Below are 72,089 nucleotides of genomic sequence, written 5' to 3'. Positions count from 1 at the left end.
GCATATAAGAACCAACTCTTCTTCTTCTTCTTCTTCTTCTTCTTCTTCTTCTTCTTCTTCTTCTTCTTCTTCTATTTCTTCTTCTACAGTTCCTGATCTTTCTGAATGTGCTGCTGTAAGGAAATGCTCACACTAGGGATATCAGGCAGGACCAGGGGATCTCCCAATTTTACAGCTCATCTCCAGGTGAGAGAGATCAGTTCTCCTGGAGAAAATGGCTTCTTTGGAGGGTGGACTCCATAGCATTAGACTCCACTGAGATCCCTCCCTGCCCCAAATCCTGCCCTCTCCAAGATCCCCTCCCAAAGTCTCCAGGTATTTCCCAACCCAGAGCTGGCAACCCTAGCCCACACTAACTGATTTTGTGTCCCCAAACATAACCCAGGATCTTCTGCAACATGCAAGGTGTCTTTGGCACATAAGTCAACATGGGAAAACTGGTTGAGGTACAATAAGGATACTGGAAGCTTGCTTCATAGAGTGGTAGAAAAGATAACAGATAAAAGAAGAATTCAGATTAAGATAGTATGGAAGAAAGAGGTATGGAAAACCACGAGAAGGAAGTCTGCATATGGCTTCTGAACCCGGTCAGAAACACAACCAATTGGACAAAATGTCTTTGTTCTCTTGTAGCCTTCCCATGACCTTATATATCAAAACAAAAACCAACTTTCATGCCAACTATTTAAAATAGAACAGAGAATAATAATATATTTTCAACAACCTTCAATGTCGACTTGTGGGTTGGCTTTGCATTTGAGCAAAGGAGGGGGAAAAAACCTTCTCAGACTTGGTGGAAGAGGGGACCAAATTCCACGTCCTTTTCAAGTTGGCCTGTTTGCGGCTGGGGAGGATTGTAAACTATTGTAGCAAAATGTTTTCTTTTTCTGGTGGAGAATTAAGCTTGCTGAGGGGGAAATTCATGCCTAAATCCAATTGTATGCAGTTGTTTTTGTGTGAGGCAACAGTAAAAGACCTATTTTGTTTGCTAGGATTTGTCTTTCTAAAACAATGGAGTTATTACAGTGACTGCCCTTAAAAGTGTTTTGTAATAGAATTATCATTTCTCCACCCTACCAGATTCTAACCCTTAACCTTCATGGTGTGTTTTTCCTCCAATTATTACAAGATCTTTTTACAGTTTCCTGAAGAAAATTTAAGTCCTGAAATCTAAAATTTTCTATAGTCATTGAAAAAAAAAACAATAAAACAACAGATTTTATATGTACATTTAAATTAAAACTGGAAAGTATTGTCAAGAGGCATTTAAATATGTTATCCCTAGTTTTATCCACATTTTCAAGAAGACCAGTTGATCTTTAATGGCTCTCTCCCCATGTGATAGAATCATAGAATCACAGAGTTGGAAGAGGTCAGTAAGGCCATCTAGTCCAATTGCTGCTCAATGCAGGATTAGCCTAAAACAGGGGTAGTCAACCTGTGGTCCTCCAGATGTCCATGGACTACAATTCCCATGAGCCCCTGCCAGCATTTGCTGGCAGGGGCTCATGGGAATTGTAGTCCATGGACATCTGGAGGACCACAGGTTGACTACCCCTGGCCTAAAGCATCCAGGATAAGTATCTGACCAGCCATTGCTTGAAGACTGCAAGTGATAATTCTGCATTAACAAACAGTGACTATTTCCTTGCAGCACATTCCTGAGAGAATCAATGACCCTAGCGAGCTTAGTAGGATCCTTTTCTGATAGAATCAGAGTTGGAATTGACCTCCAGGGTCAGCCAGTCCAACCACCTGCACAATTCAGGAACTCACTACTACCTGCCTGCCCATGGTGACTCCAGTTTCATTCCCAGGTGATCACTCCACTAAAAATCTCCAGAATCCAGCCGGGCCCAGGCCTGGAGGAAATTCATCAACCCACGGTGGCAATTAGTAATTTCCAGGGTATGCAAGGAAGGGCCACAAGAGGCAAACACTGGCACATCCTTTCCTGCCTATCTACTCACAATCTGCCTAAGTTCATTAAATCAATTTTTTTTGTGAAATGGCTATCTAGCCTCTGCTTTAAAACTTCCAAAGGACAACTCACCACCTCCTGAGGAAACCTGTTCCACTGAGGAACCACACTAACTGTAAGGAACTTAATGCCCCACTTTTCCCTACCCAAAGGAATTACAGAGCAACTTACAAATAACATTCCCTTCCTCTGATCACAGCAGACAAACCTGTGAAGTAGGTGGGGCAGAGAGAGCTCTAACAGAACTGTTATGTGAGAACAGCCCTAACATAATTGCGACTAGACCTAGGTCAGCCAGCTGGCTGCGTGTGAAGGAGGAGTGCGGATTCAAACTTGGTTCCCCGGATGAGAGCCTGTCATTCTGACTGTCATTCTTTAACCACTACACTATGCTGGCTCTCCAGCGTGAGGTTCAAGGAGGGGAGGGTCTCAGGCCATGCAGCCCACCTTCCGAAGCAGCTCTTTTCTCCTGGAGAAATGTAATGCATGTTGATCGGAGATCAGTTGTAATTTCGGGAGAGCTTCAGGCCTCCCTGGGAAAATGACAACCCTGGCATCGCTGTTTATCAGTTGTCTGCCTTTAGGATGCTCCTGGAGGGGAGGGTGTTCCTCTTTTTTAAAAAAGCAACCTTTCCCTCAGTGGATGTTTTATCCTTTTTCACTTCTTGCTTTATCGCCTCCGGAAGGCTCTTTCTTGTGCACAGCCCAGCCCGGTTACAGAGGATATAAATATTTTAAAGAGATACATTTGATCTTCCCTCTGCAAGGTCCCCAGCTTGTGGCTTGAAATGGACACCTGGAGGACGGGCAGACTGGCAGCAGCCTTGGCCTATCTGCCATCTGGAGAGAGTCCTGTTTCAAGGAGCAGGAGAAGAAAAGGAGGAGACATCAACCCCCCCCCCCCATCCCTCATGGAAAGCTCCAGCAGATCTGCTACACTAGGAAGGGATCCATTTCAAGTCAGGTCATCAACCCCCTACCCAGACATAGGGGGGAGGTGAGGTTGGAGGGCCGTGTTGCCATAGCCAGGTAGGGAAACTCCTGGAGATTTGGGAAGGAGCCTGGAGAGGATCTCAGTGGAGTACAATGCCATAAAGCCCACTCTGCCAAGCAGCCATTTTCTCCAGGGGAACTGGCTTCTGAAGTCTGGAGATGAGCTGGAATTCCAGGGGATCCCCAGGTCCCACCGGGAGACTGGCATCCCTAGGATCAAGCCCTCCCCATCTCCAGATCCATGTCTGAACCAGGAGCCTAGGACAGGCAAGCAGTTTTCTGCAAAGGCCTGACATCTGTAAAGTGTCCTAGCAGGACATTACAGGAGGAAGAGGTGTTAAGTACTGATTCCACAGAGCTAACTCTATTGGAGACCAAAATATGAGGTTACAAGTATAATTTCAGAGCAGTAACACTACTCGCCACAGCAACCCAACCAGAACAGAAAGTATCTCTTGATGATGTTGCTGGAAAGTGCCCTCAAGTCTCAGACAGCTTACGGCAACCCTTGTAGGGTTTTCCAGGCAGGAGACATACACCTTCCCATTGCCTGCCTCTGACTTCCTTGGAGGTCTCCGATTCAAATACTAACCAGTTTCATAGAATCATAAGACATTTCCGCACCCGTTAAATGTAGTGAAATGCTTACCTTATGTAGTCATTATATTCCGGCCCCTCCATATGGCATCACTAACAGCTTCACAGCAGTAACCGGCCGGCTATATCCTCCATTTTAAAGCACTAGTTGGGGAATCGCATAAAGTGGTTTCCCCAACCCATTTAACGCTAAGGGAGAGCAACCAGCAGGCAACCAGCAGAGGGAAGATACGGAGGCTCAAATGCACTAAAGGCGCCTGCCTCATCCTGCCCTCACCCCGCTGTCCTCTCTCTGGGATGGGAATGTCTTTTTAAAAATGGCTAACAACCTGGAGCAAAGAATAGGTGGACAAGCATGCAGGCAATGCCAGAAATAATTATTTCCCAAAGTAGTAACACAAAGCATGCCTCTCTAAAGTCCCCCTACCCAAAATTAGGAATGAGATTAATTTTTTAAAGTTATATACATAGGCGTTTCAACAAAGAACTATGATTTAAAAAAAATAGGCATCGTGGAGAAAGGGGATTGGCTGCCTGGATTGATTGACAAGCGGAAAAGAATTGTGTGTAAAGTGTGTTGCTCTTTTCTGCCATTTCCAGAAGCACTTGTGGAGGGTGAAAAGTATGAATAGGCAGCAACGAGACAGCAAAAAGGTGAGAAGGGGCTTGGAGATGCGATAATATTTAGCGCTATGCCATTCAGCTGGCATAACACTATTTTTTCTGATGAGTGGAAATGCCCATAGAGTTGGAAGGTACCTCCGGGGTCATCTGGTCCAACCCCTGCACAATGCAGAAACTCACAATTACCTGCCTACCCTTGTGACCCCAATTTCATGCCCAAATGATCCTCCCCCACACCAAAAAACCTCCAGAATCCAGCCTGGCCTGGAGGAAATTCACCTACCATCCCACATTGGCGTTCAGCAGTTCCCTGGGTTTGCAGGGAAGGGCCACAAGAGACAAACATTGACACATCCCTTCCTGCCTACCCACTCACAATCTGCCTAAGTTCATAAAATCAACATTTTTGTCAGATGACTATCTAGCCTCTGCTAAAAAAATCTTCCAAAGAATGAGAACCCACTACTTCCTTACGAAGCCTGTTCCACTCAGGAACTGTTCTAACTGTAAGGAACTTTCCAGATGTTTAGCCAAAACTTATTTTGAATTAATTTAAACCCATTGGTTCTGGTCTGTAAGAGAAAACAACTCTTCTCCATCTTCTCTATATGATAGTCCTTCAAGTATTTGAAGATGGTTATCATATCACCTCCTAGTCATCTTCTTTCCAGGCTGAACAAGCCAAGCTCCTTCAACCTTTCCTCATACAACTTGGTCTCCAAACCCCTCACCATCTTTGTAGCCCTCCTCTGGACATGCTCCAGTTTATCTACCAGGATCCAATGACATAGAGCTAGTCTGGGCAATCGAGGTTGACAGGGGAGGGTCTCTTAAAGGTACACTACACTATTTACAGAACTGTTTCATGCACTACAGGAAGTATGGCATACCCCTCTTCCATTCCTGAAAGGACACACGTACTTTTCCTACCTCTGCATGTAGAAAAAAATGAGTCCTTTGCACTTGAAAACAAATTGCAGTTACAAGGGAAGGGGTGAAGAATCTTTTACAGTTCACGCAGTCATTTGCCTAGCGAATAGTGCCGAGGTGATTTGGGGCAGAACCAGGTCAAACGAAAAATATTTAGTCAAGGATTGTCTTCTCACCAGTGATTGTAAGTAGATTATCAAACTGCGTGGGGGAATTGGAATTGGAATCGTACAGAGATGGAAGAGAAATCTGGGGTAAGGTCCATCTGGGGTCTATGCCAGGATTGCCCGAGCTTTGGGATAAAGGAACAATCCCTCTCCACCACCACCCCACACAACAGGTTCCAGAATCTTGGGATCTATCAGGTTTGTATTTTTGGTTCATGAATAAAATTATTCTTCCTTGTTTATCTCCTCCATTTATTTTAAATCATTTTCAGTTATTAATTGGATGAAAAATGGTTTCATGTGATACATGAAAAAAAAATAATTCCAGACAGATGTAATTCCAGTTTATTTACCATGTTGGGTTTGGGCTTTTAAGTTTTAAACAACACCACAGTTGGAAAGTTTCCTGCTGAACTCCATCACATCAAGATCCGAAAAAGAAAGCAGGGCTGGGACGGAGCCATAGAAGGATGGAAGTGCAACGACAAGAGATGTTGACAACAAGAACTTTCATCTAGCAACACAATGGCCCGAATGAAACATTTCTGGAAATATGGCACCAATACTTGTCGTGCAATGACTGTTGTTCCAAATGCAGTTCACGCGTGACTCTCACATCTTTCTGCTAGATGTGTTGTTTAATGTTCCACCAGTGGCTGAGGACAAAATTCATGACAAAATCCTTCAGCACAGCCTAGTGTCACTCAAAGAGGGCTATGCACAATCATAGAACATTTGGCATGCTGCACCCATAACTGCTAGAAAGCCATATCTTGGAGAGGCCATTGCTCTTAACTACTTCACCACCCTGGCTCTCAGGTTGTGCCTCTTCTCCATCATAGTTCTGAAATCCCCAGCTTCTGTAATTACATTCAACCAAGACAAGCATGTGTGTTCATTTTTATTCTTGAATGCATTAATTCAAGCACACATAAAGGAAAGGATTACATTTTTTTCTTTTCCTTGATGGAGGTCAGACTTTCTAGCAATGAATTATGTCATGCATAACAAAAAGGGTATTTCATTGCGACCCCCAACAAACTCTTTGGGCTCCCCTCCTCACATTTGTTCAGTCCGTGGCTCCCTTCAAATGTGCCATATGGCCCCCATTGAGAATGGCTGGCCTAGACAGTATAACGGACATGCAATGCAACCAACAATGCAATAAAACGGGATTTTACAAAATTAGAGAATGCACTGAAAATAGGGTAATGCATAAAATAAAACAGTACCATTTAACAATAATGATAAGGGATGACTTCAAAAATGAACAGCAATTGATGTTATTCCTTGAGTTTTTTGGAAAAGAATTAAAGGAGAGGAAAGTATTGTAAACCATACAGAAACCGTGATAATAAAAACAGGATTTTAAATTTTTTCCTAGAAACTAAAGCCTCTCCTGTATAGGATAGCATGTTCTTAAGATAACAACGATTACAGTTCCATTCAGCAATGGATCTAATCAGTATAAATTTTACAGGAACATTTATAGCTTGATTCTAAGGCTGTTGTTCAGCTGTAAGTTAACAAGAAAAAAATCCATTTGTTTGAAATGTAGAGTAGGAGGAGAGCTCTATGACTGCCATGGACCAATAAAAAGATACATAAGTGGGTTCCAGATCAAAGCAAGCCTGTACTCTCCTTAGAAGCTAAAATGGCAAACTAAGTTCGTCCACATGATGAGAAGACAGGAGATGCTGGAAGAGACAGGAAGACCAGGAAAACCTGAGGGCAGTAGGAGAAGAGGAAGATCCAGCCTTCATTTCGCAAGACCCGAGCAAGGCTGTTGATGACAGGAATTTGGGGTCACCATAAATTGGACCAGAACCAATGGGATGAAATTAATTCAAAAGAATTTTCAGTCGAACATCTGGAAAATGTTCCTCACAGTTAGAGTGGTTCCTCAGTGGGACAGGCTTCCTCGGGAGGTGGTGGGGTCTCCTTCTTTGGAAGTTTTTAAGTAGAGACTAGATAGCCGTCTGACAGAAATGCTGATTCTGTGAATTTAGGCAGATTGTAAGTGGGTGGGTAGAAGGGATTGTGTCCATGCTTGGTTCTTGTGATCCTTTCTTGCATACCCAAGGAAATGCTGATCATCACTTTGGGGTCAGAGAGCTAATTTCCTCCAGATCTCACCGACCAGGGATCCTAGGAGTGTTTTTTGGGGGAGAGGCATCATATGGCAATGGAATTGGGGTCACTGTGGGTGGACAGGTAGTTGTGAATTTCTACAGGGGGTTGGACTAGATGATCCAGACATGGGGAATGGTGGGGCATCCTGTTAAGTTTAATTACACACCCAAGTCCTGACTTCCCAGGTCTCTCATGATACTTCTCTACTCTCCCAACAAGGTTCCAGTCTCTCTCCATTCTCAAGCCTGCTTTGTCTCCAGGGTCTGTCTTCAGTCCACTGCCTTTTCTTGCAACCCTTTGGAGGCCTTCACTACAGGAGCCTTAAGTCCCTTTCTCCTCTCCAGGAGTTCCTCTCTAATTTTATGCCTCATCCAGCCCACTTGCACCTTCACTAGGACCGGTACATGTTGAATCCTAACTCTTCTGTACTGTAGAGGGCTGGGTGAATGCCTTCCTCGGTGTTTTCTGATTCTGTATTTACACTTCTGTATTTGCCAGTTCTGAACATTCAGATCTGTGGTTCTTGTGTATCATAGGCATTTCCTTCAGTAGTGCTAGCATTCTGCTTCCAGCCTTTCTGTTTCATCCCCAACTCTGCTACTCCATTATCCCTCCAAACCTCCACACACAGCATCTTTACCTCAGGGCATTTCCTTCCTGCTACAAGTCTCAGGGGTGGTTGCCTCTCTTTCTCCACCCCCCACCTCTAGTCTCCCTGTCGTAATTCTCTTCCCTTCCTTAAGCACTCATTGGCCCGGATTCTAACAAGACACAATCTAACAAGATGCTTGTCCCCAGGTGGGACCTGGGGTTACCGCTCACCTCCAGGCAACAGAGATCAGTTCCCCTGGAGAAAATGGCGGCTTTGGCAGGTAGACTGCATAGCCTTATACTCCAATGAGGCCCTGCCCCAATGCAAATCCCACCCACTTGTGGTTCCACACCCACAAAGTCTCCAGGCTCAGACCTGGCAACCCTAATCACACCAGTCGAAGTAAACGACTTCTGGCACAGTCATTTCTACATTCAACCAAGTTGCTAGAGGCCAAGCCCTGTTGGACTGCCTCGTCAACCACATATATTTTCTTTCCTAAATTTGAATCAGAGATATTATTATCCTTTACCAATATAAGCCACTTATTGGTTCTAGGGCAGCTGTCCCCAACCCCCGGTCCGGGGACCAGGACTGGTCCATGGATCAGTAGGTACCAGGCCGCGGCTGCTCCTCGTCCTCCTCCCCAACTGCTGCCTCAGGGGCTGCCCTGCCATATGCCGCCGGCTCACCTTTGGTGCTCTCCAGTGGTTGCCATGGCTGGGGATCCCTCTCGGGCAGCGGGAAGCAGGAAATCAGGGGCACTGGTGGGAAAGCAAGCAGAGCAGGGCCTCAGGCATCGGTGGTGACGTCCTTTGGCAAAAGACTACCCCCCCCCGGGCCTCAGTAAAATTGTCAAGCGTTGACTGTTCCCCAGTGATAAAAAGGTTGGGGACCACTGTTCTAGGGAACAACAGGTTCCTAAATAATTTCATTCAGCACTCCTAGTGAGAATGAGACAGAAGATTAGCAGCATTAATTACTTTCAAAATCATAGAATCATAGAGCTGGAAGGGGCCATCTAGTCCAACCCGCTGCTCAATGCAGGATCAGCCTAAAAGATCCTGGATAAGTATCTTATTAGAAGCCACTTCTCGGAACTCTTCAACACAGACCAAGTAAATCATTCTATGGACAAGAATTTTGGTTTACCACTCCAAGTTAAAAATAGCTACATGTGCAGCACTGGATGTGTTGAAAGGCCACCATTCCTCAACATTTTATAGTTAATTTCTTTTCATAACACAAAACTATCTCTCATAATAACTCAACTATATTTTGAGCAGCTGCATATACGAAATGGAAGACAAAAAGCCATCTTTGCCGCCAACATAAACTGTCAAACCAATCCACAAAACAACTTAGTAAAAATCGATGGATTTGAGTAAAGAGGCTCTCAGATTTGTCATCCTAGCTGCCAAAACTCTGTGTTTCAATTGCCATTCTCGCATGTATGCATTGAGGCTGCATTACATATCCAGATATCATCATGGGAATTAGCTGGGTTTGTTGCTAAGTTCTCTCCCTTCTCCCTTTGAATGAAAGTCGATGGCCAAGAAGCCTTCAAAGAGTCATGGTAGCAGAATGCAGGATTGGGGCAAACTTTGTGAGACGTTTGTGAGAAGGAGTCTCTACCTGACGATGCTTTAGGGCCAAAACAGATGCAGCAAAGTTAGTGATTAATCTCCATCTTGAAATGTCAAGTTATGCCTGCAAGCAGCCCTGGTTTGGTTCAAGGACATACAGGGAAGCTTCTTGATTCTTTTAAAAAGAAAACCTGTTGAGACAGGATGGAGCACAGAAATGTGTCCCAACCATATAGGTGCCAATAAGACCAGTACTCTGAACCAGCCAGCTGGAACAGAGTACTAGGAAAGGATTAAAAGCCAACAATGGGAGATTTCATTAGTTAGATGCTGAGCAGCTGGAGCTGGGATTGAGTGAAAATCATGGTGAAATCAAGCAATGTAAAGACATCTTTGGCTAAATTCCCCAATCTGGGAAACTCAATATAAAAAGGTGTTCCAGTGGTGGGTCTGATATGTTGCAACAAACTGACGTGTTGACATGTTAGCAACCTGTCCAAAAGAAATTAATTTTTTTCCCATATGGGCCACGTACTGTTTAAAACTCCAGGATTGTTAATATTTCTATTTTGTGTGTTTCTTGGTTGATAAACATTGTTCTTGTTCAGTATAAAAAACAAACTTTTTGGGGTTGTTGTTCCTGAACATTTACCTTGTTATTCCTTTGTTATCAATCCAGGCTTGAGTGGTTTTATAACCAGGCCCAGATTCTATCCCCACAGATCTTTTTAAAGTCCTGCCAAGAGGCCCTGCAGAGTGAAGTAGGCAGGAAATTGTGAAGAGGACCAAACTTTGGCATGGTAACTATCTCTAGGAAAGCCATACGCCCATTTTTCTATATTATAAAAGGCTAGCAGAAATGCTGGGAGCATCATTTCAATTAGTGAATATGAGTGGAGGCAGGAAGGGTTGATCCCAAATTGGGAGGAGTAGCAAACTCTCCAGGAGTTAGAATTGAACAAGATCTGAACATGCTGGAAAAGTGGGCAAGATGCAATTCAATAAGGAGAAGTGCGAAGTTCTACATCTAGCATGCGTACTGGATGGGAGATACACTTCTGGATAGCAGTGTGGGTGAATGAGATCTTGGGTTACTTGTGGACTTAGCCCAGGTTAGCCAAAACGTGTCAGATTTTGGAAGCTGAGAAGGGTTATTCTTGGTCAGTATTTAGATAGCAGACCATCAAAGAATATCAGGGTCATGATGCAAAGGTAGAAAATGGCAATCCCAAGTAAGGTTGCTATAAGTCAGCTGTAAATATATATATATCGCTTTCTCTCTCTGATTGTCATGTCTGTTTTTTTATAATTAAATATTTATATCCCTTTGGCCTTATCCCTTTGGCCTAGGCATGGCTTGAGGCCCTTAGGAAATTACTGAGTTCCCCACCCATCCAAAATTCAAACTAGAGTCTTCCTTATGCATCATCTATATAATATGAATGAATGAATGAATGAATGAATGAATGAATGAATGAATGAATGAATGAATGAATGAATGAATGAATGAATGAATGATGCTTAAGGAAGACTCTACTTTAAAATTTGGATGGGTAGAGAACTCAGTATTTTCCTAAGGGAAATTACTAAGAAAAAGAGTTGGTTTTTATATGCCTCTTTTCTCTACCAGGAGTGGCTTACAATTACCTTAACTTTCCTCTCCCACAACAGACACCCTGTGAGGTAGGTGGGGCTGAGAGAGCCCTGACAAGCCCAAGATCACCCAGCTGGCTACATATATATATAAAATGGGACAGATCCAGCAAAAATGCATTCTGATCACTACACTGGGATCACTGGGGGGAGAAGGCATTGGCATGGAAAACCTTTTTTTGCACCCCAGTTGAGACCACCAATGGAAAAGTGGGGATTGGTGAAGAAGAGCCATGAGGTTGCCTGAGGATCCAGAAGCCAAAAAGAGACCAGCTGATTGAATGAGAAAAGCGGAGCGATAGAGGCAGGTGGACATGTGAGCTGTGGAATCCAATGATCGACATGCCTTTGTGAAAGACCTAGCCTGTTGTAAAAATAAACCCCAAAATTTGAAAATTAGAATGATAATGGAGATTGTACACTAGTGAGGCGTGGAGGAAGGCAGATGCTACAAAATTGGAGGATTGATCTCAATGTGGATAGTAGAGGAGTGGCCTTCTAGCCCCCCCCCCCAAAGGTGTCTGGGGGACTCTGATGGAATCTTTACACTTTTGAATTTATTTTGACAGTGCGAAGAAAGGGAGAAAACCACAGTAAACACATTCTCAAAAAACCTGGAGATTCAGCAAATAGAAAGCAAACTGAGCACTGATGAGGTAAAACAACAATGCAGAATAGAGAAAAAAACCCAATGCCTGTACACAGAGAAAATGGGGCAAAATGCAGATTGAAAAAGAAAGTGTGACAGAAATGCATGGTGAAACAAACAAAAATCACCACATAAAATGCCCAAGTGAGAACAGATCAAAGATGATCAGAAGGCAGAACTGTGGACCTTTTTTTGGGGGGGGGGAGATGAGGTGGAAGAAGGATTTTTAATGAAGCAAGGAGGTCTTCATCAACATCATAAACATTTATTATGAGAAAAGATCAGCCAAGTAGTATAGCAGTGCACATTACAATCAAATATAAAAATAAAATACATGGGTTAAAATTCATAACCTTGTAGGTATACCTGATTATAGATTTTAAAAAGTTATTTAAAAGGTTTGGAATATCTGCTTTCTTACGGTCAAAGCCTCAGCACAGAGGTCATCTCCCTAGATTGGTTTAAAGGTGATCTCCCTAGATTGGTTGCCAAGAAAAAGATATGTATAGAATGTGGGAATGCTCTTATGCCTTGAAGCATGCTTGTTCTTGATTTGCGCTGTCATAATTGGGTTACTCCATTCTAGACTACTCGCAATTGCCTACAAAAGCTAATAGAAATGACTTGCTTGATAAAGAATGATATCAAAGGTTTATCAGGGATTTTTGAATCGTGATGACTTATTAAAATGTGCAAGTCAGCACTTCAACCTGCATGTGAAAACCAGCTCTAAGGGCCAATGGGATGGGAATACTGTCAGGTGAGGCTTTCGGCACTAAAATGGTGGAGTAGCACGAGAATTCAGACCTGGAGGAATGTCCTTCTTGCCACTAGTTTTGAAGGATCAAGAGCCTTCTCAGAATATGAATCTGGGAAACCAGGTCTCCTGGACCAAGGCAGGAAGATGAGTGATAATAGGAATATAATGTAAATCATGTGCACAGCAAACAGGATTATGCAATGAAGGTATTTTGCCTCAGCAACAAATAACATGTTTTGGGAGTTCTGTGTGTGGAATCAAACAAAGTATGCTCACTCCCAGTTTCATTTGGGACCATGGTCAATTCAGGGGGTGGGGGTTAACCCTTTCAGTTTGGTGTAGTGGTTAGGAGTGTGGACTTCTAATCTGGCATGCCCGGTTCAATTCTGCGCTCCCCCACATGCAGCCAGCTGGGTGACCTTGGGCTTGTCACGGCACTGATGAAGCTGTTCTGACCGAGCAGTAATATCAGGGCTCTCTCAGCCTCACCTGCCTCACAGGGTGTCTTGGTGGAAGGCAATTGTAAGCCGCTTTGAGACTCCTTCGGGTAGAGAAAAGCGGCATATAAGAACCAATTCTTCTTCTTCTTTTTTCCCTTCACAATATTTTCCCAGGCTGAAAATGTGTCAGGAAGTCTAGTGGCTGGAGATCTGCCAGAATTACAACTGATCTTCTAGTTGCACCACTAAGTTCACCTGGAGAAAATGGTTGCTTTGGAAGGAGGTACTCCCTGGCATTATATACCAGTTAGGTCCTTCCCCCCCCCCAAAAAAAACCCTACCTACCCCAGGGTACACCCCTAAATGCCAAGGAATTTCCCAAGCAAGAGCTGGCCCCATTGTGAAAACTTTGTGGCTGACAAATAACTTTCTAAAATGGGGCAACTAGCAGCTCTCTGGGGCTGGATGATGGGAAAGCTTAAGTGACTTCTCCCTGTGTACCATGATCCCAAAGTAAAGCAGGCCGAGGAATTAAGTTCCAAGTACAAAACTCCACGTCTGTTGACAGGTCCAGAGTGGGGGACATGTGTCATTGTGGTGTAGTGGTTAAGTATGGTGTAGTAGTGGTTTAAGAGTGGCAGCTTCTAATCTGGCAAGCCAGCTTTGATTTCCCACTCTTCTGCATACAGCCAGCTGGGTGGCCTTGGATCTCATCACAGATCTGATAGAGCTGTTCTCATAGAGCGCTTCTGTCACAGCTCTCTCAGCCTCACCTCCCTCACAGGGTGCCTGTTGTGGGGAGAGGAAGGGAAGTCGATTGTAAGCTGCTTTGAGACTCCTTCAGGCAGTAAAAAGCAGGGTATAAAAGCCAACTCTTCTCCTTCATTGGCCCATGATACCCATCAAGCAAACAAGTTTCCTTCTCCTTACAGTGTCCTTAGAACTGCAACCCTATGTGCAACAATTACCTGTATACTGTAGTTGCTTATTTTGAGAAGCTAACTTTTATTTCATGCAGCCAATAAAGGGCAGCATTGAGGATGTTTTTAATCACAGCATCCTTTTGCATACGCAAGCTCTTGTGTTGGAAACTCTGGCCACCCTATAATTTGCTCAGATCTCTGGCATAAAGGGTAGGCTTTGGCGCTCTCATACAGTTCTTGTAACAAGTACACCATGAACTCTGATGCTAGTCCAGCGAAGCCCTGTGCTTCGAGGTGCAAGTATGCAACCATATTAGTACAGGGTGAAGTGTCCATCTGTGTTGTGTTTTCTAATATGCGTGGGTTTTCTTTGACCTCTCGGAGCTTTAGACGGCTATTTGTATGCCTGTGGTTTACAATGCTGTACCTCTTATCAGAGACACATGTGAATTGTTAGCAGAAGGTAGGACAGGATATTTCTTCCTTTGGTATCCCACTATGAAGTTCTAGCATCCCCCCCCCTCAAGCTGCATTTCTCCTTTCTGCAAGAAACAATGAGCAATAGACACAGTATAAAGTGTAGGGTGAAGCCTTGGCTCAGTTGTAGAGCAGCTGCTTAGTAGGCAGAAAGTCTTGGGTTCAGTCCTCACTATCTCCAGTTAAAAGGATCTGGTTGTTGGTAATGTGAAAGGCCTCAGCTTGAGACCAGGGTCGAGTCTGCACTGGGATTTTTATCCTCTCCAATCCGGAATATACCCCACCCCTCCGCACTTTATTTGATTTTCATTTTGATTTTGGGTGCTTTCAGTTTTCCCTCTGCAATGTCCATGACTGAGTCCGTGGTGACACTACCTTTTTAAAAGCCCCAGTATTACAAGTGTAGATGTTGGCATTTTGCCGGATTAACTTTCTTCCCCTTCTCCATGCCTCCAACACTGATGTATTGTGGTAGTCAGGGTGGTAGTCAGCTGATTGGTCAGGGTATCAGTTCAAACACTGAAGGAAAACTGGGGTTCTCAGTTGCCATTCCCTCACAAGTTTAATTTTTGCATTCATTTTTGGGATCGTTTTTAGGTGACTGCGCTCCAAAAGCCCACTATAAACAGAAATTTGTCTTTTGGAGTCTCTTCTCCCCCTGCCCTGTTTTCTCCAGATGCTGATTCTCCATCACCACCCCTTGTGCAGGCGGAAGAAAAAGACAAATAAACAAGCAGCCTTGTGTTCCACTTGCCCCTCCCACAGTGACCGGGACTGATCAGTGGATCAATCAGTCCTGGGCTGCGGCTCCTCCTCATTCTCCTCCCCGGCTACTGCCTCGGGGGCTGCCCTGCCACTCTGCCGCTGGCTCACCTTTGGTGCTCTCCGGCTGCTGCCATGGCTGGGGCTCCCTCTCGGTGTGGCACTGGGCAGCTGCTGCTGGAAGCGCCCCCCAGCGGGCAGCGGGAAGTCAAGGGTGCCAGCGAGAATGCAAGAGGAGCAGGGGCTCAGGCAGCAGCAATGTCCCTCGGCAAAAGGCTATCCCCCCCCCACAGGCCTCAGTAAAATTTTCAAGCATTGAGCAGTCCCCAAGTCATTTTGCCCACATGGACTTGTGTACGTATTAATATATCTGTGCAACCTCGCCAATGGCTAGAGGGAATACTGATTGGTGTGTACCGAAGCAGTTGTATATTGTTCTGAAGTGGACACCCTTTGTCTGATTTGTGGAATAAACAATAATATCTCTTATGGTTTAGAACAATGAAATCCAGCTGCTGACCAGCTGTGGTCCTCATAAAAGAATATGCTGAGTGACAATTTTTAAAATAAAATGTGGGTTAGAAAGGATAGAAGGGTGTATTTTTCCTATATTAACATAGTTGGTTGGTACTTTTAAAAAGCATTCACAAGAAAGCAGGAGAAAAATAATAATTCTTCTTATCTGGATATTAATTCAGAAGATTTTTCTTTAATAGGCTGATCCTGTTCTACTCCTTAGCAATTTTCTAAGAGACACAGAGAAAGGGAGAATTCTAAACCCGGACAAAACTGGGTATATTTGTGCTGCGTACCTCTACTAGCCAGACAGCAATCCAATGGTTATAGCTTATTTTTATTAACTTCATTTCTGTAATTACATGCCAGCCTAACAAACAAACAAACAACCTCCAGGTGGCTTACAGCCAATAAAATAATGGCTTACTAGTGAAGACGATGTCAAAGAAAAAGGGTCAGGGAAAGGGAAAGAGATATAGAAAATCAGTTACCTGAGGTTGTTTGTCCTTGGAGTTTGTGGCTGGCTGTTGGTTCCCACTGTGAAACAACCATGGCCAGTGGAATGGGTAGGCCTCCCTGAGGTACAAACTTCATGCCAGGGATGGGAATAAATGTGTCTCTCTTGATTTAGGGCAACTCAGACTGTGGCTCTATGTGAACCACTGAATGGGTCTGAGAATGCTTTGTCTCACAGTCCTGACTGGGATAACCCAGGTTAGCCCAATCTCAACAGAAGCTAATCAGGATTGAACCTGATTGGCATTTGGGTGGAAGACCACTGAGAAAGTCAAGGTTGCAGTGCAGAGACAGACAATGGCAAGCCATCTCTGAATACCTCTTGCCTTGAAATCCCCCGTGGAGCCATCATAACTGCTGTGGCAAGAAAGGGAGAGTGTTTCCCAGAATTACAGTTCCGAGTGTTCTTGTGGAAAGAGGAGGAGTATGAAAATAGTTTGTCTGACATTAACTTATTTTCTGTCTCAATAAAATCAGAGTCCAGTAGCACCTTTAACACCAACAAAGATTTATTCAAGGCATGAGCTTTCAAGTGCAAGCGCTCTTCCTCAGACTATGAACTATGACTGTCTGTCTGTCTGTCTGTCTGACTGACTGACTAACTGACTGACTGGTAGTAAAATCTAATTTTAATGAAAACATCTTCCAGATGTCCAGTGAGAAAATACCCACTGATTAACAGCAAGTGAGCAAATATTAAAAGACGCTTACCTGAGAACCGTTAACAGCATGCAAATGCACATGCAAATTAGTTATCAGCCTTCAGGTGGAACCTGGAGAGCTCCATGAGTTAGACCTGGGGCCATTCTGCACCCAAGGGTTCATGCACCTTCAATGCACCTTAGAAGCAGATTTTCCTGTTCTGCACAGGAAAATCCAGCTGCAGAAGCACATGGAAAGTGCATTATCCTCAATGTGCAGAAAACGAGCTGGTCACTGGGCTATGCAGGTCTATTTCCTCGAAGAGGATGGCTGCTTTCAGGGGTAAATGGACTCATCGTCATTGCTGATCTCCATCCACTCTGCAAAAATCCCCAGGAATTTTCCAGCCCACGGTTGGCAAGCGTAACCTAACACAAATGCATACACTGTCATTGTCAGAAAAGAATGTCCTTTCCCCCACAAGCGTGTTCTGTTGCTGTGGGTGTTTATTTCTCAAACTACCCGTCTACAAGCACGGTGTTATAGACAAGGGCATCTGCAACATTTCAGCATGAACAAAAACAGCCATGTTTGAGTTATGGAAGTGCGGAGGGACATCTGAAAGTGCTAACTCCCACCCACCCCCCCGTCCATTTTTTGTTTGCTTTCTCACACTCTTGCAGGTTTTTTTTGAAAAATAGAGACTTGCACACAGCTAAATGGGTTCTTCTTCCTAAATGTTATGACAAAAAATAAATATGCTGTCAGGGCAAATGCTTCTGTTCACAGCATTGGTCTCGGCTCACATTTTTATAACCGTGTCACAATTTGCCCACTCCAAGAAGATGTTTGTTGTAGAAACAGCAGCATCTTGCGAACCAGCCCAACTCCAAAAATAAGGAACACATTTCATGCTTGATGCGTACCACAGATGACTCCTGTTCACAGTTTTGTGGTCAAATGAAGAAAAAGAAGAAAGAGAGAATGGGGGTTTTGTACTCCGCTTTTTACTACTAGAAGGAGTCTCAAAGCAGCTTACAATCGCCTTCCCTTTCTTCTCCCCGAAACAGACACCCTGTGAGGTAGGGGAGGCTGAGAGAGCCCTGATATCACTGCTCGGTCAGAACAGCTTTATCAAGTGCCATGGCGAACCCAGGGTCACTGAGCTGGCTGCGTGCGGAGGAGCGCAGAATCAAACCCAGCTCACCAGATTAGAAGGTCCCCGCTCTTAATCACTACACCAAGGACCTTAGATTGGAAGGTGTTCAGATTCAAGCCCATACTTTATCTAGCTAGATAGGGTTGCTAATTCCAAGCTGGAAAATTCCTAGAGATTTTGATGGTAGGGCCTGGGAAGGCATGGTCTGGGGACGTGAAAGACCTCAGTGGGATATAATGTTGTAGAACCCACCCTCCAAAGTAGTCATTTTCTCCAGGGAATGGATTTATTTATTTATTATATTTATAGACTGCCCTACCCTGCAGCTCAGAGTGGTTTACTTGGAACACAGGAGAATGCAGAGCAATACATCATAACTCAGAAACAATGTTGAAGAAATAACAGTGATAGCAGTGCCAACAGAGATAACATTGGTTCTAATCTGCTCAGTAACTGGTTGAACAACATTAACATGTTAACGATCCCAAGGGCTGTCAGTTCAGATGTTTATTTCATGGGGAGGGGTTCTGGGAGGCCCAGTAGATGTTGTTGGTTCGGTCGACCACAACCAAATGACTGGCAGAAGAGCTCTCTTTTGCAGGCCCTGCGGAAAATACCTCTGGGAGCTCATTCCACCAGGTGGGAGCCAGGATAGAGAAAGCTCTGGCCCTGGTTGAGGTCAGATGAGCTTTCTTGGGGCCAGGGATCACTAGCCAGTTGGAGGTGGTGGAGTGCAGGGCTCTTTGAGGAGTATGGACAATGAGGCGGTCCCTCAGGTACGCTAGGCCCAGACTGCGTATGGCCTTAAAGGTGATTACCAAAACCTTAAGTCTGATCTGGAATTCAACTAGTAGCCAGTGCAGTTGTTGGAGAATGGGCCAGACATGGGACCTCCCTGGTGTTGCGGTGAGGATTGGCCGCTGCATTCTGAATCTCCTGTAGTTTCTAGATCTAGGTTAAAGGTAGGCCTGTGTACAGCAAATTGTAGAAGTCCGGTCTAGAGAGGACTGTCACATGGATCACAGATGCTCCGAGGCAAAGTAGGGCACAAGTAGTTGGCTTGGTGTACTTGGCAGAATGCCAGCTGAGCTACTCTTGTGACCTGTGCCTCCATAGAGAGGGAGGCGACAAGGATCACACTCAGGTTCCTGGCAGGGTTAGACATTGATAGCAGTATACCATGCAGATTGGGCAAGCATGCTTCCTTGCTTGGACCCTTCCTGCCTAGCCAAAGGACTTCTGTCGTTGATGGGCTGAGCTTCAGACAACTCTGTTTGAGCCATGTCATCATTGCTTCCAGGCTTCTAGTTAAGTCTTCTTGGGGAGAATCAGGGTGGCCATCCATCAGGAGGAAAAGATAGGTGTCATCCGCATATTGATGACATCTCAGCCCCAATCTCCATACCAGCTGAGTAAGAGGGCACATGAAGATGTTAAATAAAGTTGGAGAGAGGACCACTCCTTGGGGGACTCCGCATGTGAGTTGGTGGCAGCTTGATTGTCCCTCTCCAATTGCTACCCTCTGTCCACGACCCTGGAGAAAGGAGATCAGCCATTGAGTGCAATCCTGGTGGTGGCGAGGCGATGAGCTAGGAGCTCATGGTCGACTGCTTCGGACAATGGAGTCTATGGTCTTATACTCCACTAAAGTCCCTCCCCTCCCTAATCCTTGTCCTTCCCAGTCAACCCCTCCCCTCCAAAGCCTCCAGGAATTTTCCACTGCGGATCTGGCAACCCTAAGGGTACACCCAACGTGAAGCTATTGTGGTCTTAGGAACTTTAGACAATTGCTTTAATGGCTCACTATGGTTTGTAGGCTTTTAAAAAATCATTTTTCCAATGGTCACTGACTCTTCCCTGTCTCTGGATGGAATAATGGCTACCTTCTTTGTTTATGTCATAGATGTTTCCATTATTCCTGTGGACACCGTCACTCGCCCAGGTTTGGGCCTTTTCCTCAGTGGTTCCCTAGTCTCAGTCTGTGGTTCTGTATTCTCTGGGCGATAGGGAGCACAGCCATCGAAGCAAATCCCGAATGAGAGATTATAATTCATGCTGGGTTCGGTGCAAAAGAACGCCAAAGGAGGGGTGTGCGACCATGGATGCCATGAGCTGTAGGCTTTCATGTATGCTAGTAGTTTCTTATTAGATTAAGACTTAAACACCAGATATTTGTTTCTTGGAAACTCACAAATAATTTCTGGCTTTTATGTTACATTTTTCCTGGGCAAGCTGATGACCCGTTAAAGCCATTTACCATTTCAAAGTTTTTAATTTAGCCCAATCTGTGGCATTAAATGATTGTGTATGATTGATACCCAGAAAGAATCAGCCTGCAATTTGAGCAGGGCTGTAGCCAATCACTCAAACATTTGGACAGGGCAAGAGTACCAATTAACCCCGTCAGTACTGAGGCCCTGAGCGACGTTCTCGTCCCAGAGAAGCATCTTGAAACGATCAACATGTGCAGCCCTCCATTTCTCAGCCAGCCTTCTCAAGATGCAACAATATTTTCTGAGCGCTTGACGTCTATTCCTCACTCCAACACGAGTGTCCTGTTCCTCTCTCGAGTTCCATTCCTCACTAGACTGTCCTCTTAAGAGGGTTTAGCAAAGTTGATCTGCTGATGAGTCAAAATAAGGGGAAATGAACATGAATCTTATTTGGCTTGGCTTGGGGTCATTTTTGTTTAACGTTTCTTTCTTTTAATTTTTTTACATCAGATTCTTGCTTTATTTCCACCTGTGTTGAGAGGAGATGCACTTCTGCCATTAACCTTTTTTTTTGTTTTGTTTTTTACCCAACTGGGATGAAATTCATAGGGGCTACACCACTCGCCCAGGGATTCTCACTTCCAAATTTCAGGCAGGGAAAAGAAAAGCACACTTGACTTAGAGGCAATTCAGATCCTCCCTTGGATGGGGTCACCTGAGTTTTGTCATATATTGCCTGCCTCTCTCACTGAGACTCAAGGCAGATTATTCTCTTCCACTCACACACACACCCTTTATCAGAATGCATCCCCAAAAAACTTGTTTTGCACATTATGCAAAATGATAGGCATACGGGGGTGGGGGGCGTTCCAGGGTTTCCAGCGCCTTTCTGGAAACATAACATGCAATGTTGCCATTTGTATTCCAACAAATTTATAGGCTCCGCTTAATCTTCTTTTGTTCATTGCTTATCAGCAAAAGACACTTTCATCAGCTTGCCTACTGAATATTTGCAAACTGCAGCACCAAAACGGAGTTACACTGACTTTGGAACACCAAAAGAATAATTATATTTTGTATGCCTGAGGAGGTGTCCTTGAAATGTGTGCCACATCCAGAAATTACGTGGCATACGTATGTGTACTTTTCTTGTTCCTTATTTGTAAAAGGGCTTTGAATTTTGCTGATTCTTCTGATTGTGTATAAGATTGGTTTGCTGCATATCTGTATATTTTCATATATTGTGTTTTCATTGTTTGTTACGGGATATTTATCATATATTGATATCATGTTGTGTTGTTGTTTTTTTATCGTATTCTAGGATTTTCACAGTGTTGTCCCTGGCCTAAGGAAGTTTAGGGCTGATCCTGTGTTGAGCAGGGGGTTGGACTAGATGGCCTGTATGGCCCCTTCCAACTCTATGATTCTATGATTCTATGAAGTTTGCCTGGCGTTGACCCGGGCCATAGCCTCTGCTACACGCAAGACTCCCCATTTCAGAGACACTTTTCCTAAAGCTTTCAACCCAGAGCCTAGCATCTGTGATGCTCAGTGCCAATCATCCAATTAAGATTTTGTAGCAGCCCGCATTCTTTTGAGGAACTCAGTCTGGGAAGAATAGTGTGCCCGATAATCTTAATGTGATATAAGACAAATAAGTTTTGAAATCTGTTTTGAAAGTACACTTTTGAAACGTGCTCCAAAGACTTTTAACACAAATCAGGGGTTGTTTGTGTAAGAAAATTACCTTTTAAAAGTTTACCCTCCCCTTCCCCCCGCCCTTTGCCTTTCCATTCCGGTGCTGCTCACACAAGAAGCTAATCGTTCTCATTTATTATTGGAAACTAAATACAGTAAATCTTTTTCTGCATGCTCATGTAAACATACAAGCATAAATACACTTTTGGAGTCCCCCCGCGCTATCGCCGAGACATTAACCCCAAATCCATTTAGAGAGTGTCACGACCAAATCCCAGGGGCATTTTTGCCATAGATTAAAGAGAGAAATAGAAGCAAGATGAGAGAGAAAAGTAAGCAAAACAAAGCCATTAAGTAAATCAGAGTTAGAAGCAAAAATGCCATGTGCAACCAATTTAGAAATGTCAACACGTCTGGCGGGCAAGATCCTTCCTCGTGTATTCACACGATAAATATTTTTTTATATGTAAACTATACATTATCATGTATGAGTCAATTTTGTTGAAATAACATTTAGGGCCATTATAGATCATCTGGACATTGGGAACATTCCTATCTATCTGAACGCCTTCTACAATTGGAATTTTGGCCATCGGAGACGATCTCTGGGTTGGAGAATGTGCTGTATTTGTCTGTACTAGATAACAGTAGATTAGCAGACCCAGGAACAGGTTTCTTGCTTCTCAGCTCTGAATTCTCAAGGGAGGAAACTACCAATTGAAGAAGGGAAAATGGAAAACAAATTTAACTTTGGTTTCTTGAATGCACAGAATAAAACCTATTTTGTTATCTTAAATTTTAAAAAAATAGACTCAAGTCAGGATATGGAAAGTTGCCTTTAGGATATAAACATTGCAGTCCTAAGCAGAGTTGCCGCCTTTTAAATCCATTGAATTCCACTGGTGTCTGAGGATTCCCTTGCTGCCGGGCAAGTGAGGGGGCAATTCGGGTCTGCGTCCGAAAAGGAAAATTTCAGTGTGGAAACGGAGGAAATGAACGTTTGCACGTATATAGGCTAGATATCAGGGGAAAAAATTTCACAGTCAGAGTAGTTCAGCAGTGGAATAGGCTGCCTAAGGAGGTGGTGAGCTCCCCCTCACTGGCAGTCTTCAAGCAAAGGTTGGATACACACTTTTCTTGGATGCTTTAGGATGCTTTGGGCTGATCCTGCGTTGAGCAGGGGGTTGGACTAGATGGCCTGTATGGCCCCTTCCAACTCTATGATTCTATGATTCTATATGTTTTCAGCAGGGACTTTTCCTATGAAAGGGAACAAGTCAAAGTCATTTTAGGAGAGACCAAGACAAAGGAAGACCAAAGGGATAGGTAGAGGTGGTGTCAATTTATAAAAGAACAATACGGCTTCATTCTTTCCTGCTTAAGAAGTATGACTCGCAATATTCCCCTCTTCTCATTGCTATCGTTATTGGTTGGCTTACATAGGCAAATAGACAGAGACACGAGGCATGATAAAACTAGTTCCAACAAAGAACATAAGAAGAGCTCTGCTGGATAAGACCAGTGGTCCATCCAGCCCAGCATCCTGTTTCACTCAGGACAATTCTGCACAGACGGAAAAAGCAGAGAGGGCTGTCATACAGCAGGACTAATCCCCGCTTCCACATGACATGGCTGCTGGGGTGGGCTTCTCCCAGACCCGATGAGCATTAGACTGCTGTTGCCCCCACTTTGAGGGAACACGGATATTTTCCAAGTTCCCTTAAATGTTTTGGGGGCCCACGGGGCCTAGCTCAGTGAAGGTCCATGTGGATGCAGAAGCCTGGGAGGGGAAATCTTTTTCTCTGTCCCTCCTCCCTGCATTATTCTTCCCTTTTTATACTTCTATTTCCTCCCCATGTCCTGCCATGCAATATTTGCTCCTCACTCACTAGCCCAATGCCCTCTCTCCCATCCTCAACCGTTCCAGTTGCTGACCGCTCATTGTGGTTTAGGCCGTTCCACCTCACAGCATGCGCTGTCTCCCCGTCTCCAGTGCCCCCCCCCCAGCCATGCACATCTTCCACCACTTTGTCCCGCCACTCCCCACTTGGTTCCGCAGTCTGCAACTGCTTTCATTCGCCCTTTCCCCTCCGTTGACATTTTCAAGTTAAAAAGACAACGGCAGTGATTATAAAAAGAACAAATTCTTTCAGCGTTTTTTTAAAAACACTGTTGAAGTGTTTGTACCATACAAAGAATTGCTCAGTTGTTTTTAAATCTTGCAGTTGCTTCATAAAGAGAGAGGAGACACATAGCAAGGGCCTGTGCTTGGTTACTCAGAAGCAAGTTGCACAGAGATCAGGGAGTGTCCAAGTAAATGGGCATCGGGCTGCAGCCTTGGACACTTGGTTTAAATTCAAAACTGACTTTTGCAAGCAAAGAGGATCAAGCAAAATGGCCCAGCAGTCACCGAATACTACTGGAAACCAATTCATTTATGTAGAACAGATTCGGTCCACCACTTTACCTTTAAAGAAGATAAAATAATGAGGCTGAAGGAATAGATACCACAAGAAATATTTTTCAGATGATTTTTTACCACCCCCTGGGAATGTACTGACTTCAAAAGACTCCAAAGTTTGGCTGTGATAACCATCCAAGCTTTTAGGTGTTTGTCAAGTTTAGTCCAACCCTTTTAAACATTTTAAAGTCTCTAGTACTAGGCCAGAATCGTAGTAACAACAGTCTGCCTTGCAGGATTTTGGCCTTCTAGCTGCCCGTCTCTGCCAGAACCAGGGAAAGCAAAGGCACGCAAATGCTAACTTTGTTATTACTTTTTAACTTAAACCTCTTTCCTCCCGACTCTAACCTGAACAAAACAACCCAGCTCCGATTCCATGTGAGTTTCAGTGGAAAGCCTGCATCGGTTTTAATTCTATCACAATTTATTATCTCATCCCTCATTTTCAAAATCCGACATACTTTTGCTCATCTTCTGAGTAGAAACAGATGTTGAGAGCCTTGCGAATCGACTCGAGAGAGGAAGGAGAAAGTTGGGGATCGAGGATGAGCCTAGAGCAGGGGTAGTCAAACTGCGGACCTCCAGATGTCCATGGACTACAATTCCCAGGAGCCCCTGCCAGCGAATGCTGGCAGGGGCTTCTGGGAATTGTAGTCCATGGACATCTGGAGGGCCGCAGTTTGACTACCCCTGGCCTAGAGCTTCTCGATGTGGAAGGGGCTTAAGACTGCAACTTAGGCAGAGGGCCTGCAAGCAGAGGGCCATGCCAGTGGAAGGTGGTTATGGATTCCTCCCCCTTAGCCCAAGAGCGGCCTGTGAACCTGGAAAAACTCTGCTAAGGGCTGAGGGACTCGTATGGGTAAAAAGCAACACGGAACCAGCAGCTGCCCCGACAACAGGAAAGTGAATGCATGAGCCTGCCTGATACTGAAAGCCAGAACATACAGGGAATGTAAACTGGCTCAGTCTCTCCCCCCACCCACCCTCGGAGCACTCATCTGTGTTGCATGGCTTTTCATCCATGCATATCACCTTTCTTAGGCTCAGGAGCAGCCTCTGGGGGAAAAGAAACACTCACCATCTGCTGTCACAGTGATATACAGTAGCTCACCCATAGATCAGTTGCCGCTACGTGATGGGGCTCCATATGGTCTCTACCGATGGCTCAGGAATGCACAGCAAGCGTAGTACCAGCAGGCAGGCATCGCATGTACCATGAATGGGATGGCTGGCCACCAGGGGTAGCCTGGACTATGCTGAGCTTGTCAGAGTTTGGAAGCTAAGCAGGGTTGGTGATGGTCAGTTGTGGGATGGGAGACCAACAAGGGAGAGGGTGGTCGCTATGCAGAGGGAAGCCGTGGCAAACCAGCCATGCTAATCTCTTGTGTTGAAAGCCCCAGAAGGTTGCATCCTCCAATACTATTACGGGTGCTGCTTCAATGTAAAAAAAATAAAATAAAATAACAGGTACCATAGGGAAATGTCCTCAGATGCTGTTATTGAACTACCTTTTGAGGTAAACTCCCTGCCATGGACAGTGATCTTCTGTGCACCATTTCAAGCAATATCAGTTTTGACATCTGTATGAGCCGCATTCTTCAGACAATGCAGTAGAGAAGGGACCATGGCTCAGTGGTAGAGCACCTGCATAGTGTGTGGAAGGTCCTCCTTTCAATCCCTTGGATCTCCAGTGAAAAGAGTCAGGTCACCAGTGATGGGGATGGAAGGGGGCATGGTATAGCCTGATCTTTTTAGATCTCAGAAGCTAAGCACAGTCAGTGCTTGGAATGGAAACCACAACGGAAGGTTCTGCAGAGGAAGGCAAGGGCAAACCATCTCTGCTTCTCACTTGCCTTGAAAGACCCTGGCTGGGGTCGCCATAGGCCTAAGCTAAGCAGGGTTGGTACCTGGAAAGGAGACCACCAAGGAAAACTCTGCAGACGGAGACACTGATGAACCGTCTTTCCTTTTCACTTGCCCTGAAAGCCCCATCAGCAGGCAGTGGCTTGATGGCACTTTACGCACCCATCGGGTGATGTGCAATGCCTCTGCTGTAGCAAGCCACTAGACCAGGGGTAGGCAAACTATGGCAAATGCTGGCAGGGGCTCATGGGAATTGTAGTCCATGGACATCTGGAGGGCCACAGTTTGCCTACCCCTGCATTAGACGATACTAACTTGATCGTTCAATGATCTGATAGTTTCAAAATAAGGCAGCTTCTTGTGTTCCAAAGAGCAGCAGCTGCATTTGCTGGTGGCCAATATTGGCTTGAATTTAATTTTTTTTTAAACTGATGCAATTGACAGAGTCTGGCTGGAGAATCAGCCTAACGGAGGATGTCATGTAAGCCCCAAGGTCAGGATATGCATCATGTTAACCTGACTTTTAAAAAAAGCATTTTGTGAGTCTTGCCATTTGGGAACCTTGGAGTCCAACCATTTGGAGAGGGGAGGGGGGGGACCCAATCATGCCTTATGAATAAACAAATCTACTAGCCAATGAAACAAATTGCCAAAATAAACCTGTCCATCATTTTAAAAAATGGCATGCCAGTCAATGGGACAGCCAATCATACGGGAAGATTAATAAAAGAGTTCAAGCCTGACACTGCTGCTTTACAGCCATTCAGTTTCATGCTGCCTCTGTGTGGTGGCATGAAAACAGCCTTCAGACCTCTCAGTCTTGATCTATATGAAAATAATGTTATACTTTCTTTAAGACTTGGGGATAGCCCTAAAGATGTATCAGCCTCCTAAGCTGGATGGTTCAGCCTAGCCCTACCTAATATGATCGAGGAAGCTAAGCAAGGCTGGCCTTGATTAAAATTTGGATGGGGACCCATCAAGGAAGGCAGGGGCAGGTAAAGGCAACCAACTTTTACTTGCCTCAAAACTTCCTGGCTAGCAAAGTTAACTTTACAGCATCTGGATATTCTTTTCATTATTGCATTGAAACTGGTTTATTATCGTTTCCGGAACTCAGCGAGCAGGTTTCCGTTTCACGTGACCACCGCTGCTGATTTGTGAAGTGTTCTGCTTGTATTTCTTAATTTTGGTTTTTAAGACAGGGGGGTTTTGTGTGAAAGTTTATTGTGCAATGCTCTGGGTACCTCGATAGAAAATGGCTTGATACAAGAAGGTTGAAATTTTCCAAACTTCCTTACTTCGAAGGGCAGCGTCTGCAATTACTCTGTAGCTGAAGGACTGCATTATGTATTTGGCACATCATTTCCCCTCTGCTTCCTGTCATGCAATTAACCTGCAAATTCCAGGTTCAGGGGGGCAACCACAGAGCGTGAAGACTAGAGATTCACAACGCAACAGTGTGCTTCAAGATCTATGTGGATGATCACGAGGAGAGGGTCTTTGGCAGACAGGCTAAGTGCCTTCTTGAAATACAAATGTCAATCACTGAACAGAGTTAGGTGGTTGTGTAAGTTAGTCTGCTTTGTCCAGGAGCAGCCCATTCAGAGCATGATAGCTAAAAATACAGTGTGACTTCCTCAGCACCTTTCAATATTGCTTAATATTTTTCTTGCTAGTACCTAAACCCTAAGTTCACCACTGTCAGGAGCCTCAGGAGAACAAGAAGAATTTGTAAGGTTTTTCTTTGTTTTCGCTATATTTTGTAACCATCACCTTATCAGTAATACCTGAGCAATCACTAAACATTATAAATGTCCAGCCCACGTCCAGGCTATGCTGAGGCAGCTGCATTAGTTATGAATTAGCTTCCAATCAGGTTCAAGGTTCTGGTTCTTGCCTTTAAGGCCATCCGTGTCTGCATATGGAGGAGGAGTCAGGAATCAAACCCATCTCTTGAGATTAGAGGCTGCTGCTCTAAGCCCTTCACCACACTGGATCTCAAGATCCAACGGGAAGTGGGGGAGGGCCATAACCCAGCTAGCACCCATTGTATTGCTGGGTACAACGGGCTTTGCCTCTAGTCTTTAATAAACACCACCTTGAACACACACAATCTGTTTCTGCCTGGGCACCTTCCTTGAACCTGAGAGCAGAGTCTGGCTGGTCCAGCCTCTGAAAAGTAAGACGTGTTTATTCTGTATTTATATATGATAACGCTTGTCTCAAATGAGGTAGCCCAGTAGTCCAAATAGAAGTTGAAGTAGACCAAGCAGTCTACTACAACTTAGCTCTGCTTAGCTTATCCTTCATAGTTTTAGCCAAATTAATTTATATGTAGAATTAGAGCATTCTAACTATTTCAAATACATTAGATTGCATTTTTGTGCTTGCATTCATTCATTCACACGTTTGGCTTCCCCCAGTTGCCCCTTTTGAACTTCAAAAAACTAATGTTGAGGGATACACATACTGCATAGGATGGAAATCGTAGAGAGGTGGTGGACAGGCAGAAGTGGGAGGATTGGGGGGGGGACATTATCATGGGAGGTTTTTTTTAAATGCAGTCTTATATACTTACTGGAAGTATTTACTGAAAGTGACAAAGGGCTATTCTAGGAACAGCTGGAAATTCTATGGTAGAACCATAGAGTTTATGACAATTTCTAGAGCTGTACTTTGGTAGATGAAGCTGAATTTTTAAAAAACCAATTCTCCCACCACTGCCCCAAGTGGAAGCAACCACAGGATCTGAGGCAGGGATTCTCCACTCCACCTGACATTGGGCAGGCCAACGTAAAGAGGACAGGGAATCAGGCAAACTCTTGACTGTACTGCCAGTACAGTTAGCTTCTGCTAACAAAAGCAACTCCACTGGTGCAAGAGAACTGCAATTTTACCTATCCAGAGTTTCAGGTCCCCAACTGCCCAAATGTTTTTACCTGCATATGCTAGGGATCGAACCTGGGACTTCTGCATGCAAAGCCCTGCCCCAAACATAGGTGGAGGAGGATGTGTGCACTACAACTGCTCATAGCATTTCACACTTCCAAGGATTCATGTTTGGGTTCCAAAAACAGGACTCATAGCTAAGATCCGTAAGTCGTGGCTCAAATGAAGTCCTGCTTGTAGAAAACATCCAGGGATGACCATAAGTCAATAGCCAAGCATGTGCATTGTATCCTGGAGGGTCTACTTTCAATCGCTAGCATCTTCAGCTTTAAAAAATGAACTGGCCTGTGATTCAAGAGAGAAGAAAGAAGCCAATGGAGGTTATAGGGAAAGTAGAGCAAACTGATCTGACTCCGTAAAAGGCAGCTTCACATATATACTTGTGTCAGACTGATATTTTACTGGCCTCCTAGCTTTCCCCCCCTCCCCTACTGCCAAAGGGCACAGATACACATTCTTAAGTTATAATAAGTAAATTTAATTTCCCAATGCATACTCCGCCTGTGCCATAATTGGTTGTGTGCTCAGTGACTGAGCTGTGTGACAGTCTAGCAACGGCCTCGATGAATCAAAAACACAGACGGCAGCGTGCGGTAGAGGCTGGCTTCAGAAACAGGAGAAATTTGCCTGTGACCATTTTGGCAAGCGCACAGCTGGAAAGACAAATGTTGTCATAACCTCCACCCCCTGGAATCTGGTTGTCGGTTTAGTTAACATATCCCCTGGCTATTTGAACTGGTCACTTAAGAAGTCAACAGCAAGTCAAAGCTGTCATGTATTCCCTCCCCCCCCCGAGGGATTTTGTTCCCCCACCCCCACCGACAGATGTTTCCCCTGCATCCGTGTTTATGAATCAAACCCAAATCCTTTTGGTGCATGCATACCGAAAAATCAGTAGCAGAAGAGTGCCCACTTCTTTTAACTCTGACAGCATGAAATTCCGCCAAAAAAGAAAGGAACCCAAATGTTTTCGATCAGCCGCTTTTGAACTTTTCTAGTCCTTTTGCAGACATTACAACTATGTGGGCCAAGAGCCTACCAACTAGAGCTACTGGCATCCAAAGGGGGCCTGGATATCTCCAGGAACTCCCACTGAGCTCCAGACTACAGGGATCCATCCCCCCTGGAAGAAATGGCGGTTTGGAGGGTTGTCACTATTGTGTCACTTCCCTGATCAACTCCTTCCCATCTCCAAACTCCATCTTCCCCCGGATGTACCTGCAATTTTTCCAGGAACCAGGAACCTTGCCTATGTGAGCAGTCTCTCATAGAATCATAAAATCATAGAAGGGATCTCATCATTGGAAGGGATCTCATGGGTCATCTAGTCCAACCCCCTGCACTATGCAGGACACTCACATCCCAATTACTCATCTATTGTAACCTGCCACCCCTTTGCCTTCACAGAATCAGCCTCTCCGTCAGCTTGCTATCTAGCCTTTGTTTAAAAATCTCTAAAGATGGAGAACCCACCACCTCCCGTGGAAGCCTGTTGCACTGAGAAACCACTCTAACTGTCAGGAACTTCTTCTGGATGTTTAGATGTAATTTCTTTTGAATTAATTTCATCCCATTCATTTTGGTCTGTCCCTCTGGGGCAAGTGAGAACAATTCAGCTCCATCCTCCATATGGTACCCTTTTAAATACTTGGAAATGGTTATCAGATCCCCTCTCAGTCGTCTCCCCTATAGGCTAAACAGACCAAGCTCCCCCAATCTTTCTTCATATGTCTTGGTCTCCAAACCTCTCACCATCTTTGTTGCCCTCCTCTCGACACGTTCCAGTTTGTCAACATCTCTCTTCAGCTGGGGTGCCCAAAACTGAACACAGTACTCCAAGTGAGGCCGAACCACAGCAGAGTAAAGCAGTACTATCACCTCCCGTGATCTGGACACGATACTCCGTTTTATACAGACCAAAATCCCATTTGCCTTTTTAGCCACTGAGTCACACTGCGAACTCATGTTCAATGTATGGTCTACTAAGACTCGTAGACTACTGCCAAGACAAGTCTCCCCCATCTTATATTGGTGTATTTGGTTTTTCCTACCTAAATGCAAAACTTTACACTGAACTTCATTTTATTCAGTTTAGCCCACTTCTCGAGCCTATCAAGATCATCATGTATTCTGTTGCTGTCTTCAGTTGTGTTTGCTACCCCTCCCAGTTTAGTATCATCTGCAAATTTAATAAGTATCCCCTCTAATCCCTCATCCAAATAATTTATAAATATATTGAACAACATAGGCCCCAGGACAGATCCTTGGGGTACTCCACTTGTCACTCTTTTCAAAGAAGATGCTGAACCATTAACAAGTACCCTCTGTGTACGATTTGTCAACCAGCTATTGATCCACCTGACAGAATTAGGATCCATACCGCATTTTACCAACTTATGAACAAGAATATCATGTGGAACCTTATCAAAAGCTTTACTGAAATCCAGATAAACTATGTCCACAGCATTCCCCTGTTCCAGCAAGGTAGTCACTTTCTTGAAAAGAGAGATAAGGTTGGTCTGACATGACTTGTTCTTGCGAAACCCGTGCTGAGTCTTAGAAATCACAGCTCTCAGTTCCAGCTGCTCAAGGACCAAGTGTTTGATTATTTGTTCCAAAATTTTGCCAGCTACAGATGTCAAGCTGACGGGTCATTTGGCACCTCACCTGTTCTCCAAGAAGTGTCAAAAATAATGGACAGAGGTTCAGAGATGACATCTGCAAGTTCTTTTGGTACCCTTAGATGCAGTTCATCTGGCTCAGAAGAATTTGTTTCATTTAAAGAAACTAGGTGTTTGTGAATTACTCCCAGTGATCCTAGGCCACCATTCCCGTCCCCCATGTTGTGTTACGTTTTTGCCACATTGATCACTGTTTCCCTCACAAGAGAAGACCGAGGAGAAATAGAAGTTAAGCAGTTCAGCCCTCTCTTCATCATCTGTTATAATTTCACTTTCTTGTCCTCGCAGTGGTCCTAGGGTATCCCTATTCTTTTTCTTGCTTGAAATATAACTAAAGAAGCCTTTTTTGTTATGTTTAGCAATTCTTGCTAGCCTGAGCTCATATTGAGCTTTAGCTTTTCTAACACTCCCCCTACAATTATTGGTTGTTTGTTTATACTTATCCTTGGTAATAAGGCCTTCCTTCCATTTCCTAAATGACTCTTTTTATTCCTCAAATCTTTTGACAATTGCTTATGGAGCCAACTTGGCTTCCTTAGGCTCCTTCCATCTTTTCTTCTCAAGGAAATTGTTTGTGTTTGAGCCTTCAGTATTTCACTTTTAAGAAACTCCCAGCCCTCTTGGACTCCCATCTCTTTAAATCTTTCTGACCACAGGACTCTACGCAACATACCTTTAAGTCTGTGAAAATCAACTTTCCTGAAGTCCAGTCTATATGTTCGACTACGTAAAGGTTTTCTCTTTCCCACAATTGAAAATTCCAAAAGCACATGGTCACTGCTTCCAAGTGTGCCCACTACTTCTAGCTCATCTGCCAGTTCTTCCCTGTTGATGAGAATCAAGTCTAAAATAGCAGAGCCCCTGGTTCCCCTCTCTACTTTCTGGGAAATGAAGCTGTCGGCAAGACAAGTTAAGAATTTAACAGAGTTTGCATGTGCCCAACACCCACAGTCATGATTTTGCATGAACGGCACACTTTTTCTATGCATGCACAGCTTTGGCACATGCTACCAGTTTCATGAAGTGTGTCCAAAAGCTGAACGTGCACAGAATATCCCTGGGTTGACCCATTAACATGGAATAGGGCAGCACAGATCAGGGGCACCTGAGGGTAGCCCTTTCTCCTGTTAGTGCTCTCCCAGTAGGCCTGGTTGTAATAACATCTGAAAAGGACTGGTTTTTGTTTTGGTTTTTTTTAGGAAATCTTTTAAATATGCCAAAGAATCCCTGGATGCTTCTAAGGATTCTGGACCAAGTTCTGAAGCCCGTCCTCAGGGGCGGTGACCTGCCCTGTTTTATTGTTGCATACCACAAGTACAAATGGAGTTCAGAAGTGGTAAGCAAGCTTGTTTTCCAGAGAAACGTGTCTGCGATTGCTTGATCTTCTGATTGAGCAACCCCTGAGAAAGTTCCCACTTGGTAGGGTGCCTGTGCCAATCACACTAGTTTAGACTTGCTTTTTTCTTTGCAATCAACAGAGTCACCAGTTTTTTGAAACTAAACCAAGTGAAAGATGGATCCAGTTCCACCTGCATTAAGGCCTCTTACATCCAGTACTTTTGGATGGCCAATTGTAGAGTCTTAAGAAGATCACTGTGATTTATTCTGAGTGGACCTTTCAGTTCTAGTGCCATGAGTTGTGATTTTCTCCCACAAACAAAAGCCAACTTTTGTTCGCCAACCAACTCCTTCCAAGGCCTCTTGCTCAAGTAGAGGGAGACACAGAAGGGTCACAAAGGGAGTCTTCCAATCTACTTGATCTTAGAAAGACAAAAGGTCTCTCTCTCTCTCTCTCCCCTTGGATGTCGAAACCAAACAGAAAACAACATGCACAAAAGATGAAAAGATTTCTCTTGCATTTTTTCATCGTTCGTGACTCCCAGAAGATTTACTTGGGACACAGTGATAGATTCAGCTCACAGTACTGCAAACCTACAAGAGAGAGAAGAATTTGTTTTTATACCCCCTATTCACTGCTTGAAGGAGTCTCAAAGGGGCTTACAAACCATTTTCCTCTCCCCACAACAGATGCTCTGTGGAGTAAATGAGGCTGAGAGAGCTCTGAGAGAAACTGTTTTGTGAGAACAGCTTCTAACAGGACTGTGACTAGCCCAAGGCCACCCAGACAGCTAAATGTGGAGCAAATTAGGGACCTCTGTTCTAAAACAGGAAATTTTGTTGTTCTAACAGGACTGTGAATTCACTCTTCAATAAAGGGTTTACACTATAAATCGGGAGCAGGGATGGGGGGAAGCATTCTAGTATTAAAATTAAACTTAAACTTTGCTGTAACTATTTCCTCTGCCTCAACATGCCGGTTTATAAGAACAGTTAATGTCCAAATTATTAAATGTGAACTGGACTCTTTACTCAACCTCAAAGAAAGTTTCTTTTTAACAGAAAGTTTGGATTTTCCACTTTGCTTAACCCTTTTGCAGCATTCAGAAGTGAGAAATGTTTTCCGTTATCCAGGTATTTCTTTTGTTCTAGGAAGATGAAGACTTTTGCCAGACTCAACAATTACTGCCTTTTGCCAGTTTGTACAAACCAGGACTGAAATTCTATATTTAGAGTCATTGTCTTCCCATTAGATGCACAGTCTGTGGTTTGTGAAGGGATAAGCAGTAATAAACAAGAACGATCTCGTGCGGTTTCCATCCAAGTGTTCAGAGTTTCATTTCCTGGCACCTGTGGCCCTACTGTCAACACTGTGAAGTTTTCTGCACATAGGGCCAAATTGTGTGCCATCTCCTACCTGCAATTGCAGGGTAGTAAAATACACTATTTCTCCCCTCCACACTCTGCCTCACCTTTTCTCCTCCTCACTAGCCGATCAGTCCTTTCCTTCCCCATTCAGAAGAAGAAGAAGAAGAAGAAGAAGAAGAAGAAGAAGAAGAAGAAGAAGAAGAAGAAGAAGAAGAAGAAGAAGAAGAAGAGTTGGTTCTTATATGCCGCTTTTCCCTACCCAAAGGAGGCTCAAAGCGGCTTACAGTCGCCTTCCCTTTCCTCTCCCCACAACAGACACCCTGTGGGGTGGGTGAGGTTGAGATAGCCCTGATATCACTGCTCGGTCAGAACAATTTTATCAGTGCCATGGCGAGCCCAAGGTCACCCAGCTGGATGCATGTGGGGGAGTGCAGAATCGAACCTGGCATGCCAGATTAGAAGGTTGCACTCCTAACCACTACACCAAACTGGCTCACCGCCACTGCTGGATCCTCCTTGCACCCCCACCACAAATCCTTAAAAGATTCCGGCCCTAGGACATCAGCTGGGGCTGGGCTCCGAGGTGGGGATGCAAGCTCAGCAGAGGCTGATCCTGGCCAAAGAAGGGGGGACACTGCAGAAAGAGCCCAGACGGTGATCCAGCCTGCCTCCAGCTGCCCATGCTTCTGCTCAGCAGATGGAAAGGTCAGCGGGGGGAAACGCCCGGCCCTCAGCCCCTCCCTCCAGTGAGCCTGAACTGCACTGCCCAAGCTGCTGCTGCCACCTCACCATCCAAGCTGCGTGAGCAGCTCCACCTTGGTGGTCAGGAGAGGTGAGCAAGCAGCGAGGGCGGACAACACTCTAGAGACTCTTGCATGTTTCCCCCTCCATATGGCCTTATCCCTGGCTGCTTGCTGCTTGTTCACCTCTGGGACACGCAACAGAGAATGGTAATTCCTGGATTTATCACATCGCACTTTAAAAATTGCCGCCTCAGGAGGTTGGCGATGCGATTTGGAGGGGCCCCAAGAAGCCACCAAAATTCAGAGGCTGTGTCACCACATATTCCTTGTGTGGAAGTTGTGTGTGTTCTTCATTTGGTTCTGCTATTTTTTAAAAATCCCATTGAATGTAGGTCTCCTTGATCTCTTTGATACAGGAGAGACTAAATTATTCAACTCGTAGGGTTGCCAGCCCAGAGATGCCACATGGTGGGAGATTGTGAGGGCATGCCAAAGCCACAATATCACTTCTCATGCAAACCAGAATATCATCACATCTATGCAATGTTCTAGGCCAGGGATTTCCAATGAGGGCTCTGGGGAAACCTGGGATTACACAAGATCTCTCCAGGTGTAACATGGCCTTTCCCAGAAGTTTCAATGGCTGCTGACATCACTAGGCATCACCGAAAAGTACACTTAAGTATTTATTTATTTGTAGCGAAGTGTTTCTCAGTGAGACTTGAGATGGTTTACAGAATTAGAAAACAATGCAATAAAAGATACTATACACAATGCACAAACTGTCAGAGCTCTCTCAGCTTCACCTACCTCCCAAGGTGTCTATGGTGGGAAGAAGAAGGGAAGGTGATTGTAGGCCACTTTTAGACTACTTAGGGAAGAAGAAGAAGAAGAAGAAGAAGAAGAAGAAGAAGAAGAAGAAGAAGAAGAAGAAGAAGAAGAAGAAGAAGAAGAAGAAGAAGAAGAAGAAGACGACTTAGTTCTTATATGCCACTTTTCTCTAACAGGAGTCTTACAATTGCCTTCCCTTTCTTCTTCCCACAACAGATGCCCTTTGAGGTGGGTGAGGCTGAGAGAGCCCTGATATTACTGCTTGGTCAGAACAGCTTTATCAGTGCTGTGGCGAGCTCAAGGTCGCTCAGCTGGCTGCATGTGGAGGAGCAGGGAATCAAACCCAGCTCACCAGATCTGAAGTCGGTGCTCCTAACCACTACATCAAGCTAGTAATAAAAAGCAGGGTAATGAAACCAACTCTTCTTCTGTCCTAAAGAGATATTTCATACCGATGCTGTAGTCCTGCATTCCTATGCACAAAGCCTCAGCCTCTGAAGCATCTATTACTCAGTGGATTTTGCTGCCATTCTAAATCCTGTTGTGTCCCCTTCATTTCATGCTTAAGCCTCTTTCCCGTAACTTCCCTGCCTGAGTCACTGGGCTATTCATTCCCAGCATATGGAAACAGGCAGGGAGTTGGTGCAAGAGGGGGCTTCCAGTATTTTGTTTATGCAAGCACCAATCCTGCCCTCTTCATCCACATTCCATTAACGTATGGTTTCAATTCAGCTCTTAATTCTTGAACTTCAATACTGAAGTCAAGGCATGTAGAATCCCGCAGAATGGATCCAGCAACACATTTCCTGTAGAACAGGGTTGTCCACCTTCTCAGTTCTCTGGAACTGGCCTGCTTTCAAGATGGCAGTGCAAGGAGTGGGAATGTAGCTCTCCAGAGAGAGCGCGAACCACCTAGCAATAATGATGTCATGCTTTTCTGAAATCTTGGTTCCTCAGTTTGTCTCCTAGTCTCATTCTGCTGGTTTCAGGCAAGCAAGTATTGATGGTGAACATTCATTCCTGTCATTGAGAAATGGTGTTTACTTCTAGAAAGAGATAATATGCAGGAAGGAAGGAAGAGCCCAGTTTTCTCATAATCCAAATTTAAGTTTCCTATTTCAATTTCCAATTTAATCCTCTTGACATCTTGTAAAATCACTATAAAATGAAGGTCCTGAGCCAGCTAGTACAAGAGCCGCCATTTTGTTTCTTACTGAATGGCCACACAAGAGGGCATTTCCCACAGGACATACCAAAACTGTCATCATCTTAAATCAACATTAGAGTTAGTCTTGTGGCTAATCCATAAACAAGATATAATTGTGACATGTGTCAACTACCCAGCCCCATTTTGGTAAACTCTTTGGCCACACACAAAGCCTTCAGCGAAGAGGGATAAAACTGTGAAGGAGAAAGATAAACTGTGAACATCACCACACACTCTCAGCCCATCCTTAGAGAGAACTAGAAACTGGAATCTTCAAGCGTTTTAGGGATATAAATGAAATGGATTTAATAAGCATGTCATTGTTTGAAAGTTTCTTGTGGGCAAAATAGCTATCATTTTCTGGAAGGCAACCTAACTTGACTCTAATAAAAAATGTCTCCAAATGAATGAGAAAGAACTGGAGGCTGGAAATTATGAAAACAAACAATTGACCACATTTCAATTTTGTGGTGCAGGAAGCGACGGAGAGATGCAAAACGAGAACAGAATCATACCAAGTCTTCCAGAGAATCTGCTGGCTCTTTAAAAGACAGAAAGAGGGGGAAAATAGGGTGTGCATCAGATCCATTTGTCTTATACAACCGTTACAAAATAATTGATCTTATGTGACTTTACTGACATGCTTAGTTTCTGCAATGGAGCATCTTGGGAGAAACAACTATTACTGTGAAAGAATACATACATTCTCCCCTTTCTAAAGGAAGGAAGGAAAGGAGAGAAGGAACACACTGTTAAATCCATGGGTTCAAAGGAAACCAGGACCACTGGGAGTTCAATCAGCTTTTTATTAGGATCTCAGCATGATGTTACAAGAGGCAAAACTGAACTAAGAAACCCCAGAAAACCCCCAATTCCTAGACAGTAGCAAACAATAGATTTCCTGCCAGTGCTCACTATTGGTCAGTTTCAGTTTAAACTGACTGGATCCTGCATCCGGGATCTAGTGGCACATCGGTCAATTACATTGCCTGCTTTGATCCTGCCTCAGACCTCAAGCTCAGTCCTCGGCAGAATCACAAACACACACACACATAACACATCTCAAATGCAAAGCAACTTGAGAAACGTTCTGGGATGGTCGTAAAAACTACCATTTTCCTCATGACTGTGCATCAACGAAGCTTGCATTCGAGAAAAAAATAGTTTTCTTGATTTATTCCTTGTCCCCCCCCCAAAAAAACAGAACACACTATTTTCTTTTTTAAAATGGTATTTGGATATATTTCTTGTACATTTACCATGCATTAGTTCAATTCTTATGTCTTGCTTCTGCACTGTGTACCACAATCCCACCCACGTTTGGACGAAGGACCCTTTAAGGCCAGTTCTTGATTTGAGCCTGAGACCCTGTTAGGTGCAAAACATACTTCCCACTGCCAGTTCCTTGTCCGGTGGGGTCGCAGTGAGCATTTCTATTGCCATTTCAAATAAAATAAGAGGGAAAACCAAATGTCATTTGTACTCCAAACTCTAAAGGTTCTAATACCAGACTCACCATGGATGCATGCTGGGGGAAGGGGAAGAAATCCCTGAAAAATCTAGAGGAGCAAAACCGTGTGTGACATCCAGTCGCGTGTGTTTTGAATTACTGTACATTAATCAAATGTTTTGTGAACCATTTTAAGTAAGTGGAAGAGACTAGTGGAATGAAATAATATAATCCAGTATAGTGAAAACATGCATGCCCTAAGGCAGAAAATCTTGTAGTTTTCTTTGCCACAGCATAGCAAAAAAAAAAAAAAAAGTTCTTGATTTCTGTGTGTGTGCGTTCATGCAATGGGATGAAGGACACGGAGAAAGTCAAAATGCAAGGAAAGCGATATATAATTTAGACAAGACTGCAGGTTGGCTTCTATTCTCTGCAAAGATGGTCACAATCTATTGCAGGTTCTAGAAGCCTTACAATATTAAGTTCTTCCTTTAAAAAAAAAAACACTTATATGGCCCAAATGAAATGGTCACTTGATTGGGGAGGCCTATATGGAATGAGTTCATAGAAGATTTTAAGAAGTTTTTTTTTTTAAGAAAGAAAAACAAAAAGAACCCAACAATTCAATCGATGAAGGAGATCGAAAAACAGCTGTCACTTCTCTATGGAAGGACGAGAGCCTATATTTGAATGAGTGAGATCCAGCTGACATGGGACGACCCAACTAGAAGCCTTTGGTGATGAATGGGCCCAGCAAGATCAATAGTATAAACAAACATTAATAGGATACCTTCTCTTGGAGGCAAGCCTTTTCCAAGATAACCCCTCCTCTGCTTTGGTTTGCTATTTCATCTACCCCCTCACCTCTAGAGAGGTCTGCTCAGTGGGCTAGGGAAATTTGGTTGCCAATTTTGCTACTTGTAGTGGGTCTTATGACTTCAAGGCTAAATGGGGTTATATATTGGGTGTTTTATTGGGGGGGTTATGTTTGTAAGCTACTGAAAGTCTTTGGAAAGCAGCAGGATATAAGTTCAATAAATAAATAAATAGATAGATCTGGGACACTGAAAGCGCAGTCCTAAACAGAGTTACTCTGTGAGCCAAACTACATGGGCTGGCATGGGATAATTCATAGCCATGACACCATTTTAGTCCAGTTTGAAAATTGATTAAAAATCCTGAAATGCTGGCAATATGGACATTTTCCCCCTCTCATTACAGTTGCCAACATTCAGGTGGTGGCTAGATATTGCCTAGAATTACAGCTTGTCTCCAGATGGCAGAAAACAGTTGCCCTGGAGAAAATGGCTGCCTTGGAGGGTGGTGGTGGTGGTGGTGGTGGTTGTCAGCCATTCAGTTGAGTCTGACTCTTGGAGATCCCATGGCTTAGGCTCTCACCACAATCTCCGATCCTGCACCGCCTCCCACAGCCGTGCAATGTTCTGGCTGGTGTCCATTTTGATTTTGTCTAACCACCGTATTCTTTGTGCACTTTATGGCATTATATGCTACTGAAGTCCCTCCCTTCCAAAAGCCCCATCTTCCCCAGGCTCCAAAACACCAAGATTTTTTCACAGAATCATAGAGTTGGAAGGGGCCATACAGGCCATCTAGTCCAACCCCCTGCTCAACACAGGATCAGCCCTAAGCATCCTAAAGCATCCATTGCTTGAAGACTGCCAGTGAGGGGAAGCTCACCACCTCCATTCCACTGCTGAACTACTCTGACTGTGAAAAAGTTTTTCCTGATATCTAGCCTAAGTTCCTAGCCATTGCCAAGTCTTTCAACTCAGACTTGGCAATCCTGCCTCCCATGCCTGTTCAGGGCAATCTTACCCCCATGGCTATTTAGGCATTTGATGAGATGGGGGGACAGGACAGACAATCACATGGTGCAAGTGGCCTCAAGCTGCTAAATTGTCATTTAAAATGACACTGGTGGCCAGATTGTCCCGGCCCGGCCTGTTCCTGCCTGTAGGCAAAGACTCACAATGGAAACTTAGGAAGAAACCCTCCTGGGTTCCACAAAGAACTGATTCTATACGCTTGTCAAGGACCTCCACAAGTTTTATGATATAAATACCAAGGTTTGATTACATAAACACAGATTTTATTAGACAAATCCTTACATAGGGGAGTTTGTTTCATTTATTATTAATTCCCAAATGGATGGTTTTGTTATTGGGCTGTTTTGTATGGTTTTGTTTCATTATTGAGAGGTTTGTTTTGTTTCTAATATTTCATTTTTATATTTCTATTTTGTTATTATTTTGCCATTGGTTTCGAGTGAGACCCACACACCCCTCTTGGTGCAGAGCCCTGGCTACATAAATACCTCTCCTAAATTACCTTTTCCAACTGGAGGATCAGCTAGGCGGGGGGAGATCCAAATCAATAAATGGCGTATGGTTTTCAAGGCAACAAAAGTTTTCCATAAATTTGGCAATTTTACTAGAGGTAAAACCAAATCATAATGGCTAGGAACATATGAAAGAGGATCTTCACAGTGCCTGCCCTTCATGATGGGCATTCAAAACAGAAGCAAATCCTAACCAACTGTGCCCACTAGTAACACAAGGAAAACAGGAAGTCCAAAAGGTTGATTCAAAGACGTGAAGGGCTGCTGCTTCCTAATTATGCTCTTTCGATGGCTCTTGCTGCCGCTGCTGCTCTTGCTGCCTTCTTTCTCTATCTTGGGCCTGCCAAGAAATCAGCAGTTCCCTCAGCCAAGCTCTGAGCCTTCCTGGACTGATTGACTCAGGGGGGAAAGAGTTTTGGCCACAACTCAGTTGACAGCTTAGCCTATTATGCACGGCCGCCGAAACAACGATTTCGGGTCACATGGAAAACGCAGAGGGGGAAGACGCGAAGCAAACCACTTACGCACGGGATGGGATGCAATGGCGGTAAAACCCAGAGTAACCGATTATGCACACGGCGACCCTGGCACCGCTTCTGGTTGCACCCTGGTCGCCCAGAAGCTCCGCTTTCTTCTGTGTTTCGCTAACGCGGCTTTTTCAGCAGCATGCACTGAATCTGCGGCCAGTTGCAGCCGGTGCCATGCGTTATCGGTGATTTTAGGCGACGCCATTCCACCCCGAATGCGGACCTTCCCCTCCGTGCATAATGGGCCCTTGACAAGCCCTTTCCTGATAACAACTCCTGAAGGGGGAAATTCTAGCGGGGAATTGCTCCCTGGCTGGACCCATCACCTCCCGGCAAAGAAGTCAGCACTGCCCCCTCAGTGGGGCTTTGGGCCTTCCCTCCCCTGCTGCAGACCAGATTGACTGATGGGGCAGGGCTCTTGCCGTGAGCAACTTGACTAACTGCCCATGCTATGTGCCCTTTCGAGCCATAGGCCCAACATTCTAAACCCTCCGAGTTTTTATCACGGACTCGGTCTGCCCCCTCTCCTCCCCTTTACCTCTTAGAGCTTTATTAATACCTCTCTCCTCCCCTTTACCTGTTAGCGCTTTATTAATACCACTCCAGCGGTATTACAGATGTATGTATGTATGTATGTATGCATGCATGCATGCATGCATGTATGTATGTATGTATGTATGTATGAATGTATACATTTTATCCAGCGCATGGTGACACAATGTTATGCTATGGTTTCTATTGGTCTAAATGACCATTAATAAATATTGTTGTTGTGAAACTCATAGACATTATTGGAATCAGTTTCTATGAAATCCCTTGTCCCACACAAGATATCATACCCACTATTGTGTTATTCCTAACCGCAGCATGGTAATTGGTTTCTCACTTCCAGGAGACCATTGATATTGCCACAGATCTTCTGAGTGTTGGACTCTAGAATGATATGATGACTGGAAGGAAAGGTTTTCTTCATAGCAAGAGGGAGTCATCGTGGGCTCTTTCCAGTAATCTCTGCATGATCTTTCATATGTGTGCTTTGGCACAGCAACTAGAGTGGCCATGGATTGACACTCCAAATAGAATTCAGCAACAGAACTAAAAGTTCTGACCTTTGTGACATAAAAAGAAATCTGGGAGTAATGGAAATGGATGGGTTCATCCCAGGTCCCAATGACTTCAGAGACATAGGGTATGCTGGATTTGTCCCTCCCCCCCCCCATCCTGTGCTGACTCAGCACAATTACCTCATCGTTTTATAATGGTGCAAACATATAGTTCAGTCAAGTGCGTCAGCAAAACAAGAGTTGCAAAGATTCCAATAAGTCTGACACTTCTGAAATTAAAAAGAATCTCTCCAAAAAGGGAGGGGTCTGTTGATTACAAAGAGAGAATTCTGTGGGAAACTGAGGCAGGTCTCCATTTGGTCGTGTAGTGGTTAAGAGTGGTGGCCTCTAATTTGGAGAAAGAACCCCATTTATAGGGTTGTCCCTCGTATCCTGGCGTAGGCAAAATGGCGAGCTAATATATCATGATCTACTGCAGGGGTAGTCAAACTGCGGCCCTCCAGATGTCCATGGACTACAATTCCCAGGAGCCCCCTGCCAGCGAATGCTGGCAGGGGGCTCCTGGGAATTGTAGTCCACGGACATCTGGAGGGCCGCAGTTTGACTACCCCTGATCTACTGTGTCAAACGCTTCCTGTACTTTGAATCCAGTATTTGAAAGGTTGTCACTTAGAGGAGGGCAGGATGCTGTTCCCATTGGCTGCAGAGGAAAGGACGCGCAGTAATGGGTTTAAACTACAAGTACAACAATATAGGCTAGATATCAGGGGGGGAAATGTTCACAGTCAGAGTAGTTCAGCAGTGGAATAGGCTGCCTAAGGAGGTGGTGAGCTCCCCTTCCCTGGCAGTCTTCAAGCAAAGGCTGGATACACACTTTTCCTGGATGCTTTAGGATGCTTTGGGCTGATCCTGCGTTGAGCAGGGGGCTGGACTAGATGGCCTGTATGGCTCCTTCCAACTCTATGATTTTGTGATTCTATGATTCTATGGACTGTGGGAGCTGTAGTCCAGTTCCTTTGTGACTTGTTCCTGCCAAAAGGAACACTAGGGAGACTCCAAAATGGAACAAAAACACTCCTTGCAGGCTGATCCGATTTAGGTTGACTTTGCGACAAGTCCCACTCAGTTCAATAGTATTTATTCCCAGGTGAGTAAGATGAGAACAGCAGCCATTATTTGTGTTATCCTCTTCTGTTCTACAGCACTTCCTCTTCCTTCCACTTTCCTCTATGTTTCTTCTCCCTCTGATCCCTGAGCATCTCAGGAAGGCTGTGATGGTCAGAGTGGAGAAATTTAAAGGACAAGCCAATTTTAAGCACAAGCAAGGCAATAAACCATAGAATAGAACATCCCCGCCCATTTTGTGATGGAGCAACTCAAGTGGCAAAGGTTTATTTTTGTCCTAGAAGTGTTTGCATTTCTTGAAAACGTATAGCACTTTCCCTGGTTCCTCTGAGCTGTCTCATACTTTTGTCCTCATTTGTCTTAAAGCCAACCTTATTGTTGATCCATCACAGTTATGTACTTTATATTTTTAGGACGGCATGGAAATAAGCCATGTCTCCATGCAAGCCAGTTGTCTGCTGATCGCTGCTCTCTTCTTCTTAAGTTTCCCTGGCTTTACGCTTTACCACCATCCCACAGGAACACGCTGTTCACGCACCTTCTCTCCTTCCTCGCTTGTGTTTGCCTTGTAAAGCCCAATTCTCCCTGACTGCCTCATGCCACGCACTATAAACCACATTTGTGTCCCATTTAAATGTCGAAACCACAATAGACTCAGAGGAACAAAAAGAACCACACACCCTGCCCTTTTGGACAGAACTCCCACACAAGAATAATTAGAAGCACATACAAATCCTACACTCTTTCACACACCGAACGAGTGAGACAGCCGCCGGGCCTTGTGCAGCCTGTCTCAACCTCTTCCACTTTCAATTCTGCCACCAATTTCTCTCTCTCTCTCTCTCTCTCTCTCTCTCTCTCTCTCTCTCTCTCTCTCTCTCTCTTACTCTCTCTTGAAAATTGGCTGAAACAGTAAACAGGGCAGGAGAAACTTAATATAAACAATCTGGGACACAATAGGAAGAATCGTCCTAATAAAGATTTCCTGACAAGTGTGCAGTCAGGAGGATTCAGGAAGGCTTTGTTTTAGTAAGTCAACAGTCGCCACACACTTGTCTCTATTAGGAGTTGTTGACTTTTTCTCCTCCTGTTGAATGGATGAATGTCAGCACTGTGGGCTGGTGGAGGCAAAGCAGGTGAGAAATGGATGCGGGAGCAACCAGCCCGTGTTAACTGTGTTCTATCTTCTCAGCTAGGAGGGTCAGCCTCTCCACGGGAATGCAGCTTAGTGTTTCCAGATGCCCCAAGTTGGCTTGGATAGTACAGGAATGAATTGTCTTCTCTGGTGCCCAGAACATCCGTCTTCCCTGTTGGTGGAGAAAATGCCTGACGAAATAGGGAATGCTGCACAGAGAAGAAGAATCTACCAATGGGTCTCTAAAGAACAATGCAACTGAAGACGCCTGGGGGAAATCGTAAAGAGTCTGCTCTTCTGGCACGGGCTGCTTCGGTGATTGTAAATAATGGCAATCAAGATTAATCCAGAGCAAACTGAAGTTCCTGACTTGGCAGCTCTAGAAATTCCTGGTGTTTTTCTGAACTTTACCACTACTACTCTGCTGCCCACATGTTAGTTACTCTATAGAGGGGTACTACAAATTATGACTATTTTGCCACTATTTTTATCTAGGCAGAGTGGCTGTTTCATAGAGCAGGAATGTTCCTGCTGGGATGCTGCAATGGAAGGCTACTGCTTATCAGGAACAAGTGGAGCCAAACTACAGAAGGGAAGGGGCTGTGGCTCAGCAGTAGAGCATCTGCCTTGCATGCAGAAGGTCTCAGGTTCAACTCCCAGCATCTCCATTTAAATGACTCGGCTAGTAAGTGAGGTGAAAGACCTCTGCCTGAAGTCCTGCTGCCAGTCAGTCAACAAAATTGACTTTGATATACTACTGGTCTTGATCAGCATACAGCAGTTTCAGAGGCATGGCAACTTTGCATTGCTCGGCTCAGACCATTTGGCAGCAACAATGATCAGTGTCAACTTACTGGCGACTTCCCTCTCCACTGCCACTAGTTAGTGGCAGTGCAAGATAGTAATAGGCACAAACCCGTAGCCGAACCACGAACCAAAGCATGAACCAAAGTGCACTGGGAAGTTCATTCACAAACGAAACTAGCTCGTGGCTTGGGGTCCTGCAAACCTCATTGAAAAGGACTACAGTCCCTTGAAAGGGGGGTTGTAGAAAGCCCAAGAAATAGCTGAGCAGCAGAGAGTAGACCATTCCCCACTGCTCAAGTGTTTCACTTTCTTTAAAGGGACTGCACAACAAAGCCCGATAAACAGTTGAACAGCAGAGAGGTGCTCCCCACCCCTCAGCTATTTCCGCTGTTTTGGGGGATCAGGAGGCAGGGGTTTAAAGGAATTCAAAGTATGTCTTACTATGTACTGTGTGCTCTTATACTGGTAGTACAGTAGGACTCAATAGGCAGAGCCCATTTCTCCTTGCTAGGGCTTGTGTGATTCGTATAGTTCTGGCCAACCTTCTCAAATCTTGACTGCTAAGCAGGGTTGGCCCTACTCAATAGTTGGATGAGAGTACCCTCAGGAATCCCAGGGTCACTAGGCAGAGGTAGGCAATGGTAAACCACCTCTAAATATCTCTTTACTTGAAAACCCCACAGAGTTGCCAGAAGTCAGCCATGACTTGATAGCATTTTACACACACACACGTACACACAAGGCTTGGATAGGCTTTCCTTATACTGATGAATAATTAGGGGCTTTTTGCATGCCTTCAAAATAGCACAATGGTTGCCAATTGAAAACGCTACTGATTTGCTGTTTTGCACAACGTCGTCGACAATCTGCCACACACCTGAAACCAATCTGCAAAAAGCGCTTCCTTGTAGCGCTTTCAGGGAAATCCCCAAAAGTGGATTCACCCTCCGGAAAGCGATACACTCCTGCAACCAATCTGCAACACTAGCGAAAAAGACCTGTGCGTTAACATTGTTGCAGTTTCTACAAAGTCCCTCCCCCTGGCTCTCTTCTCTGATCTTCCGGCGAAGCGATCGCCATTTTTTTTTTCTCCGAGCGAGCGGGGATAATGCACCAGCGAGCCTCTTTCAGTTTAGAGGCTTCCCTGGCTTCAGTCCCTCCCCTTCAGTCACTAAGCACACACATTTTACACATTCATTCAGCCGAAAATCGGGCCCGTGAGAGAGGGGGGAGGGGGAGATTTTTTTTTTCACTCGGAGGGAGCGTGGCAACGATCAAACGACAGCTCAAACACACCAGGCAGCTGGATGGGTCTCTCCGTTGCAACGAATTAACACAGATTCGTTGCAATGGGTCTGTTTTTTGTTTTTTTTTAAACCTTTCTTAAAGGGAAAGGGGCTGTTTGGGAGCATGCTAACGGCTGCCCATTGGCTGCTTGACGGCCAGGGGCGGGACGAGCTCGGCAATAGCGCTTCCTTTCTAGCGATTTCTGCCGAGACCGGAAGCCTGTGGGAAACGCTACAAAACGCAACTGGATTCCATTACAAAGGCAGGTATGCATAACGACGAATTCCACTATTTTAAATGGCGATTTTTCATTCAGTGACCAATTTGCTACAAAGATCCTGGTGCGTAAAGCCCCTTGGATTCACTTCCCCACTAACCTGACATCCCATATTAGCCCTGTAACTTCTGTAGCAGGTTGTCAAAGTCAGGTTAGAACCTTCGGATGGGTGCGCCGTCCAGCAAACACTTTACTATATCTAGCTTCCACTTAATATCAGTAAGACATTTTTAGGGGGAGAGCAGTAGGCCACACATTGAATTGTCAGCCAGATGAACATTGCACTAAAGTGCGAGTACACAGTAGTGAAGGATCAGTCCAAAGTACTGCTATGAAAGCAGTTAAATTTCTGCCATCAGACTCCTCCTTCAAACCTCCTCCCTTCAAAAAAGACAGAACTAGGAGGAATCTTAAGTCATCTTCGTCATTAGCCTGTGCTTTCTTTCTCTATTGTTTTCTAGGACCTTATGGCTGAGTCGTACTGCTTGATGCCTGGATAAAACAGAATTCCTGTCGAAATGACCCAGCAAGTACCTGTGTTGAGGAAGCAATAGTTAGATGTAATGGATCCAAGTATAAGGTGTAACAGGCCAGTTCGGCAGCCTCCATTACCAGCTCACCTGCCTTTATTACTGGGAGTATGATGCAAGTTTCCTTGTCGTGCTTCAATGTTAATATCTCAAGGCCGTTTCTGTATGGTCCATGCTGCCTTTGCCAGGCAGAGTTAACCGGTATGAACCCACTGTCTCTAGTGGACAGACTGGGATTATGAGTCCATAGACCTGCTTCGTTAGGCTCACAGTGAACCCAATGGCTTTCATTTCATCTTCCGCTATATTTGTGTGGTTGAATAACCATGAAAAAAAACCCCAAAGATTTGTTTGCTTTAAAGAGGCTCAATTAAGAGCTAGTTTCAAGTGGTTTGACGGGAAGATGAAAGTTAATTAACAGGGGCCGCTTTGTTTTCAACAGCTTGTGAAACGGCCCCAGCTACTTCAGGCAAATGCCTTCCCTGCTGTCCACCCCATCAAGTGCTCTTGATTGTAAGCCTACGTGTGCTTATTAGCCACCTATAAAACAAATCAGCCTAATAAAACATGGTGATGAGATCATAGCCTCAAGACATTCGAACGACTCCTCGGTCACGAGTAAAATGAGCTGATAAATGTACGAGGAAATGTGATTCCTGCCCATGTAGTCATGAAAGTTGCCAATTCTGGGCTGGCAAACTGGACATCTGGGGGTAGAGCCTGGGGAAGGTGGGGTTCGGGGAGGGGAGGGACCTCAGTGGGGCATAATATGATAGGATCCACCCTCCAGTGCAACCATTTTCCCCGAGGAAACTGATCTCTGTCACTTGGAGACCAGGACCCATTATGGTGCATGTTGGACAGTGCACTTTCAGCGTGCTCTTGCAGCTGGAATTTCCTGTGCAGAATAGGATAATCTACTTCTAAAGTGCATTGAAAGTGCATAAAGGGGCCTGTTGTGATTCTGGAAGGTTTTCAGCAACCCTAGTAGGCATAGACCTGTGATGTCATTTCAGAAAACAGAATGGAGGAGGAGTGAATTTTTTAGGGGGAGGTAGGACATTTTAAGTATATGGACCAATCTTAAGGCATTTGGAGCTATACTCTTCAACACTGAGACACTCGAGAACTGTACAAACAGGTAGGATCCCAATCAAAAGCAAATTATTTTATTGAGTAATGAATTTAAGACAATGCATCCCCCTACTGGGGTTAACAAGCAACTTAACAGGCAACTTAGATTCCTAAATCAGTGTAGGTGCCAATATTTCATGTATCCTACTCTTACTGCTGCACATTTGTTCTGTTCTCTCATTTCACTTGGGTAGTAGATGTTTGGAAGCTGTGATGGTTTGGCTGAAGCAGTGTCGCCTGAAACTCAACCTTTCCAAAATGGAGATCCTGTTGGTGGGTAGGAAAGGTTCAGATCAGGAAGCAGACTGGATGGTGTGCAGCTTCAGGTTGCACATTCCGCCAGGAACCTTTCAATGGAGGCTCAGATCACCAGAGTAGCTCAGTTGGTGTTTTTCCATCTTCGCCAGGCAAGGATACTAGCACTCTATCTCTCTCCGGAGCATCTAACCACAGTGATAAATCTGACACCTTCAGATTAGACTTCTGTAACTCATTCTGCATGGGCCTACCCTTGCCCCTGACCTGGAAACTGCAACTGGTGCAAAATGCAGCAGCTAGGGTTGTCCCGAGGACACCTTGGAGAGCCCACATCCAGCTTGTACTGAGGCAGCTGCACTGATTGCCAGTTAAATTCTGGATCCGGTTCAAGGTCTTGATGTTTAAGGCCATATGTGGTCTGGGTCCAGCTTATTTGAGAGACTGCCTGTTTGCCTATGCCCCTTAGAGAGCTCTTGACTCTCAAACATCAATAGATGGGGAGTCCCCAGCCTGAGAGAAGTCCACCTGGCCTCGACCAGCACAAGGGCCTTTTTGGCCTGGGCGGATTGAGCTCCCAGAAGAGTTGAGGACCATAACAGAACAGTTCTGCAGGGCCTGCAAGATGGAGCTCTTCTGCCAGGTATTTTGTTGAGGCCAAAGAGATGGGGCCACTTAGTGGGGAACCAACACCAGGGGTTCTGGCATCTCTAAATCTATTCTACATGTAACCATGGACCACAGTGGTCAACTCTTTTCTGCTCAGGCTGCAGCTGACTAACTGATCAGAGCATTTAAAAGGCAATCTTGAACATAACTACAATCAGCTTATCCAGCAGTAAGACTTGGTCCAGGGGTGCCCTCAGTGGTAGTTCCAGATGTCCAGCCCTCCCCACCACCCCCCATGGAAGTTGCCAACCCTAGCTAAGGGTTCATTAAACTCAAGTTCAACTAGTTTGTTGTCCTCAGTATCCCAAACTTTTCTCGAGTTCTACTAATCCATTTTCTTTGAAGTTTTAATAGAAGTATTTCCCCCCAAGAGCAGCTTCACCTTCCATATCATAACTGTTACTTCCTTCACACTTTCTTCTCCTGCTTATCTTCTTTCTTAAACTTCTCCATGGTGCACAATTTAGAGCAGGGGTGGGCAAACTGTGGCCCTCCAGATGTCCATGGACTACAATTCCCATGAGCCCCTGCCAGTATGGTGCTGGCAGGGGGCTCATGGGAATTGTAGTCCATGGACATCTGGAGGGCCACAGTTTGCCCACCCCTGATACAGAGAAAAAGAAGGGATTCTGGATCAGGCTTGTTCTATGAACGGTTTCTTCTTCTTCTCTTCCCAGTCATTATGGTAATTTGTAAATGGCTTACACAGTTAAGTTTTGCCAGAAAGCATTAACATTCTTGGGCAGGCCAAACACCAAAAAAAAGAAGAAAAAAAACTTGTAAAACTTTTCTCAGCACTTGAAGATCTAAAGGAAGAATGTGCTTTTATACTATTAGCTAGATAAGATGTTAGCAAATGAGCATTTATCATTATTTCCATGCGAAATGCTGAGCAAATGGGATTTCTTATAAATCACATTAGTGGCTAACTGGAATGGAACTAGAAGGCCTTGTTGCAGTGTACCAACAATTCACTTTGTATTAAGGCTAAGGAACATCACTCTGGATGCCTGTTCTGTGGTCAATCATTACAGAGCAGAAGCTTTCAAAGGCAATGGCTTGCGGCCAACCATCCATACACATAAAGCACAGCTTCCCCCCCCCCCCCTGTGTTTGTCTCCATTGCTGCTCCATTGCTGCTCCACTGCCCTCTCCATCCCTGAGAAGTTCATTCATGGAGTTTCAGGACACATGCGGAGGAACAGCTGCATGGGACACAGAGTAGGAAGGAAAATGGACCTCTTCCCTTAGAGCAGGGGTAGAGCCTCTTGTGGCGCAGAGTGGTAAGGCAGCCGTCTGGAATCTTTGCCCATGAGGCTGGGAGTTCAATCCCAGCAGCCGGCTCAAGGTTGACTCAGCCTTCCATCCTTCCGAGGTCGGTAAAATGAGTACCCAGCTTGTTGGGGGGTAAACGGTAATGACTGGGGAAGGCACTGGCAAACCACCCCATATTGAGTCTGCCATGAAAACGCTAGAGGGCGTCACCCCAAGGGTCAGACATGACTCGGTGCTTGCACAGGGGATACCTTTACCTTTACCTTTAGTCAACCTGTGGTCCTCCAGATGTCCATGGACTACAATTCCCATGAGCCCCTGCCAGCATTTCCTGGCAGGGGCTCATGGGAATTGTAGTCCATGAACATCTGGAGGACCACAGGTTGACTACCCCTGCCTTAGAGGAAGTGAAGAAACTTCACCCCTTGTCCCGCCTCCCTGTTTAGGGTTAGCTACTCCAGGGTAGACACTTCCTAGAGGTTTTGAGGGAGGAGATACTCCAGGATGGACAGTTCCTAGACGTTTTGAGTGGGGAGTCCTCAATTACAGTAGTATTTAAGGAGGGGGGAGACTTCAGTGAGGTAATACTATAAAGTCCTCCCTCCAAACTGTCATTTTCTCCAGGGAAATAGATCTCTTTTATCTGGAAAGCAGTCATAATTCTGGGAGATCTCCAGACCCCACCTGGAAGCTGACACCCCTACCTCACTCCAATATTTCAACTCCCATGTACCTATTCCTCACAACTGGTCCCAGTATCCAAAGAAAGAACTTTCCAGGGGTCAAACGGCCTGTAAAAATGGAGATGCCTGCAGGAAAACTCCATATTCTATGGACAGATGGATGACTTCAGGTCATGGAATGTCTTGGTTACTTAAAAAGTTACTTAAGCCAAGCAAAGAGTCATATAAGCTCAAATGCTCCATGAACAACTTGTGACCCACCAAACCAAGCAGCCAGATGTTTGGCAAACTTGTTTGTCGCCCCTAATAGCAAGGGTCCCAAAAGCAGAAGCTTAGAAGGCCCCTGGTCTGCCACTCTAAATTACTTCTAAAGAGGAGGATTTGGCTCCTCCTCAGGAGGAAAATATACTTCAGAGGGGACATCTCAACCCCTCAAATGTAGATTTTGTAAAGTAATATGTCATGTACCCACAGTCTGGGTACATGTCTTCAGCCACGGGGGCCCTCAGTGGGGCCCACTTTCCCTTCTGCATTCCCTTTTTTCAATCGAGGCCAATGACACAGTCACCAACTAGAGCCTAGAGGCCCTTTCTGCCACCAACCAGGCCTAGGAAAGACACAGGGTTACCCCGAATCTGGAAACACCCCTAAAAAAACCCTGAACTACAGCTGTACAGATCACTGACACTTGGTTGCAGAGTTGTAAAATTATAAAGGCTCTACAGTTTAAAATGTTATGTTCTACTGCTAGAAATGTTATGAGTTCATGATGCTTCTTTGTACTGTACCACAAATCTTTTATCGTAAACCACCCTGAGCCACAAGGGCAGATGATATATTATTATTATTAATAATAAAATTAGTTATACCATCAAATGGATCCTCCCTAACGCTAATCCACACCTGATGATGGGGGGATACAGAAGCAAATCGTTTCTTATGTGATGCAGATTGATATGTTTTAATTTTTAACTTGGTAATTATTTAATGTACAGTGTATGTGAATGATGTGAACTGCATCAAGCAGGTTATACTGGGAGACACGTATATAAATTATAAATAAAATAAAAAATACAATAAAATAAATAAATAAATAAATAGTTCATTGGAATACACCAGTAGACTCATTCTAGAGCTCCCATTTTTCTCTCAATTGAATGGGACAGAGGGCAAAGTCATTAATGTACAATGGATTTGTATGATGTGAACTTCATCAAGCAGGTTATACTGGGAGAGGCGGTATATAAATTATAAATAAAATTTAAAAAAATAGTTCATTGGAATACACCAGTAGACTCATCCTCAAGCTCTCGTTTTTCTCTCAATTGAATGGGACAGAGGGCAAAGTCATTGGGCTCCAGACACCCTGGCCCTGGTCCTGCAAGTGTGTGCAGAACAGAGAGACAGTCTTAATACAGACTTAATACAATACTATAGAGGGATGGCGCTCACCATATGTTTCTTTTGAAATGACTCATCTATTCTTTTATTGGTGTGTCCCAGCACTGGACTGAAAACAGTAAACATTTACACTAGACTTGATTAAAATGTTAAAATGAGAAGGATAGAAATAAGCATGTCCGTGAATGCAGAATACCAATGAGTTAAATGGAATCAATTAGGTATACAGAAGAAATGACTAACAGTAACCCAAACTGAAATGTGATGGACATATGGAGTGAATGGCAAAAACAATCTCTCCATGGTGAGCAGTTTTCCACACACCGGTGCTGTTGGCCACCCAGTGACCTTCTGTTTCTTTAAGAGCCTGTGCCTCTACTCTATAACAGGGAAGGTGAAATTGCAAGCATGGTAGGAGCCAACTACTTGGGTGGTGGTTTAGTCCCCATATGCTTTAAGGGCATTTCTTGGGTAACAGCAATTGTTATATATATATATATGTATATATATATATACACATACAGAGAGAGAGAGAGAGAGAGAGAGAGAGAGATTATACATATTAAAGGATAACAGCCAAGACTGAAATTGTTCAGCATGTTGCATACATCTTATCCATCCATACTGGAAGGAGAGAGAGGACTTGCCAAGAAAGAGGAAATGGGCACAGAGCTAGTTTATAGCAAACTACAACTTTCCCCTCGTAATGAAAAACAAGCCTGCAAAAATGTTTCTGTGTGTCCCGTTCTCCTGCCAACGAACAATACTTTTTTTGTGGGATTTACCTCAGGTCACTATGAAGAAAAACTACAGGCCAGATCTAATTTCCAATAAAGTAAGTGGAACCATTCCCCTGGACTTCAATCCACTTCAAACAGGGCCTTGTGCGTAGCAAAAAATAAAACAGGGACGTCCCTTCCAAGGACACACCCTTCTCTTTTCCTGTGGGAACTGTCCTGCCCTCCCAGTTGAGAGCAGTTTCCCTTCCTCTCTTTACATTATCTGTTGGAAGAGTGTTAGGACATAATCCAATGAACATCTGAGGTGCATGACAGATTGCCTCATCATCACGGAGCTGACATTTCAATTAAAAATATCTAGCAGATGTGAACCGAACAAGTTATAAAACCACTGCATTAATACAGTTTTGAAAAAACTGTTCCAGTCTCAAGAGGATGGGTGTAACATAAAGGCCAAGAATGGCAGCTGCAAAGTTTCGACTTGAAATCTCAATACACCCCTGAATGCCCTGACTTGGATGGCCCAATCTTGTCAGCTCTTAGAAGCTAGGCAAGATCAACACTGGTCAGTACTTGGATAGGAAACCACCAAGGAAATCCAGGGTCATTATGCAAAGGAAGGCAATGGCAAACCATCTCTGTTCATCTCTTGTCTTGAAAACCCTACAGCAGGGGTAGCCAAATTGTAGGAATTGTAGGGGTAGGAATTGTTGTCCATGGATATCTGGAGAGCCACAGTTTGGCCACCCCTTCCCTACAGGATTGTCATAAGTCTGCTGCAATGTGGAAAGTCTGCTTTCCTTCATGACCACAACCATCAATTACTTGTCAATTACTTTGCTTTTTCTTCAAGCAAAGGTTGGATACACACTTTTCTTGGATGCTTTAGGATGCTTAGGGCTAGTTCTGCGTTGAGCAGGGGGTTGGACTAGATGGCCTGTATGTCCCCTTCCAACTCTATGATTCTATGATTCTATGATTCTATGTTGTTGTTGTTAGGTGCAAAGTTGTGTCCAACCCATCGCAACCCTATGGACCCCATTAACTACTTGTGGGGACATTAAAGCCAGTATCATAGAATCATAGGGGCTTTCCGCACCGGGATCCTTGTAGCAAATTGTTTGCTGAACGCAAAATCGCCATTTAAAATAGTGCAATTCGTCATTATGCATACCTGACTTTGTAGTGGAATCCAGTTGCGTTTCTATCGTTTCCCACAAGCTTCCGGTCTCAGCAAAAATCACTAGAAAGGAAGCGCTATTGCTGAGCTCATCCCGCCCCTGGCCGTCAAGCAGCCAATGGGCAGCCGTTAGCATGCTCCCAAACAGCCCCTTTCCCTTTAAGAAAGGTTTTTTTTTTAAACACACCCATTGCAACGAATATGTGTTGATTCGTTGCAACGGAGAGACCCATCAGCTGGCAGGTGTGTTTGAGCTGTCGTTTCATCGTTGCCACGCTTCCCCCAAGTGAACTCCCCCCCTCACGGGCCCGATTTTCGGCCGAAAACAGTGTAAAAAATAAAGGGAAAATACATCAGCAAACGGGCTTCTCTGTTGTTTGTGCTTAGTGACTAAACAGCTCTGGGGAGGGACTGAAGCCGGGGAAGCCTCTAAACAGGCTTGCTGGTGGGTTGAACTTCGCTCGCTCGGAGAAAAAAAAATGGCGATCGCTTCGCCGGAAGATCAGAGGAGAGAGCCAGGGGGAGGGACTTTGTAGAAACCAGAACAATGGTAACGCACAGAACTTTCCCGCTAGTGTTGCAGATTGGTTGCAGGAGTGTAGCGCTTTCCGGAGGGTGAATCCACTTTTGGGGATTTCCCTGAAAGCGCTACAAGAAAGCGCTTTTTGCGGATCAGTTTCAGGTGTGTGGCAGATTGTCAACGACGTTGTGCATAATGGCAAATCAGTAGCATTTTCAATTGGCAACCATTGTGCGATTTTGAAGGCGTGCGAAAAGCCCCATAGAGTTGGAAGGGGCCATACAGGCCATCTAGTCCAACTCCCTGTTCAACGCAGGATCAGCCCAAAGAATCCTAAAGCATCCAAGAAAAGTGTGTATCCAACCTTTGCTTGAAGACTGCCAGTGAGGGGGAGCTCACCACCTCCTTAGGCAGCCTATTCCACTGCTGAACTACTCTGACTGTGAAATTTTTTTTCCTGATATCAAGCCTATATCGTTGTACTTGAAGTTTAAACCCATTACTGCATGTCCTCTCCTCTGCAGCCAACAGAAACAGCATCCTGCCCCTCCTCCAAGTGACAACCTTTCAAATACTTGGGTTAACATCAGCTCTGAGGAGAAGTGTTAGTTAAAGAAAAACTACAGTGTATGGAGAACTGAGACAGATATTTGGCAGAGGGAATTTGGGTGCAGTTAGTTGATACTCACAATTCAGGCCAAAAGCAGAGGAGAGAATCCTTCTAAGGAGAGAGTCTGCACTTACTTTCTTTATTCCATTGTCAATCCTGTTGAATTCAGATCACTTTGAACTCGGGTCTTCCTCTCCCCCCTCCTCCCCATTGAAACAGGAAAGTCTTCTGCACGTGGTTAGGGAGGCTCAGAAGGTGGGGGGGGCTCTTTCTTTCTTTTCTTGAAGGGGAGGGGGGAGAAGCCAAGCAGGGAGCCTCTTTCTTTTCTTGGAGGGGAGGGGGAGAGCATCGAAAAAGGCAGAGAAGGGAGAAAAAAATCCAGGACCGACAGAAGTTGAGAGAAGTTAGGGGCTTCTCCTTTAAGGCAAGCGTGTCACATGACCAGGTGTGGCCTATCAGAGGTTCTCTACCACGGAGCTTTCTTTATTCAGGATTTTCAGCACTCCAAGATATTGCACACTAAAGATAGGGTCACTCCAGATCAATCCTTCTTGCTGCAGAAGGAAAATTAAAATCACCCCAAATCCAAACGGAAATCACATTCTGTGTAGAGGGCAGGGACTGAATCGATCTGGGGCTGGAATAAAAGCTCCGTGCAGTTTACACCAAGGAAGAACCCTGCCCAATGGAAAAGGAGAAATTGGGTGTCAGGATTATCTTAGAAGTATGTGAGGGAAAGCTTGCTTCCATCTTAGAAATCAAAGAGAAACTGGTACTTCTAGGAAAAGAAAGTGGAGGTAATAGCATAAGGCACCTGCTTTCTAGAAACCAGGGGAGTTCAGAGGAACTCACAAAATAAAAACAAAGCAAATGCATTTTGAATAAACACAGTAGTTATTACTTCTCACTGTTAAGAAAGAACTAAAAGTTTAAATAAACCTCTCAAAGCCTGTAACAAAGAGCTTTTAAACTATAGAATAACTTATTAAAAGCTCGGTCTCTGCATTCAAACTACCCTTTTCCTACCCTTTATAAAATAAAATCTTTTGTTTGTTGGTTCTTAACAATGCCTCAGAGCCATTCTGACAAAGGAGTTAAGAAAAGTGGGCTCTTACAACTTCCCAAAATGTTCTAGGATTGTGTAAAGCCAAATCTGTTAGTGACAGGGTGGGACAGTCAGTGTGTTATTTATAACCATGCTATAAGAGCTGCTCAGTCTGTGAGGGGACATCATTTGATTTGGGAGGGAAAATTTACCTCAGACTGAGGAAGTGTGTGAGGGTCCACAATACCAGTCTTCTGATACAGGCGATGAATTTAGTGATGGCTTACAAATATGGATTAGTTGCTCAACAATGTCATATCTGAGTTGCTTAAGAATTCTCAGGTCTATGGCATCGAGTCCTGGAAACTTTTCAGTTTTTAATTTCTCTAATAAGTCTAAAATTTCATCTCTGGTTACTTCAGTTTGGTCCAGTTCTTCAGACTCCCTTCCTGAAAATAGGGGCTGTGGCATGGATACATGCCCCACACTTTCCATCGTGAGCACAGAGGCAAAAAAAGTCATTGAGCTTCTCTGCCATCTCTCCATCTTCCTTTAGCAATCCCTTTATTCCTTTGTTATTATCCAAAAGCCCCACTTTTTCTCTGGCTGGTTTTCTGTTCCAAACATATTTTTTAATGTTTGTTTGCCCTGATGATTTTAACAACCCACTCTTCAAAATCTCTTTTTACATGTCTAATTAGTGACTTACAATTCTTTTGCATCGTGCTCAATTCATTGGGGCAGAAGCCTTTTAACTTTTTATAGCTTCCTTAATTTATGTTGTTAACCATGCAGGCCTTCTTTAAGACTTGGCAGTGCCTTTCCTTACCTGTGGAATGCATTCTATTTCAGCTATAAGAGGTGTCAGCACAGGACTGGGACTGTTCCCCAAATCTCTCTCTCAGCCTCACCCTCTCCAGGTCAGCCACTCTAGCCTCAAGAGAACAAGCCTGCTCCCTGAGAGCCATGAGTTCCATGCAGTGAACGTACACACATGTTTCCCACCCAGTAGAAATTGTACATGTGACACTCTCTGCAAAACATTGGATACCCCTGCTGGGTTTCTACCTTCATAATTGTTAAATGGTTTAAAGGTTTCTAGATTGTTATTCAGTCCCCAGGCCTGAGCCACAGGCTGAGAGTCCTTTGATTCTTACCAAAGGCCTGTATCTCTGCCTAGGAGGAGCCTTACAGTTCAAAGGCCCCCAACAGAGAGTGGGGTCAGCAATCAGCAACCAGACAAAGACCCAAACAGATCCTGAAAAAAAATGCCACTCTCCAGAAGGATACAAAACCCCACTCACCCACAAACTCTGTCCTCTCCATTAATGTTCCACAATAATTTAGTAGTTTAGAAAAGGCAAAAAACACTCAACTTCGGCTCCAGGAGCTCTCTCCTTGGTTCTGTCTCCCAGTCCAGCTGGCTCAGCTTTGAGTCCCCAACACATGAATTTGTGAACGCCCATATTCAGACACAGAGTGGGTGCCAGGGCCTTCTCAGTGGTAGCTCCTGAATTCTCAAAATTCCTGGACACAACGGCTCACTTGTCACATGTCCAGCTTTAGATGCAAGGTAAAAATTTCTTTTACTGGTACCTATTTTTTCTTCATCCTTACTCTCACCGGTAAGTAGATAGCTGTTGTGTTGCATTTTAAGGTTTTAAATTGTACTCTTTAAAAAATACTTTAACTTTATTTTTTAATTTTATTTTATTTATTATTAAATTTTTAGTGCACCTCTCCAAAGACTCATGGTGGGTTACAAATACATATAAAATGCCATTAAACCCCATTAAACTCATCAAAACCCCCCCCATAAAACACAGCAAAGATTAGTGGCATAATCCCCCCCATCCAGCTATCATGTGCATTACAAATTACCTGAAGTCATCTGCTGAGAGCATGATTCTTTTAAACAAATTAATGAATGCATTCTGCACCCACTTACCCCCATCCTGCAAAAGATATCCATTCACTTCAGCAGAAATAATGCAACATGTGTATTTCTTTAAAATGAATGAAGGCTGCAAGCAGAAGAGCACTGAGCGGTGTGCACATCTGCCAGTCCCCGCATCTGGATAATAACTGCACAGTTGTTTTCTCTAACTTGTGACAGAAAGAGGAAGAAAAGCCAAACTAGTAAAAAAAAAAGTGATGCCAATGTTTTGACAAATGCAGGGACTGCTGCGTTTTTTTTCCGAGGAGCAATCAGTTAGAGACATATGCCTGGCTCACGGATTCAGGAGATCGAGAAGTAAATGAATCAGCAGAGCCCTAAGGTAGAGAATTCCAGGTCTGAATGTTCTTTCATGTGCATGCACACACACACACAAACACCACGCAACTAGAACACTAGTACAACGGGGGGGAAAGGGCTTAATTTGCCTGCCGTGCTGTTTTTCTGGTTTGTGGGGAGTTTTTTTAATTGCTTTGCAAATTATGATCCTTGCCCTGAGTAGCATAATCCATTCTGCCATCACCATAGCAGGATCAATGCCAACTTATTTATTTGCTTTGTGGTGGTGACCAGTGGGAGACTAATAGAGGCAATGGAGCCCTGGCTGGTGACATGATGTGCTGCCTTCACTTCCCATGTGACCAATTGTGACATCAACGCATCCCTGGAGACAATTTAGCATTTGGGCAAATCCTAGAGCATTCCATCCAAAGTACTAACATTTCTTCTTCACTTTCCCCCAGGGGAAAAAAAAACCTGCTTTGGAGGGTGAACTCTATGACATTAACCCCCAGTTAGGTGCCTTCCCAACTTAAACCTCACCACCCCCTCGTGGTACCCCAAATCTCCAGGGATTTCCCAACCCAGATTTGGCAACCCTAGCCAAGAGCTTATTCTGTCTGTCACCCAAGCTGTGGAGGGGAAGCAGAGGGAGAACATTTAATGTTTTTCTGGATTTCATGTACTGTTTTTCAGAGCTGAAAGAACAAGAGCAACTGTAGAATAACTTCATCCATATACATTCACTCTGAGTATGTGTATGTGCATGTTGCCGTAGGCACAGAATCCAAGGGATTGGTTGTGTTAATATACTTTGAAAATGGATATTCCATAAATTGGTTCAACATGAAGTATTTTCCCAACTTGCAGCGGTCCCTTGCATTACAAAACTGGGTGGTCCCCCAGGCCAACTTCTCGGTGTTAAGTCAGGCAAAGGTGTTTGTAAACATGAGGCCCAGGAAAAAAACATTTTCTACTCTTAACTGCATGTGTGATTTGTAATAAAGCAAATGTCTTTGCTCGCAGCAACAGCAGAACCAAATCTGGAAAGCTTGTAGTATCTGGTAAAAAAGAAAGTTGTTCAGTGTGAAATAACATTCTCTTCTCCATTAAGGTCCACACAGCCCAAATCCGAACAGTCTTTTCCAATGGATACAGTTTTGATGCTACAGTGAATACTGATTTTCTTTAGTTTCAATATTTATACCCCACTTCTCTCTGACCAGCACCTACACAAAGCAGTTTACAACATTGTTCTCTCTCCTCCTCCAACTTATCTTCGTAACAACAGCCCTGTGAGATGATGGGGGGAAACTGGTCTTTGGTTGTTCAAGGGAGCTTCTATGGCAGAATATTCAAATTGACTCTTCAAAATCCTAGGCCCATTCTGAACACGCTAGATAATGCAGCTTCAATGCACTTCAGAAGTAGATTTTCCTGTTCTGCACAGGAAAATCCAGCTACAAAAGGACATTGAAATTGAATTATCCAATGTGTGCGGAATGGGCCCTAGTCAAGCACTCTAAACACAATACTGTGCTTGTTTTCAAAACAAGTTGAGCATAAATCAGCTGATCAAGCTCAGTTATTCTTCTTAAAATTTCACCTTCCCTGTTGATAATCTCCTTTAGGCTTAAAACTGGTTGGTATAATAGCTGAATGTTGATTCCTTTTTCTGAAATCTTGCCAGGATTTGCAATTGTCCTGAACATTTACCATATTGCTATTTTTTTAAACCCTCTTTTATTTCTTGTATTTTTATCATGATAACTTTCTATTGGAGACATGAACAGAGAATTTGGAAGACTCAATATGTTCCAACACATTAACCATATTTTCAGAAGTCTAATTATATGACTCCTTTCTTGTGTTACCACTGGGCGATATTAAGGACTATGTGAATCATTTTGGTTTATTGCTTTATCTACAAATAATTGTGTATACCTTCATCTAGGGCTCAAGTTTTACTGTTCTTTGACTTGGATTTTTAATCCAGTCTATAATCCAGACCAAACCTGCTGCTTGATAATATAATTTTATCTTTGGAACTGCTAACCATCTTCTCTTTTTCTCATCTTGGGATAAAACTTATTCTTAATTTCTTGACATTCCAGATATATTTATCTGTCTTTGCCACTCTGTCAATATTCTTTCATCTATATTCATAGGTAGCATTTGGAATAAAAAAATAATTTGGTCAATAAATACATTTTAATTGCTGAAATTCTACCTAGCCACTAGATTTAAAATTTTTTTTTCCTGTCTGGCTAAATCTGCTTGTATGAGTTTCCAGAAATAATTATTTTTGAAGAGTTTTCAGTTTTATCCAGTCACATTTATCCCCTATACTTAATACAATTGGTCGCTACTGTACTCTTTATCATCATTCCACATCATAAAGTGCGGTACGTACATCACTCACCCCCTAAAGAACCAATCGGGTAAGAGACGCCCTGTCCCCAACCAACTCTGCCTCCCTGATTGGGGCTAAGGGAGGTCATTCACCCCCTGGAGGACCAATCACATAGGGGATGCCCCACCCTCTGACCACCTTCACCTCTGTCCACCTGCAGGAAGAGCCAGCAGTCAGGTGAGCCAGCTGAACAGAGTGACCAGCCCCAGGGAGGCCACTGTGGCCTCTAAGGATGCCCCTCACCATGAAGGCTCTCAAATGCTGATCCACCCCCCAGCCTGAAGACTCCGGAAATGCCTCCTCCTTATCTGATCGGGTCTACTGCAGCCTGCCTAAGCCTTGGTAGTGCCTGGGTCAGGGAGGGGGATCCGGGAAGGTCCCGCCAATGCTCACCCTTCCCCAAGTAGCCCTGCTGCAGCCTCACCAGGCCTTGGTGCCACGCAGCCTGGTCAGAGGGGCTAGAGCCCATTGTGATTTTAGGAGGAGGAGGGGGAGGAGGAGGGGGAGGAGGAGTTGTTTCTTATATGTCACTTTTCTCTTCTGAAAGGAGTCTCAAAGCGGCTTACATTTGCCTTCCCTTTCCTCTCCCCACAACAGACATCCTGTGAGGTGGGTGAGGCTGAGAGAGCCCTGATATTACTGCTCAGTCAGAACAGCTTTATCAATGCTGTGGCAAGGTCAAGGTCAACCATTTGGTTGCATGTGGGGAATATGGAGTCAAACCCAGATTACCAGATTAGAAGTCCACACTCTGCACTCCTAACCAGTATAGCAAGCTGTCACAACAGGCTTTTTTGCTAGTAATTATAATATATTCTTGTAGCATTAAGGATTTTGATATCATTTTTGTCTTCTTCCTGTTAATTTTATATCCTGAAAGGGATCCAAATTTGTCAATATGTTCCAGTACATACTGTAATGATTGTTGTGGATCCAAAACTGTTTAAATCTCATAATCTGCATACCTTTTCATTTTTAATTCTATATTATGCACTTGTATTCTTTTGATCCGTGTGTCTTGTCTAACCTTTGTAGCTAGTCTCTATCACTAGGGGAACGCCCTAGCGTGTTCCTTTTTCAATCAAAATTGCTTGTGAGTTTCCCATTTTTAAAAAATCTTTGCTTGTTCTATATATATCGCATCCAGTTACAGAATTCCAAGCTGCAGGCCATATTCTGAAGTGCATTCAGTAGAAAAGGCCATGTTATATTATAAAATGATTTCTCTGCATCCAAAAATTCATTGTTTTTCTTATTCACAAATTCAATTGCATCTATTATCTTTCACATACCTCTTTGGTACACAGTTCGTTTGATCAGCATGTATTAAATTTGGTATGTTTTCTGTAATTATTGTAGTGAATGTTTTGTAATCCAAATTCAGCAAAGAGATAGGTCAGTGTTGCACCTTCTTTATATATTGACATTACAAGATCCTCTTGCCATCCTGGAGGTATCATCTTTCCTTCTTTTATCTCGTTCATAACTCTTTGTAATGGGATCATTAAGACGTCGTCAAAATGTTTGTAATACACTCCTGTCAGCACATCCAGGCCTCTGGTGCTTTGTCCTTTTTCATATTTTTTTTAATTGCCTGGGAATTTTTAAAATGTTATTGTTTGATTTAAAATTCTTCTTTGTTCCGGTGTAAACCTTGTAGTTGGGATAGCTTTTAAAGATTTTTTTTTTCCATTTTCTAAAATGGACTTCTTTTTATAGAGTCCTAAGAGAGCATTGGCAAATTGTTCTTGTATTTCTTTTTCTGCATATGTATGTAATTTGGTCTCCTTTCTTTATACATTCTACTACTCTTTTTTCTTTCTCCATCCTAATACAGTCTTCTAGGTTTGTTTGCATGTGTAAAATGCCTCTATTTAAAAAAAAATCTGTATCACTTCCATTTCTAAAATATCTAATTGGTTTTTTTAATTGTCTGATTTCTATTTGTATATCTTTCTTGAATACATGTGATCCCTATGGGGGGGGGAGTAAAATCTCCATCATTTGGCATCTTCTAATTCAGCATTGTCAAATTCATTGGAATACATTTTTTCAGTAATTTCCCATTTTTAGAATTTCTAGATCTATTGTTCCTTTGGATATAAAACTCCATTCATTTCTCCAAAGAGCTTTATATCTCTACTTTGAAATTCTGGCATTCTTTGGGAGGAGGGATCGTTCATGCATTGTTGCTAGTATACCTTGACTTACAGAAGTCTCATATTCAAAATTAAATATCTTCCCACTGGATCTCTTAATTCTTCTATTACTTCTAATTGTGGGTTGAAAAGGACTAAAGCAAGATTTATTATACCTATTTTTTATTATTTAAAATACGTATATGTTTCTTTTTTATGTGGGCATAAAATATCTGTATTATATAAATATCTGTGTTACATAAATATGTTTCTCCTTTATGTGGACATAAAATATCTGCACTACATAAATATTTTTTATGTAGGCATAAAATGTCTGCATTTTGCTTCTTAAGTTGGTTGAACATTTTTGTACATTTCATAGGCAAGTGCAGTCCATGAATATTTACTGATACTGTTTTTAATTTATCCGTTTTGTATTGATGTTGATGCCACATCCATTTCTTCTCTTGAGTTCTTAGGTAAACTTATAACCCCTCTATGTTCACATCACCCCTCTCATTAGAAAAAAAAGAAGGTGGCTTAGACAATTTTTTAAAATCTGATTTTGAATGATGATTTTAATGTTTATATTTAATGTTTAATGTTATTATATTTAATGTTATTATTCGCACTGAGACTTTGGAGAAGTGTAAGTTATAAATAAAATTTGTTGTTGTTCTTGTTGTTGTTATGTTGCTGTTGATTTTTATTAGGTTGCACATTGTATTGGTTGCATTGATTTACAATGAGTCATCTACCTTGGGTCGCAGTGAGGAAAGCAGACTATTAATAGCTTTAAATAAATATACATACTGGTTTTTGTTATAGCAGTGTTTGATTTTAATTCATAAACCACCTCACTGTTGAAAGGCGATATTAAAATATTATAAATAATTTGCAGTTGGATCCATCAGTTCCTGGCTGACATATTGCATAGAACTGAAGCAGAGCCAAACCACCCAAGTGACTCTTTGGGGCAGTATAATAAAGAAGGTGTCTATGTACTTAAGAAACTCTGCTCAGTCTTGGTGAACTTGGACTAGGAGACACTGGGAACTGATAAAGACTGAACTCAGCCACAAGCAGCACTGTAAGAGCCAACCATGTAGGAGGCACTCAGTGAAAACTATCTTGAACTGGCCCTGGCTTAAAGAAACTGGCCAATAAAGTGACCAGGTTTTAACATTGGTAAAGCGGGACACTATTGACTGGGGGGGGGGGTCTTGATTAAAAAATTGGTCTATATAGAGCAACAAAAAGTTTCATAGAACGCATAGAAGGCAAAAATAGAATTGCAATATATATTTTTTAATTTCAACATAAGTATAATTTGCCAGGTGCCCCCAGATGTCCCTCCAAAAGTGGGACAATTTGGTCACCTGTGTATATTGTAATCAGCACTGGCTGGATTTTCGTGTCCACACAGCAGATTAATAATTACAGTAATAAGTCTGGATGTCTGATCTGCAATCATTAGTTCACACCACCGACCCATTGATGTTAACAGCTATTAAGTGAGGAACAATACTGATGTATGAACAAGACAAAAAATGTTTGAGTCTACAGAACGGTGTACCTGTATGTGCTAAATTGATACAAGTTGAGGCACATGTCTAGCAAGCCAGTTTCTGTAAGCTTTGTATGACTACATTACAAAGAAGGTAAAAGGTAAAGGTATCCCCTGTGCAAGCACCAGGTCACGACTGACCCTTGCGGTGACGCCCTCTAGCGTTTTCTTGGCAGACTCAATACGGGGTGGTTTGCCAGTGCCTTCCCCAGTCATTACCGTTTACCCCCCCCCCCCCCCAGCAAGCTGGGTACTCATTTTACCAACCTCGGAAGGATGGAAAGCTGAGTCAACCTTGAGCCGGCTGCTGGGGTTGAACTCCCATCCTCATGGGCAGAGCTTCAGACTGCATGTCTGCTGCCTTACCACTCTGCGCCACAAGAGGCTCATTACATTACAAACAAACATATCCCCAAAGCTGTTTTCTTCCTGAAAATTTGCATATTTCTTTAAAGCTCACTTATTAAAATCAACATTGGCACACCAAAAGGAACTCACCATCCCCATGCAGTGGCTTCCAATATATTTGACAACTGAGAATATTCTTACCATTAAACACATGAAGTTACCTTACCTAAGGAGAGACCACTGGTCTATCAATGGCATTATTGCCTACTCTGATAAGCAGCGACCATCCAGGATTTCAGAGCACATCACTTACTACCTGGCATTTTAAATGGGAAATATAAAAGATTTAACCAGAGACCTTCTGCATACAAATCAAATGTTCTACCACTAAGTCAGGACCACAATCTACTAGACATTATGAAGCAGACCCCTTTAGGTTTGCCAAATTTGGAGTACCATTAAAGGGAAGCAAGTTGTAAATCATTTAATTTGTTGTATATTTTTTTCACCATGTTGAATACTGTTTGGATATTCTAACTCAGACATCCATCAAATTCCTTTGGTCAATTGCTGTCAGGAATTGATGATATATTTACCGATTATTCTCTTAATGTATAAGAGTATACAAGCAAATCCAAATTACTGGTTTTCCTACTACCTCTGGAATCTGTAACCCATTTTCATTCTGCTGTATGTAAATGCACTCTTACAATTTGCCTATAAGTTTGAACTGTTTACTGCCATTCCATGACACCTGAGGAAGTGTGCCTGCACACAAAAGCTCATACCTTGAATAAAACTTAGTTGGCCTTAAAGGTGCCATTGAACTCAGAATTTGTTCAAATCTTTTGGGCCATTGCTTCAAAATCCCATTGTATATGCATACAGAAACAGTATATGTAGTATGCCATAGGTGATGTAAATGTGTAGTAGAAATAATATTTACAAAATGAATGTGCACTGTTAGAAGAGAATGATCCAGGGCCTGGGGACCAAGCCCTATGAGGAAAGGCTGAGGAACTTGGGAAAGTTCAGCCTGGAGAGGAGGTGGTTGAGAGGGGACATGATTGCTGTCTTTAAGTATCAGACAGTTTGTCACTTAGGAAAGGGAAAGGTTGGCAGCAGAGGGCAGGACCCACAGTAATGGGTTAAAACTATGTATAAAATGATACCAACTACATATGAGGGGAAAACGTTTTCATAGTTAGAGTAGTTCAGCAGTGGAATCGACTGCCTAAGGAGGTGGTGAGCTCCCCCTCACTGGCAGTCTTCAAGCAGCGGCTGGACAGACACTTATCCTGAATGCTTTGGGCTGCATTGAGCAGGGGGTTGGACTAGATGGCCTGTTTGGCTCCTTCCATCTCTATGATTCTACAGTATACTAATACTACGCATATTTATGGAAAGTGACTCTGGTTACAAATCTTGGGGTTAGAGGTATGGGGGTTGCCAGGACCTAACTGTAGCAGTTAACATGCTTCAGTTCTCTCTTGGACAGGCTTGGATCACCTTGTTTCAGTAGCTTAGCAGGAGAGCAGAGTCTCCATGGTGGGCTGCCTTCAGTTCTATGGGTCACAAGCGGTCCAGGCCTGCCTTAGCCAGTAGCAAATGTAGTTGTTTGTCTACATTTGTCTGAGCATAAGGCAATTCATTGTTCAGTTTTGGCAATCAAAGTACCAAATGGAGAGGGAGCTTGTAAGTTTTGGAGACTGTGTTTCATGCATCATGGGCGGTACACTCACTGAACGCTTTAAATGCCCAAGGGCATCTTGCAAATATAAGCCAAAGTTGTCTCCCTGCCCAGTGTCCATTTCCATTTTCGGTACACGTTTCCCTTCATGCCAGTTATTGTGGCTCGCTAACCTTCCAGAAGAGGGACCGATAAGCACAGTGACATTTCAGATGCTCATTTCTCTCTTGGCAGTGTTGTTTTTGTTTAGGTCTCATGCATTTTCTTCTCCAGCCATCTGGTTTCATCTTTTGCTTCATAGCCTCATTATATTTATGAATTTTCCCCTTTCCCTTTTATCACGTTCTTTCCATCTAATGCTGGCTGGCTTGCCAACTCTGGCTGCCTGGAGGTTCTCTAAGTGATCCGTCCTTCTCCTATGTAGCCTGCTCCCTCTCCCTCTCCCTCTCTTGCCGCCTGCCCGCTGAAAGGCAGAACGCATGGGAAAATGGAAATCTGTGTTCAAACTGAATGAAAACAAACAAGCAGATCTAACACTTGGAAGGGAATCTGTGAACTTGTGAGGCAAGGTTAGCAATGGAAAGGGAAATGCATCATGGAATCAAAGCTAATTTACTTGTTGCATAACGAAGGGGTGGCTTTGACATGCTTCTGGATGGGGCGTATTCCCCACATGAAGCACGGGAAGTCCCTGATTTCAGTGGGAGTACCCACATGACATCACACTCATTTAAGCACAACTCATGGGCTTCCGAGGACCTTCCTCTTTAAATCAGATCAAAGGAAAGCCACGTGTGATCTGAATCAAAGGAGGAGCCATGGGGTGGCTGCAAGAGGAGCATCTGTATGGATGCATCACTCTGACGCTGGGATATGGCACAGAGAATCATAGAATCACAGGGTCAGAAGGGGCCATATGGTCATTTAGTCCAACCTCCTGTTCAATGCAGGATAAGCCTAAAGCACCCACGATAAGTATCTTTCCAGCTGCTGCTTATAGGCTGCCAGTGATGTTAGATCTAAGTGTTGGAGTGAAATTCCAAATTCCCTCCCTCCTCCTTATTCTGTGCTTTTAAAGGAATACAAGTTGTATGGACATTGATTTGTGTCAGTACCTGTACAGCTTATTGCTGGTAGAAGAGGCAGATTTTTTCTCTTTGAGCATGCAATGAAAGAGTGTGTAATGAAAGAGAAGCCATCACAAGTTCTTGATGAATATTAAGCTGTCTTTTGGGTCTACGTAAGTTGCGGATGCTCTAAATAAATGTGTCCCCACAGCTATGTTCATTGGCATCACAAGTTCTTGATGAATATTAAGCTGCCTTTTGGATCTACATAAGTTGTGGATGTTCTAAATAAATGTGTCCCCACAGCTATGTTCATTGGCAGCCAGGATTGAGTGCAGCTTCCCATCAAGGCCATGGGTTGGATCCAGACACAATTGGCCATTCCCTTCCGGTTGCAGACCTCCCCCCCCCCCCGCCGCCCTTCTGTTGTTCCTCAGGGTCCCATATCCCCCCTGGGACAGCATTTCAAGAAGATCCACGAGCTACAGTGGAAAAGCAGTTCTATTTTGCCACTGGGAAATTTCATCGAGATATATTAGGAAATCGGCCCAAACTGTTTGTTTGATTTAATTCATTTGATCTTGTAGAAGAAATCGTTTGGCTTCGTTAGTTATTCCCTGATCCACTTTTCCCTCCCGGGCCTTTTATTTGACAGTATTGTTCTTACGTAATTAAGCAAAAATAGTAATCGGCCATCTGCTTGGCACACAGACTGTCCCAGGTGGAATGCCTGACATCTCCAGTTAAAAGGATTGGTTAATATACAACGTGAAAGACTTCCACCAGAGACCCTGGGAAACTGCTGCTGGTCTGCAAGCAGAATAGCAACCTTGATGGACTGGTGGCCTGATTTGTTATAAAGCAGCTTCATGTGCATTCAATTATTGAATAAAAATGAACTGAAAATTATTAAAGCTATTTGTTTAAGCTATCCAGTCCTGTTTCCATTTCCACGAGTTTCAATAGGGAACATACTTCTGAGTATGACTTTTTCCCATTTTTACTAGCTGCAACCCTATGCCACAGATTCCTTCCTGCTGAAGTTGGGACAGAGATGAGAAAGTGTCCCCGTTTTGGCGGAGGGGACTGGCAGCCAGGAAACCCTACGTTTGACTTGCCCCCTTCCAAAGACAGGGAAGTGAAATGGATCACTGAAATGGCTGCTAGCTATTTCAGGCTCATCAAACTTTGGAGAAAGGCAGGTTCCTATACAAGCGTGGTCCCCAACCCCTGGTCTGGAGACCGGTATTGGTCTGTGGATCAGTCAGTACCAGGCTGCGGCTCCTCCTTGTCCTCCTCACCGGCTGCTGCCTCAGGGGCTGCCCTGCTACTCTGCCACCAGCTCACCTTTGGTGGTCTCCAGCGGCTGCCATGGCTGGGGCTCCCCCTCGGCCTGGCACTGCGCAGCTGCTGCTGGTAGCACCCCCCCCCAGGGGGTGGTGGGACGTCAGGGGCACTGGCGGGAAAGCAAGTGGAACAGGGGCTCAGGCGGCGATGTCCCTCGGCAAAAGAATACCCCCACCCGGGCCTCAGTAAAATTGTTAAGCATTGACCGGTCCCCAGTGATAAAAAGGTTGGGGACCACTGCTATAGGACATTCAATGGACACTGAACCAGGGCCTACTTTAGAAACATGAATTGTATCTGGCCTTCTGGTCCATCAAATTGATTAAGGTCCTTAGTGTGGCAGAGATAATCCAACACACATGGAACTTGTTCTCAGAATCCAAGCAGCGATTATTATCTTGAATCTAAACTGAAAACCTAAGATTCAGGTGGGTAGCCATGTTGGTCTGTGGCAACGGAACAAAGGGACCAAACCCTATGAGGAAAGGCTGAGGGACTTGGGAATGTTCAACCTGGAGAAGAGGAGGTTGGGAGGGAACAGGATTGCTGTTTTAAGAATTTGAAACGTTGTCACTTGGAGGAGGGCAGGGAATGATTCATGTTAGCAGCAGAGGACAGAACCAACAGTGATGGGTTTAAACTACATCTAGAACAGTCCAGCTAGATATCAGGGGGAAGATTTCACAGTCAGAAAACTTCAGTAGTAGAATAGGCTGCCTAAGGGGGTGGTGAGCTACCCCTCACTGGAGATCTTTAAGCAGCAATTATACCGCTGCTTTATGCTAATTCTGCCTTGAACAGGAGGTTGGACTAGATGGCCTGTATGGCCCCTTCCAACTCTATGATTCTATGATTCTAAGGTTTGAGCCCAGTGGCACTGTTAAAACCATTCAAGTTTAATTCTGGGTTTAAGCTTTCATGTGCATACACACTTCCTTAGATCTTATACCCAGAAATGGGTCTTAAAGGTGGCACTGGACTCATGTTTAAAAAAAAAACAGGTTGGACAGTAAGTCCGGTTGTGCTTGTCTTTCAGACCACAGACTTCTTTTGCATGCACCTCCCTTGCTTCTCTCTCTAGATCAGGGGTAATCAACCTGTGGTCCTCCAGATGTTCATGGACTATGATTCCCATGAGAAAACGCTGGCAAATGATGGCAGGGGCTTATGGGAATTGTAGTCCATGAACATCTGGAGGTCCACAGGTTGACTACCCCTGATCTAGATCATGGGTTGGATTCTTGCTAAATTGACGAATGCAGAATGGAGGATTCCTGTCTCCTCCCTCCCTCTACAGCCTACTAATCTTCACAAAATGCTGCTCTTGGAGGAGAGGGGTATTGAGGAATTACCAAGGGAATCTGCCATGGGAAGGGGAGAAGAATGGAAATTCCCAGTTTGTTTGCAATGGAAATGCTTTGTGCTGGGGAAGTATACCCAACCAAAGCTTAGCTCATGTCCTCCAGGGAATGGAGATGAGTAAATCAAGAGAAGACGATAACAATCCTTCTCTTGTAAAAAATGAATGAAAAAAGAATTCAGTTGCCCATGTTTGTGACATTCTATAAACATTGCACAGATGGACTTTTCAGTCCTCGCCCCACACACAAAAACACAGAAGCAAGTATTCCGATGATTGCTTGTAATTTCACCATTTCCTAACGCAACCTGACATCTAAGCATGACCCCCTTCAGTTACTCAGTGCAAGTGACCTTTTTCATAGGGAAAGTATGTTGTCTTGTCAACATATCCTC

Source organism: Paroedura picta, chromosome 7 (genome assembly GCF_049243985.1).
Source record: "Paroedura picta isolate Pp20150507F chromosome 7, Ppicta_v3.0, whole genome shotgun sequence".
NCBI classification, from domain to species: domain Eukaryota; kingdom Metazoa; phylum Chordata; class Lepidosauria; order Squamata; family Gekkonidae; genus Paroedura; species Paroedura picta.
The sequence above is the reverse complement of the archived record's forward strand: the minus strand, read 5'-3'. Positions refer to the sequence as shown.